This window comes from Mobula hypostoma, chromosome 8, assembly GCF_963921235.1.
Source record: "Mobula hypostoma chromosome 8, sMobHyp1.1, whole genome shotgun sequence".
Lineage (NCBI taxonomy): Eukaryota > Metazoa > Chordata > Chondrichthyes > Myliobatiformes > Myliobatidae > Mobula > Mobula hypostoma.
The window spans coordinates 115945100-116016874 of NC_086104.1; the positions used below are offsets into that span (position 1 = coordinate 115945100).

The 71775-nt window shown below is 46.5% G+C and overlaps 1 protein-coding gene across 1 annotated transcript; it reads left to right on the top strand.

Annotated features, from left to right (window-relative positions):
- The first annotated feature begins 24160 nt into the window (after positions 1-24160).
- LOC134350865 (uncharacterized) lies at positions 24161-54108 on the top strand. Its single transcript, XM_063056642.1, has 10 exons — positions 24161-24451; positions 25765-25917; positions 27263-27508; positions 27760-27885; positions 35521-35673; positions 37235-37486; positions 39389-39514; positions 49854-50015; positions 50511-50753; positions 53812-54108. Exons 1-6 carry the CDS (start codon positions 24433-24435, stop codon positions 37429-37431), a joined length of 894 nt encoding a protein of 297 aa, XP_062912712.1. The 5' UTR covers positions 24161-24432; the 3' UTR covers positions 37432-37486; positions 39389-39514; positions 49854-50015; positions 50511-50753; positions 53812-54108.
- The last annotated feature ends 17667 nt before the right edge of the window (positions 54109-71775 follow it).

The window sequence follows — 71775 nt, forward strand, 5'->3', positions numbered from 1 at the left end:
GTGGACCCAAATGCAAGACACATCTCGTGAGGTTAATTAAATTAAGTTTATTGTTTGATACCAGGAGAGCAAGGCAGGAGCAGGAATAGTGAACTGGACAAAGACTCTGACTAGGCTGGGACTAAGGGTCTGGGCTAGGACTGGGAATCAGATCCCCAGAGCTAGAGGAGACATGAAGAGGCTAGGGTATGGACTCCTGGCCAGAGACTGGGCAAGGACCCAGTACCTGGGTCTTGCCTCAGGCTCGGACCCCAGAATCAGGCAAGGACATGACCTGGGCTAGGGAGAGGAGGAACATGGGAACACAGAGCCTCGGTCTTGGGGAGAGCAGGTACATGGAACCATGGACACATACACAGAACACAGAGTCAGGACCCCTCCTTGGTTACAGGACATAGGGCCGGAACACATGATCCTGCGCAGGGCAATGGCAAGATGGCCTGACTTATCCCACGGAGGCGAGGACAAGACAGACCAACACAAAAGAACATCAGACAGTACCTATCTAGCTCCTGTGATAGAACTAGACCAAGGTGCAGGCGAGCGCTAGATGCGAGAGGGGCAGAGAAGGGATTCAGTCTATGGGGTAGGACAGGAATCACAGACCGCCAGGGCCAGGACTTGACTCGGAACTGGGATGCCGTCAGGGCCAGGACTTGACTTGGAGCCTCCAGGTCGTGGTGAGCTCTCGACTCGGCCCGGGAACAGTAAACTGCAGTTCTTGATTCCCTGCGGTGGGTTAACTGACGGACCCACCTTGCTTTGGCGAAGTAACTTGACAGGGTTGCTCCAGTGAGGAAAGGCGAATTACCGGTATTTGCTTCGGGCGGAGACTAGGCTTGCTCCGGCCAGATGACATTGGCACGCCATACCTTGGTTACTTTGCAAACGCTCTAGCGCCGAACAGCTGAAAACCAGAGACTATAAATTGCCTCTAATCACCAAGGCTGAGGGACACAGGAAAACAGGGGACCAAAGGGAAACAGGGAGTCCACGGTCCAGATCATAACATAAAGTAAATTTAAAGAGACCCCGATCTGGACCATGACAGATGTAACAATTCAAAATAATTAACAATGCTTTTTTTGAGTAGAGAGTGAATTTTAGCTCACTTTTCTTGAAAACCGGTACTTAAGCTTAGCTTACCTTTCTTGAAATTAATCTTTCCATTTCATAGGTTTTAAGAACTCCCCAAGGCAAACATAATACATTTCTGTTAAATATAAAGGGGATTTAACTGTTCTAAAGATAAGCTCCATAGATTTAATTTAAATAAAACTAGCAAATTGATTTTAATTAATGCCATTTAGAACAAGGAAATTTGACAATGTTGAATACTAAAAAAAACTGTCCCTCAATGTCGCAAAAACAAAGGAGCTGGTTGTGGATTACAGGAGGAATGGAGACAGGCTAACTCCTATTGACATCAATGGATCTGGGTTTGAGAGGGTGATCAGCATACATCTCACTGAGGATCTCATGTAGTCTGCACATACCAGCTGTGTGGTAAAAGGGGCACAGCAGCTCCTCTTTCACCTCAGATGGTTGAAGAAATTTGGTATGGGTCCCCAAATCCTGTGAACTTTCTACAGGGGCACAATTGAGAGCCTCCTCACTGGCTGTATGACTGCCTGGTATGGGAACTGCACCTCCCTTAATCGCTGGACTCAGCAGAGAGTGGTGTGGACAACCTAGTATATCTGTAGATGTAAACTTCCCACTATTCATGATATTTACAATGACAGGTCTGTAAAAAAAGGGCCTGAAGGACCAGTGGGGACCCAAGTCACCCCAAACACATTGTTCCAGCTGCTACGATCCAGAAAGTAGTAGTACAGCATAAAAACCAGGACTAAATGGCTCCGGGACAGCTTCTTCCACGAGGCCATCTGTTGTATAAATTATTTATTATAATTTACTATAATTGCACAATTTGACAGAGATGTAAAGATTTTTACTTCTCATGTATATGAAAGATGTAGGTAATTCAATTCAATATAGTTACTAAAAGCCATAAGCCAAAGCAATCTGAATTTTAAAAATAGCCTGAGACACAGTTTTATACAAGACTTTGAAAAAAAGCATTTTCTTACTAAGTGACATGATTACAGTCAAACAGAAGCCTAGCATATGAAATCTGTACTTGTTTTCTTGCTGCACAAATACTTAATTCTGGGTCACACTTGAGACAGGCACACACAGATTTTAACTTTCAACTGAAATGAGATTATTTCTATCCTTACTTTTGATGCTTCTTAAACAGGAGAACAGTGTGACTTTTTCTTTTCTGGTAATAAGTTCTGCTACTATACAACTTGTTTCCTGAATCCTTTTACTAACCGTGACTTCATTAACAAAAGGTTTACTCTGCTTGTTTTGAGATTACAGAGACTTGGATGGCTCAGCAGGAACGGCTACGTCAAGAGCCATGCATTAGATGTTTCGGAAAGGGCAGGCAGGGAGGCAAAAGATGTGGGGGCTTGGCACTGTTGATCAGAGATAGTCACGGCTGCAGAAAAGGAGGAAGTTATGGAGGGGTTGTCTACAGAGTCTCTGTTGATGGAAGGTAGGAACAGGAAGGGGGTAATAACTCGGTGTTTTTTTTAATAGACCACCCAATAGTAACAGGGACAGCGAGCAGTAGATAGAGAGACAGATTATGGAAAGGAATAATAATAAAAGGGTTGTTGTGGTGGGAGATTTTAATTTCCCTAATATTGATTGGCATCTCCCGAGACTGAAGGGATTAGATGGAGTAGAGTTTGTTAGGTGTGTTCAGGAAAGTTCCTTGACAATATGTAAATACAGGCAACTGTATACAGGAGGCTTGTAAGCCTACAAGAGGAGAGGCTGTACTTGATCTGGTATTGGGAAATGAACCTGGTCAGGAGTCAGATCTCTCAGTGGAAGAGCATTTTGGAGATTGTGATGTTACGTACCCCATCACTTGGTTGCCAAACCAGCAGAAATGGACCACTTAGTTGGAGTCTGGATTACCGGAACTGAGAAAGTTTTATTAAAGAAATAAGCAACACAGTACTCTAATCATAAGGATATAAATGCAACAGATTAGCAATGATAAAACACACATGTACACAGAACTAGGATAATAGGATCAATCAAGCTCTATCGCAGTCTAGGGGTAAAATGATCAGTCTCAAGTGACACAGTTCAGTTCAATTTAGTTCAGTTCGCAGTAATCGCTGTTGTGCCGTTGGGGAGGGAGAGAGAGCAAATGAATATGCAAATCGGATTCCAAACAGACCTTCGATATTCCTCGCAGTTAGCTTTCGGGCAAGCCCTTTGTAATGTCTTCTGAGGTCACCGACTGTGACCCCTCCATTCCAGATACGATCGTTCTTCTGCGGTGAACCCAGCACCCAGGCAAGGGCGGACACACACACCAGGTTCCCGCCGACTGTACCTTTCCACCCTGTGCGTCTATGGCTGGTCCCGCGATCAGACCTCCAAAACTTCCACCAACTTGTGGGGGCACACCGCTTCCAGGGTCTTGTTACCTCATGGTGTCGTGGTGTGTCTTGCCTTAGCGAACCTGACCCTTTTATCCCCCTGCTGGGGTATCGCCTGTCCATTAAACTTCAAACAGTTCAGGTCCAAAGCAACTGGTCTTGACAGTACTCGGAACTGTGTCTCTTTTTCATTAATCTCTCTCGTTCCCCCCATTAACATTTCTGAATGTTCCCCTATTGTCCTCTTATCAGCATCAATCTTCTGATAATTTGGTCTGTTGTCACAGTGATCACAATTCTATTTCATTTACCATAGCATTAGAGAGGGATAGGAACAGACAAGTTAGGGAAAAGTTTAATTGGAGTAAGGGGAAATATGAGGCTATCATGCAGGACCTTGGAAGCGTAAATTGGAAACAGATGTTCTCAGGGAAAAGTACAGAAAATATGTGGCAAATGTTCAGGAGATATTTGTGTCGAGCACTGAATATGTACATTCCAATGAGACAGGGAAAGGATAGTAGGGTAGGGGAACCGTGGAGTACAAATGCTGTTGTAACACTAGTCAAGAATTTTAAAAAAGAGCTTACAAAAGGTTTGAAAAACTAGGAAGTGATAGAGATCGTGATTGTAAGGCTAGCAATTGAGAGCTTAAGAATGAAATTAGCAGAGTCAGAAGGGGATGTGAGAAGGCCTTGGCAGACAGTATTAAGGAAAACTAAGTCATTCTACAAGTATGTGAAGAGGAAGAGGCTACGACGTGAGAGAATAGGACCAATCAAATGTGACTGGAATGGTGTGCATTGAACCGAAGGAGATTACAGAGGTATTTAATGAGTACTTTGCTTCTGTATTCACTACGGAAAAGGATCTTGGCTATTATAGGGATGACTTACAGTGGACTGAATAGCTTCTGCATATACATATTAAAGAAGAGGATGTGCTGGAGCTCTTGGAAAGCATCAAGTTGGGTAAATCACAGACCAGATGAGGTGTACCCCAGGCTACTGTGGGAAGTGAGGGAGGAGATTGCTGAGCCTCTGGCAACGATCTTTGTACCAGTTGGGACAGGTGAGGTTCTGGAGGATTGCAGGGTTGCAGATGTTTCCTTATTCAAGAAAGGGAGTAGGGATATCCCAAGAAATTATATCCCAGTGAGTCTTACTTCAGTGGTTGGTAAGTTGATGGAGAAGATTCTGAGAGCTGGGATTTATGATCATTTGAGGCGGCATAATATGATTAGGAATATTCAGCATGGATTTGTCAAAGACAGGTCGTGTCGTACAAACTTGATTGAATTTTTTGAGGATGTGACTAAACATATTGATGAAGGTAGAGCAGCAGATGTGGTATATCGATTTCAGCAAAGCATTTGATAAGGTAATCATGCAAAGCTTATTGAGAAAGTAAAGATGCATGGTATCCAAGGGGACATTGCTTTGTGGATCCAGGACTGGCTTGCCCACAGAAGGCAAAGTGTGGCTCTGGACGGGTGATATTCTGCAAGGAGGTCAGTGACCAGTGGTGTGCCTCAGGGATCTGCTCTTGGACCCCTACCCTTCGTGAGTTCTACAAATGATCTGGATGAAGAAGTGGAGGGATGGGTTAGTAAATTTGCTGATGACTCAAAGGTTGGGGGGTGTTGTGGATTGTGTGGAGGGCTGTCAGAGGTTACAGTGGGATATTGATAGGATGCAAAACTGGGCTAAGTGGCAGATAGATTTCAACCCAGATAAAGTATGAGGTGTTTCATTTTGGTAGGTCAAATATGATGGTAGAAAATAGTATCAATGGTAAGTCTCTTGGCAGTGTGGAGGATCAGAGGGCTCTTGGGGTCTGAGGCCATAGGACACTCAAAACTGCTGTGTAGGTTGACTCTGTGGTTAAGGCGGCATACATCAACCATGGGACTGTGTTCAAGAGCCGAGAGGTAATGTTACAGCTATATAGGACTCTGGTCAGACCCCACTTGGAGTACTGTGCTCAGTTCTCGTCGCCTCACTGCAGGGTGTGGAAACCATAGAAAGAGTGCAGAGGAGAATTACAAGGACATTGCATGGATTGAGGAGCATGCCTTATGAGAATAGGTTAAGTGAACTCGGCCTTTTCTCCTTGGAGCGATGGAAGATTAGAGGTGATGTGACAGAGGTGTACAAGGTGATGAGAGGCATGAACTATGTAGATAGTCAGAGGCTTTTTTTCCCCAGAGCTGAAATGGCTAGCACGAGAGGCATAGTTTTAAGGTGCTTGAAAGTAGGTACAGAGGAAATGTTAAGGCTAAGTCTTTTATGTAGAAATTGGTAAGTGCATGGAATAGGCTGCCTGTGGCTGTGGTGGAGGCGGAAATGATAGGGTCTTTTAAGAGACTCCTGGATAGGTACATGGAGTAATTTCTAAAGTAAGGACATGTTTGGCACAGCTTGTGGGCTGACGGGTCTATATTGTGCTGTAGGTTTGTATGCTTCGATGTTTCTCTTGCAATAGCTGTTTCAAATAAGTACCTTTACGTGTCATGTGCAGTTAAGTGTCTTTTGAATTTTGCTGGAGCCATTGCTGCATTTGTAAGTTGTTTGTCACAGACTGGGTACAATGAAATCGGACAACTTCGATCACCAGTCCATGTGAAACCGATTGATAAGTAGATTGCATTGTAAAAATGCATCTTTTTTTATGACCGTTGTTTCACTGGCACAGTGAAATGAATCAGAAGATTGTAATTCTTCATCACTAACCTGATCAGAATTGTCCGTAGGCAAGGCCTAGAATCCTCCTCTTCCATCTCACACTTCCTCTTCAAAATTCACCACGTTGGACCATCAGGCATGTCTGTAAAGACACAAAGGTTATTCAATATAAAAGCACAATGACGTAATAACTAAATGAGAAAACCACATAAAAAAATGAAAACTTCACAATATAATTCACTTCTAACCAGCACTATCCAAATTTTGCAATGTTTACAATAACAAAGTAACAGCTGAGTCACGACACATAAAAAATTCCTCCTTTCGAATGATAATTTTCCTCCAATTTTACACTACACCAATAGAGCTCACTAACACAAGTCAGTCAGCAATGCGTAAGGGGAAGCTGGGGGAGGTAAACAGCTGCAAAAAAGGAGGAAGTCATGGAGGGGTTGTCTACAGAGTCTCTGTGGGTAGAAGTTAAGAATAGGAAGGGGTCAATCACTCTACTGGGTATTTTTTATATACCACCTAATAGTAACAGGGATATAGAGGAGCAGATAGGGAAACAGATTCTGGAAAGGAGTAATAATTACAGGGTTGTTGTGGTGCAAGATTTCAATTTCCCAAATGTTGATTGGCATCTCCCGAAAAAGAGTGGTTTAGATAGGTGGAGTTTGTTAGGTGTTCTGGAAGGTTTTTTGACACAATATGTAGGTAAGCCTACTGGAGGAGAAGATGTACTTGATCTGGTATTGGGAAATGAACCTGGTCAAGTGTCAGGTCTCTCAGTGGGAGAGCATTTTGGAGATAGTGATCACAATTCTATCTCCTTTACCATAGCAATGCAGAGGGATAGGAGCAGACAAGTTAAAGAAATATTTAATTGGAGTAAGGGGAACTATGAGGCTATCAGGCAGGAACTTGAAAGCATAAATTGGAAACAGATGTTCTCATGGAAACATACCGAAGATATGTGGCAAATGTTCAGGGGATATTGGGGTTCTGAGTAGCTACGTTCCAATGAGACATGGAAAGGATGGTAGGGTACAAGATCCGTGGTGCACAAAGGCTGTTTTAAATCCAGTCAAGAAGAAAAGAAGAGCCTACAAAAGTGTCAGAAAACTAGCCAATGATCTGAATCTAGAATATTATAAGGCGATCAGGAAGGAGCTTAGGCATGAAATTAGGAAAGCCAGAAGGGGTCATGAGCAGCCCTTGGTGGACAGAATTAAGGAAAAACCCTAAGGCATTCTACAAGTATGTGAAGGGCAAGAGGATAAAATGTGAGAGAATAGGACCAATAAATTGTGGCAATGGAAAAGTGTGTATAGATCCGGAGTAAATACCGGAAGTTCTTAATGAATACTTCGTTTCACTGTTCACTATGGAAAAGGAACTTGGCACTTTTAGGGATGACTTGCAGTAGACTGAAAAGCTTGAGAATGTAGATGTTAAGAAAGAGGATGTGCTTATTGCACGGGGCGACTGAGGAGAACCCAAGTGCAAGACGCTGGCACGTTAACAGAGTTGGCGATGCTGGCATAGACGTAGAACAGCAACCCGGAGGAACCTTGACAAGGAGACGGGATTTACAGGACTATCTGGAAACTACAGCTGAACTTGGAACTAACGGTTCTAATCGGACAAGAGAACGAAGTATTACACAAGAATGGACCAACAAACTGGCGACCGAGGGAGTGACGCCATCGTATTTATTTCACAGTCCCTGATGCAAACCAGGTGTACCGCAATTAAGTAAATTAGCAGCAATTGCAAGTCTAATGGCTGAAATCAGGGCATAATCAGGGAGAAAGGAGCCTTAAAGGAGAACAGCCAAACGGAACCACGAAAGTAACCCTCCCTCAACGGGAGCCTCCTGGCGATCCCCCAGGCTTGTCTGGATGGTCCCGATGGAAATCCCGGATGAGAGAAGGGTCCAGAATGTAGGAAAGGGGAATGCAGGAACGTTCCTTCGGGCCATAACCCTCCCAGTCGACCAGGTACTGGAGATCCCTGCCCCGACAGCGGACATCCAATAACCGCAGGACGGTGTACGCCGGTTGGTTGTCGTTGATCGGGGGGCGGCGGCGGTGGTGGTGGTGGAGGGAGTTCGGTCGGAGGGCACAAGGGACTGATAGAAACCGGTTTTAACCGGGAGACGTGAAATGTGGGATGGATCTGCATAGACGTAGGTAGTTTGACCCGGATTGTCGTGGGATTGATAATGCTCTCAACCTCGAAAGGTCCCAGGAAGCGGGAAGCGAGATTCTTGGGCTGGTTCTTCAGAGGAATGTCTCTGGACGAGAGCCACACCATCTGCCCAGGTCGATACTCAGGAGCAGAGGTACGATGGCGGTCGGCAATTTTTCGGTTACCTTTGGCTGAGGGAAGCAGGGCCGTACGTGTGTCTTCCCAGATTTTTTGGCACCTGTGTATATGGGCCTGGACTGACGGCAACACAATCTCTTCTTCCTGGGCGGAGAACAGCGGGGGTTGATAACCAAGAGAGCATTCAAAAGGAAATTTTCCCAGAGCGGTGCTGACTAGAGTGTTGTGGGCGTATTCTACCCATGCGAGATGGTTGCTCAAGATAGACGGATTGTTGGTTGTTGTACAACATAACGCCACCCTCCAACTCCCAGTTGACACGCTCCGTTTGCCCGTTGGTCTGTGGGTGAAAATCGGACGATAGGCTAACTGAGGCACCAAGGGCTCGACAAAAAGATCTCCAAACTTGCGAAATGAATTGAGGTCCCCGGTCGGAGACAACATCCGAAGGGATTCCGTGAAGTCGGAAAACGTGGGTGTCGAGAAGGTCTACGATCTCCTGCGCGAAAGGGAGTTTAGGGAGGTCTACAAAATGCACCGACTTGGAGAAACGGTCCACCACAGTTAGTACGGCAGTGTTTCCGCGTGAAGGGAGTAGCCCGGTGATGAAATCCAGAGCGATTTGTGACCAGGGACGACCGGGGACAGGCGGGGGCCGAAGCAATCCCGCAGGTGGCCGATCAGAAGCTTTTCCACGGGCGCAGACGGAACACGCAGAGACATAGGTACGGATGTCAGCGTCCATGGAGGGCCACCAGAAATGTCTCTTCAGAAGAGTCAGCGTTCGATCGATTCCGGGATGGCAGGCGAAACGAGAAGTGTGCCCCCACTGGAGAACCTGCGATCGGACAGAATGAGGTACAAAGAGGCTATTGGGAGGTCCGATGCCTGGGTCAGGTTGAATCCGTTGGGTCTCTGACTCTGGACTCGATCTCCCAGGTGAGGGCAGCCATTACACAGGATGATGGAAGGATGGTCTCGGAGTTGGGAAGGTCCTCCTTGGAAACGTATTGACGTGAGAGAGCCTCGGGCTTCCGTTCTTGGACCCCGGGCGATAGGTGAGTCTAAACCTGAACCGGCCAAAGAATAATGCCCAACGGGCCCGGCGAGAATTCAGGCGATTGGCGATTTGGATATATTCAAGGTTCTTATGTCCGTCCACACGATGAACGGGTGTTCCGCCCCCTCCAACCAGTGTCTCCATTCTTCCAACGCCAGTTTGACCGCCAGTAGCTCCCGGTTCCCCACGTTGTAATTTTGTTCAGTGGGAGACAGTCGGCGAGAGAAGGCGGCACAGGGATGTAGTTTCTGATCCGGGCCCGAACGTTGGGACAGTACCGCTCCCACCCCGGAGTCGGAGGCGTCAACCTCCACAATGAATTGACAGGAGGGGTCCGGTTGAATCAGAACGGGAGCAGACGTGAAGCGCCTCTTTAGTTCCGCGAATGCCGAGTCCGCCTCGGAGTTCCACAGGAAAGGTGCGGTAGCTGAGGTAAGTCGGGTGAGAGGAGCCGCCACCTGACAGTAGTTTCTGATGAACCGGCGATAGAAATTCGCAAACCCCAGGAACCGTTGGAGTTGCTTGCGGACCGTGGGTTTGGGCCACTCCGCCACAGCCCGGATCTTCTCGGGATCAGCTCTCACCTGTCCGCGCTCGCTGATATAACCTAGGAAGCTGACTGAGGGGACGTGGAATTCGCACTTCTCCGCCCTTACGAATAACTTATTCTCCCGCAGCCTCTGAGGGACTTGGCGGACATGATGAACGTGTTGCTGGGAGCTGCTGGAAAACATTAGGCTGTCATCCAGATAGACAAACACAAAGCTGTTAATAAAGTCTCTTAGTACATCGTTAATCAAGGCTTGAAAAACTGCGGGGGTATTGGTGAGGCCAAAAGGCATGACCAAGTACTCGAAGTGGCCAAAAGGGGTATTGAATGCCGTCTTCCACTCGTCCCCCTCCCTTATTCGGACCAGATGGTAGGCGCTTCGTAGGTCCAGCTTCGAGAAGATGGCGGCTCCGTGAAGTGGTTCGAACGCAGAACTTATCAGAGGCAATGGGTACTTGTTCGTTATGGTTATATGATTTAGGCCTCGGTAGTCGATGCAGGGACGCAATGAACCATCGTTCTTCCCCACAATGAAGAACCCTGCCCCCACCGGGGAGGATGAGGATCGGATGATGCCCGCCGCGAGAGATTCACTGATGTAACCCCCCATTGCTTCCCTCTCTGGCCGGGACAAGTTACATAGCCGACTGGTGGGCAGAGGAGGTCCGTGGAGAAGGTCGATAGCACAAACGTATAGTCGGTGTGGAGGCAGGGAAAGGGCGCTTTGTTTACTAAACTCTTGCCCCAGGTCGTGGTAATCCGCTGGAACCCTGGACAAGTCAGGGGGGTTCAACGGCAGTTGAGCTCGTGGTGGTTTTTACGGGGGAAAGGGCCGACTGTAGACAAGTGGCGTGACAAAACGGACTCCAGCTGGCTATCTTCCCTGTGGACCAATCAATGTAAGGGTTATGGCGGCTTAACCAGGCGTACCCAAGAACTATTTGAGCTTGAGGAGAGAACATTAAGTTAAATTGTACCTGTTGCCGATGGTTCCCAGAGGGAATCAAAGATAGTGGTGGGGTACGGTGAGTGACTCTGGCCAGAAGTCTTCCATCCAGTGTCCGGGCTTCCAGAGGGGTACTCAACGTCTCCCAAGGAATTCCGACCTGGGAAGCTAAGTTTTCATCCAACAGATTCCCCTCAGCAACCGGAGTCTATCAAGGCAGACAAGGACAGGAACTTTTGGTTGTAGCTTACAGTGGTTTGGATTTGCATCCGGGATTGGGGGACAGGAGGGAATTTGGTCTGACTCACCAGGGTTAGGGTTACTAAGAATAATAAAGATTTAAGGATTTTTTTAATTTAATGAATTACGTTTTTAAAAAAGCACGTTCTTATTGGTCACCTCTCTTTCTCACTGGCCGAATTAATTCCATTAAAATGAATATCTTACCAACATTTATATACCTTTTTCAAGCTGTCCCTGTTTATATTCCTAAATCATTTTTTCTGACTCTTTGCACTCAATTCTTTCTTCCTATATATGGAAGAATAAAAAAATCCTCGAATGAATAAAGCTCACCTTAAAAGAAAACAAACAGAATGGAGGCTTTGCCTTACCCAATTTTGGACTATATTAGTGGGCAGTTTATATACGAAATATTACGCTCTGGATATATTACATTAACCATGAGAATTGTCCTATATGGGTCACTTTGGAAGTCAACTCTGTTATGGAAATTTCCATTATTTCTTTACTTGGATCTTCGATTCCTTTATTTTTAAATAAACTAACTGGCAATGTGGTGGTCAAACATAATTTGAGGATTTGGTTACAGTTTAGAAAACATTTCGGTTTATTGAGATTCTCCTTCTCTAGTCCCTTTTCTAATTGTTTTTTTTTAAACCATCTATAATTGACTTATCTTTTAAAGAATGGGATAGATTGGATATTAAACGATTTCAGGATTTGTTTGATGGAGGGATTCTCTCTCAACAAAATTTATCCTTTCCAATACCCACTTTTTTCATTACTTACAGATTAGAGAATTTTTAAGATCCTAATTATATACATTCCCTACAAGTCCAGATACGAATATAAAACATATAATTTTTAATCTGAAGCCCTTTGACAATGGTTCAATATCTTACATTGCGGTCTGCTGTTGGGACTGAAAAAAAGGCTTCTTTAGATAAAATTAAAGGAGACTGGATAAAGGATTTACAGATTTCTGTATTTGAAGAGAGCTGGAAGATTTTAAAATTGATTAATTCTTCATCATTATGTGCTCGTCATTCTTTATTACAATTCAAAGTGGTACATAGAGTTCATAAGTCTAAAGATACACTTTCTCGTTTCTAAGCAGATATTTCACCTTGTGATAGATGTACTGATGGAGTGACCAGACTAACTCATATGTTTTAGACATGTCTGAGCCTTGAAAAATTCTGGAAGGATGTATTTCAAACTTTTTCTGTACTTTTCAATGTTAGTTTTAAGCCCTATCCCTTGACTGCTATGGTTGGCATTGTTGAGGATAGTGCAACAATGCTGAAGCTATCTAATTTGCGGGTATTGGCCTTTGTCTCTCATGGCCAGGAGGGCGATCTTGCTGAAGTGGAAGGAGGCCACCCCACCCACTTATGTTCAATGGCTATCTGATGTCATGTTGTACCTTGATCTGGAGAAAATTCGTTGTTCGATTTCTGATTCTAAACATGATATTCTAATGTTAAGGGGACATTTTCTGAGTTGTTTTCATAATCTTTGAACTGTTATTAAAGTATGGATCTGAGCCATTATTATAATATTACATGGTAACGTACTTCTTTTTCTTCTCGTTCTTTTTTTTTAAACCAACCAGCTCATGTTGGTAGTGGGGGCAGATTTTTTAATAAAATAAAATTACCTTATTTTATTTCATTCCATAATTTATTTTTTTTCTTCATGATTGATTTGAAATATGGGATACTGTGATTTAAATGTAATGTAATTTATATTCATGTAATTTATATTAATATTAAAAGTAATAGAAATATTTAAACACAAATTACCTGAAGTTACCCATAGTCCTCTGTTTTTCTAAGCTAAACATACCTATCCAAGAGTCTCTTAAAAGACCCTATCGTATCCGCCTCCACCACAGGCACCGGCAGCCTATTCCATGCACTCATTAGTCTCTGCGTAAAAACCTTATTCCTGACATCTCCTCAAAACCTACTTCCAAGCACCTTAAACTGTGCCCTCTCCTGTTAACCATTTCAGCCCTGGGAAAAAGCCTCCGACTATCCATACAATCAATGCCTCTCATCATTTGTTCAGCTCTAGCAGATCACCTCTCATCCTCCACCGCTCCAAGAAGAAAAGGCCAAGTGCTCTCAATCTATTCTCATAAGGCATGCTCCCCAATCCTAGGGGAAAAAAGAAAAAAAATAATTATTGGGAGCAGAAATCGATGCTTATGCCATTAGGTTGGAGGTTACCTCAATGTGGCAGAAGTGGAGACCATGGACCAACATGACAGAATAAGACTGGGGATGGAAGTTAAAATGGATGGCCACTGGGAAGTTCTGTTTTCAGTGGATAAAGTGAAGGGTCTTTTTCAAACTGAGTGGAGGTGACTAGTGGCCTGAAATTGTTATTTACATTAATGCAGCACACAAGACAATTAATTTGCCTAACAACTACACCTTTGTCACATGGGGTGCTGGGAACAGACCCAAATGCAAGACACAGACACTGAAGTACAAGGAACAGGACTTGACTAGAGTAGGGATATGACACGATTCAGACCAGGAGCAGGGACAAGAATGTGTCTTGGGGCTCGAGGCTCGGCTTGGCTTGAGGCTGGAGTCTTGAGGCTTGGGTTCTTGCAGCTTGGCTGCAGGATTGTCGAGGCTTGGGTTCTTGCAGCTCAGAGACAGACTGGGAAGTAAACATCAACATATAGCCAGGACTTATCCTTCGACAAGCCAGGACTCATTTTTAACACAACACTAACATGAGACAGGACAGAACATAGAGCCAGGACTTAACTTCTTCACACCAAGGTGGGACAGGTCCACCTCTTCAGTAATGGCAGGACAGCCAGACTTACCCAACAGAGGCAAAGACAAGACATGTCCCCCCACAGGACAATGGCAAGACGGCCTGACTTACCCCACAGTGGTGAAGACAAGACAAGCACCAAAGAACAACAGACAGGTCAATCTCTGCTCCGGGGTAGCTCCAAGTATCAGTTCAGCCAGCAACCTCAGCTGGCTACAGAAACAGCCAGATCCCTACCTGGCTTGGACTGGCTGACAGCCACTCAGCTCGCCCAGGAAACAGCCAAATCCATACTGCAAAGAGAGCTCCGACTACTGACAGCAAGGCTTCATGAGGGGATGGTTCCCCAAGATGGCCTAAAGATGGCAATTGGCTGATCTAGTCTTCCATTAGGAGGTTGCTCCAAGGGGGACTGACAAGACAAACCAGCAGCCCACACTCAATCCCACGGCTACTTATATTGCAAGCCCAAAGATGGGAATCAGCTGCCTTTGATTTAGTCAAACAAGGGACAGCTGGAAGACCCGGAGTCCTGAGTCCATGGACCGGACCGTGAACTGGAATGCAGACTTCACGGACCGGACCATGACAACCTTACTAATTCAGATTTGGCTAAACAATTCAGATATTCTCTATCTAGTTTCACAACAGACTCATTCAGAAAGCTCCATCATGAGCACAATGTTCCCCAGCTTTGAGAATGGTCTCGAAAGGCGGTGCCTCAAACATCCATCATTAAGGACCCTCACCACCTTGGACACTCTCTCTGCTGCTGCTGCCATCAGTGAGAAGGTACAGGAACTTGAAGACCCACACTCAGACATTCAGTAATAGCTTCTCCTCTGTCATCAGAACTCTGAATGGTCTATGAACCCATGAACATTTCCCACTATTCCTTATTTGCAAGATTATTTATTTATTGTGATTTACAGTAATGTTTGTGTCTTGCACTGTACTGCCGCCATAAAGCAACCAATTTCGTAACATACCTCAGTAATAATAAACCTAATTCTGATTAACTCTTTAGTTTCACAAGTATTTTCATTGTGTAACTCCTTAGTTTGGTCTCGTAATCCACGATCTGTATTGAGATTCTTGATGAACCCGGCCACAAATTGAAGCATCAGGAACTTCAAGGACCTCAAATTCTCGAATGCAACTTAGTCTCACGTATAAACTGAATAATAAACTCTTCAATCAGATGTTGATTCTCTTGATAGCTAAACAAAGATTTAATAGAAAACCGAAATAAATTTAAGCCAGATAGCCTCTTGAACAACATGCTTCTTTCAATTTTGTATCGATTACAGCTCAACAAAACATGCTGGACTATCTCTGGACTACCACAATTACATAGTCCAGTAGGATGTTTTCGTATTATATTTAAATAATAGTTTAACCCACAATGCCCCAACCTAAGTCTTGTTAATTTCACCATTTTGCCATTGGTTACCTTGTAAAGTACCTTTTTAAAGAGGAGAGTGACAGCGATGGGGCAGTTCATTGGCTGAGAAGCAGACAGAAGATTCTGCAGACACGAAAGAGACTTGCAACTGGTATGTTGCCACCCAGGTGTCAGATCTCACATCCAGTACAGAATATTCTTGAGTGGAAAGGTGACTAGCCAGAAGACTTCATACACTTTGGTACCAACAACATAGATAGGAAAAGAGATGAGGACATGAAAAGTGAATGTAGAGAGTTAGGATGGAATCTAAAATGCATGATCTCAAGGGTAATATTTTTTACTGTAACTGGTTTGTTGTCTGTTCCACATGCCAGTGACAGTAAGAATAGGATGATCTGACAGGTGTGTGTGTGCTAGAGGAATTAATGTAGGAGGCATGGTTTCAAATTTGTGGATCACTGGGACCTCTGGGGCAGGTGTGACCTACACAAAAGAGTTATTTACACCTAAAGTCAAAGGGACGAAAGTCCTTGTGAGCAGGTTTGCTAGGGTTTTTAAACAAGATTGTCAGCGGAACCAAAGTGTCAGGTCAGATGCTGGTGCAGTTGTTGTAAAGAGAGATGCCTTGTGCAGTGAGACTGTGAAGAAGGATAGCCAGTGGATAGGGCATAAATTCAGTCATGTGGATGGGATTAAACGTGTTTAATGCAAAAAGTATTAGGAACAAAATTAATAAGGCTAGAGCTTGGATCAATCCAAGATGCCAAGGCTATTACAGAGATTTGGCTGTCACAAGGACTCAATTGGTTGTTGGTTCCAAAGATTGTATGATTCAAAGGGAAGGTAAAATAGGTGGAAGCATGTGGGGCAAAGTCATAGCTAATCTGTGATAGGAATACAGCTGCCGAAAGAGAGCATGTCGTGGAGGAATCAAATTCAATCAAATTCAAATTTAATTATCATTCAACCATAGATGAATACAGTCAAATGAAACAACATTCCCCTGGGACCAAGGTAAAAAACATACCTGGCACATTGAAGTTAGTGGGCATATATAGAGTCGTGCAGAACTCATATAAAGATAGCCTGACCCTGAGTAATGTGTCCTCAAATTGATGGTGCAGTTCTCGGCAGTCCGCAGACAAACACATGCATGCAATTCAGTTTATCATTGTACTGATCAAACACCGCAGGTTGTTCAATGCTGAGTTGTAATTGATATATTATATTGACGATGATCTTTGCAACCTCATGCAGAACGTTTGGTGGAAAACAAATATTGTTCCAGAAAGGTAATGGAGATAATCCTGGAATTTATAGATCAGTGACACTTACCTCAATGACAGAGAAACTGATGGACAGGATTCTGAAGGGCAGAATTTCATGATTCTGATCAGTGAATATGTGGCTAAACCAAATCCGAATGTTTGCAGCCAAGTTTCCATAGATTCATAACAGATGACTTTCTGGATCAGCTTGCCATGAAATGCCTTGCATCGTCTTAGTAAAATCTATATACATCATAACTTGAGCTCTACCTCGATCAATATTTTGTCACCTCTTTGAAAAACCCAGTTAGGGCCGATGAGACACGTCCGACTCCTCACAAACCCATAAGGACTAACACAAATAAGGTATTTCTTCTCAGAATGTTCGTAAGGCAGACAAGGATAGTAGAAGGAACATGTTTTGCCTGGAGGTCAGTTTTAAGGGGTATTTCACAGGGATTTATTCCTGGACAACTGTTTTTTGTGATTCTTATAAACTAGTACTTGGATGAGGAATTAGAGGATGGGTTTGGAAGTTTTCAGATATCACCAAGGTAGGTGGTGTTTTGGATAGTGTTAAAGGTTACACAGGGGCAATGCAAATAACATTCATCAATCTAATTGGTAGAAGAGAGGAAATGAAGCTGTATTTAATTGATTATTTTCACCTGTACTAAGGTACAGTGAGCAGCTTTGTATTGAAAAAGCATCTAGAGCTTTTTCCGTATCTATGGCAAATAAACTCTCCTCGGGCTTCCAGCTGGGTACATGTATCAATTTTAACCAACATTTTTAAGACAAACTCTGCCATCTTCATCAGAAATTATTGCTGGGCATGAGTAGTCTGGTGGTATTTATACCCCCTTCATCCGTCCCTCCTGATATGTTAATACATATCCAATTATGTCTCCACTATCCCACCTTGTTTACAATCAAATTCCAGTTATTACTTTAAAAGAAAGCTTTGTCTTTGTTAAAATTCTCTCTCTCTAGTTTTATTCCAATGATTTCCTTCACCAGGAGGTCCCAAACGCCATTGATGCAGCACAGTAGTTTTTTATTGATTACTGTTCATACTAATCAATTCATTTCACAGTGCAAAGGAAAACAATAGAAACCATAGAATAACTGCAACACAGAAACAGGTCTTTTGGCCCTTCTTGGCTGTGCTGAACCATTTTCTGCCTAGTCCCACTGACCTGCACACGGACCATATCCCTCCATACACCTCCCATCCATGTATCTGTCCAATTTATTCTTAAATGTTAAAAAATAATCCGTATTTACCACCTCGTCTGGCAGCTCATTCCATACTCCCACCACCCTCTGTGCGAAGAAGCCCCCCGCTAGTAGAATGCAGAATAAAGTGCTACAATTACAGAGAAAGTGCAGTGTAGGGAGGCAATAAGGTAGAAGTGATAACAAGGTACACAGCAAGGATAAGAGTCCATTTTATTTCACCAGGGAATCATTCGATAGTGTTAAAACAGAAGCTGTCCTTGTAGCTTTTTTCAAACTTTTGAATCATCTGCCTGATGACAGGAGGGAGAAGAGAGGATGCCCGGGGTGGGTGGAGTCTTTGATTCTGCTGGATGTTTTACTGAGGCAGCAGGAAGTGTTGACTAAGGTCACAGAAAGGATATTGTTTTCCATGATGTGCTGAGCAGTGGCTACAACTCTCCGCAGTTCCTTGTGTCTTAGGCAGAGTAGATGCTGTACCAAGCCGTGGTGAATCCAGATAGGATACTTTTTTACCTATGGTGCATCGATAATAATTTGTGAGCATCAAGGAAATACTGTGAGCTACTTCAACCTCCTGAGGAATTAGAGGCATTTGAGAGCTTTCTTGGAAGTGATGCTAATGTGGGTGGACTACAGCAGGGGTACTGGTGATGTTCACTCCTGGTAACTTGAATCTCTGAACATCAACATCTTTGATGTAGACAGGAACATGTACACTGCTCTTTTTTCTCTAGTCAGTCACCAGCTCTTTCATTCTGTTGGCATTGAGGGAAAAGGTTGTTATCATGACACCAGGTCACTGGGCCCTCTATCTCCTTCCTGTACTCTAGATCGTTGTTATTTGAGATACAACTCACTATGCTGGTGTCATCTACAAACTTGTAGATGGCCACACAGTCATGCATGTGCAGGGAGTGAAGTGTGGGGTTGTGGACCACCAAACCAGAAACCATTGTTTGAACCTCGAGATCCATTACACGCTACAAAGTGGGTGACCCTGACCTTGACAAGAAACCAAGATAGGACCTCAGTTCTGGTTTCGAGAATATTGTGACAGCAGTTACTGCCTATCCCTACTTATTGTGAGCTGTTGGTCAAGAAGTCACCAATCCAATGGAGGTGTTGATAACCAGCTCTGTTTGGAGATATGTTTGCTTGGAATTATGGTACAGAAAAAAGGACTGTAATGGCAACCAATCACTACAGTTGGTGTTCTTACTGTCCTGATGCTCCAGGGATGAGTACAGGGCTGGGGAGATGCTGCTTACCAGAGAACATTTACAATGGTAGGTGAATTACAGTGGGTTGAGGTTGTCTGGGAGGCTGGAGTTAATGTGCGTCATTACAAACCTCTCGAACCACCTCATAATAGTGGATGTCAGAGACAGTAGATGACAGTCCTAAATGTGTACAGAGAGTAGAGTAGGGGCTGAGCATGCAGCCCTGTGAAGAATTAATATTCTGAATAATCATGGTGTTTATGTTGCTGCCTGTCCTACCTGAGTGTGGTCTGATGGTCAGGAAGTGAAAGATCCAGTTACTGAGGGAGGCATTGACTCTCAGATCTGAGAGTTTGGTGATGAGCGTGCTTGGAATTCTGGTACTGAAGGCAGAATGATAGACAACAAACAACAGCCTGGCATGGGTGTCTGTACTGCTAAAATGCCCCGGAATTGAGCATAGAATGGGGGAGGAGGAGGGAGGGGGTGTTCGCACACACCGTGCACATATGGACATGTTGCAGTGATAGGCAAATCATAATGGGTTGAGATTGTTTGGAAAGCTATATTAGCTTGAGCCATGACCAACATCTCGAAGCACTTTGTGATGATAATGTCAGAGCTACCAGGTGTTAATCGATAAGGGACACATTACCGTGTTTTTCTTCGGTACCCGTGGTCTTGCTACAGTGGGGGCAAACATCAAATTACAGCAGGAAGTGGTTAAAAATACCTCCAAATAACCCTGCCAACTGATCCGTACATGATCAAAGGATATGGGCAGTAACACTATCCAGGCTGGATGCTTTCTGTGAGTTCACCCTCCTGAATACTGATCTTATGTTTACAATGGTAATTGTAGATTCAGGTGCCCTGGTGTCTGTCGGTTGGGTGGCGACTTCTGTTCAAAGTTTGTATGGAACACGTAAAATTCATCTGGAATGTAGGTGTTCTTGACACGATGCTGCCCAAATTCATTTTGAAGTCTTTTCTAACATGTAAGCCCTGACATAACAGACATCATGTTGGAACTTGATTTTACACTGGCATTGTCTCATGTCATCACTGATTAATTTCCTGAGGTCGTATCTTGGTTTCTTGTCAAGGTGAGGGTCATCCAATTTGTAGTGGTGTCATGGTCCGGTCCGTGAGGTCCGTATTCTGGTTCATGGTCCAGTCCATCAACCTTGCTCCAGGTTTTCCTGTCTACCCTGTTTCTGTACTTGTTGAGCTCTAATTGAGTCAGCTGATGCTCATTGGGGCTGGTTGCATAAATACCTTCTGAGACCAGGGCGTGACTGCCGGATTTTTCTTGTCCTACTCCTTGCATCCCTTCCTCTACCTCCTATCTCCTCGCCTGAAGCCCTGCCTTGTCTTGCTGGTAACTCTCGCCTCGTCTGAAGTTCTCGTCTCGACTTGCTTTGCCAGAAGCCTTGCCTTGTCTTCCCGGTAACTCTCGCCTCACCTGAAGTTCTCGTCTCGCCTTGCATTGCCTGAAGCCTTGCCTTGTCTTGCCTGCAGTGTTGTCCTGGAGCCACCCTGTACCTAGCTCCCTTCCTGTCCCTTGCCTCCGCCCAGGTAAGCCAGGCCATCTTGCCATTACCTGCGGTTGGTTCTGTCCTTTCCTGTTCCTTGCCTCTGTCGGGTGGTTATCCGCGTCCTGCCCAGGAGTACCACATCCTTCCCAGAAGGAGCCCGCCTAGCCTCAAGCCTGAAGACTCCAGCCTCCTGCCAAGCCTCAAGCCTGAAGACTCCAGCCTCAAAGCCCACACCTGAGTACAAGCCCAGGCTCCTAGCTCTCTTGTCCAGTCCTATTCCGGGTTCCTGTCTTTCATGTCCATGTCTTTGCCCTCAGCCTGTATCCTAGCCCTGTCCCTAGTACTTCAGTGTCTGTGTCTTGCTCTTGGGTCCATTCCCAGCCACCACCTTATGACAAGTGGGTAATGGATGTCGTGGTTCATCCAATGGTTTCTGGTTTGGGAACACCAGATTGGCAAAAGGCTGTGCTACCAAGTAAGACTAAAGAGTTTGTGTCTGCATTGCTTAGACTTTAGAAGAATGAGGGTTGACCTTATTCAAAGGTCTAAGTCTCTGTTTTGACAGGGAAGAGGTTGGATCATTTCATCAGGGTCTGGAATAGGGGACATAACTATAGACAATGGGATGGTGGTTTAAGACTGATGTGTCAGGACCTCTTCAGACAGAGGGTAGTGAAAGTCTGCGTGTGGAGACTGCATCGTTGGGGAAGGATAAAGTGGAGGGCGGAGTGAACACTTGATGGCTGAAGAAGCAGAGGAGATGGAGTAAGGTAACAGAAGAGGAATGAAGACCAGCGGAGATCAGTACTGACCCAAATCTGATGATATGACAGTGGTGGAGCACTTTACCAACAACAATGAGATGGCCTATAGAGAGGAGGTTGAACAGCTCGAGGCCTGGTGCCAGGTAAATAACCTCTATCAATGTCAACAAGATTAAAAAAAAGAGATGGTTATTATGGAGAACACATACCCTCTTTATATTGGTTACACTTTGACAGAAAGTTGAGCAGTTTCAGAGTCCTGGGAATGCACATCTCACATGGTCCCAGAACACATCCTCCACTGGAAAGCTCACCAATGCCTTCGCTTTGAGGAGGCTGAAGAGAGCTGGTCTGTGCACATCAGAAAGTCAGAAGGCATGGGATCCAGGGAAGTTTGGCCAGGTGGATTCAGAATTAGCTTAGCCTGCTGAAGGCAGAGGGTCATGGTGGAAGGAGTACATTCAGATTGGAGGATTGTGACTAGTGGTGTCCTACAAAAATCTGTTCTGGGACCTCTACTTTTCATGATTTTTATTAACGACCAGGATGGGGGGGGGGGTAGAAGGGTGGGTTGGCAGGTTTACAGATGACACAAAGATTGGTGGTTTTGTAGATAGTGTAGAGGTTGTCGAAGATTGCAGAGAGACATTGATGGGATGCAGAAGTGGGCTGAGAAGTGGCAGATGGAGTTCAACCCAGAGAAGTGTGAGGTGGTACACTTTGGAAGGACAAACTCCAAGGCAGAGTACAAAGTAAATGGCAGGATACTTGGTAGTGTGGAGGAGCAGAAGGATATGGGGGTACATGTCCACAGATCCCTGAAAGTTGCCTCACAGGTGAATAGAGTAGTTAAGAAAGCTTATGGAGTGTTAGCTTTCATAAGTCGAGGGACAGAGTTTAAGATTCGCGATGTAATGATGCAGCTCTATAAAACTCTGGTTAGGCCACACTTGGAGTACTGTGTCCAGTTCTGGTCGCCTCACTATAGGAAGGATGTGGACACATTGGAAAAGGTACAGAAGAGATTTACCAGGATGCTACCTGGTTTAGAGAGTATGCATTATGATCAGAAATTTAGGGAGCTAGGGTTTTATTCTTTGGAGAGGAGGATGAGAGGAGACATGATAGAGGTGTACAAGATAATAAGAGGAATAGAGAGAGTGGATAGCCAGCACCTCTTCCCCAGGGCACCACTGCTCAATACAAGAGGACATGGCTTTAAGGTAAGGGGTGGGAAGTTCAAAGGGAATATTAGAGGAAGGCTTTTTACTCAGAGTGGTTGTGCGTGGAATGCACTGCCAGAGTCAGTGGTGGAGGCAGATACACTATGAAGATTAAGAGACTACTTGACAGGTATATGGAGGAATTTAAGGTGGTGGGGGGTTATATGGGAGGCAGGGTTTGAGGGTTGGCACAACATTGTGGGCCAAAGGGCCTGTACTGTGCTGTACTATTCTATGTTCTATCTATACTCACATCCCTCTGCAGGTGCACAGTAGAGATGCACCAGTTCTTCAATAGGTTTGACAATGCCCTCCTGTCACACCCCCTCTGCACACCAGCCCAGGTACCAAGACACTAAATGCTCCCGCAGCACCAACACCTCCCCTTCGCCCTCCTTCCCCTATAGTTCAACACATGAAGAACAAAACAGATTACTGTTATCTGCACCCCTCCTTCGCCTGCACCTACCATCCACACCTCCACATACCACATGCCTTGTTCATTCGTTCATCCCCACTCATCTACTTTCTGGCACTTATCCTTGCAAGTGGAACAAGTGTTACACCAGCCCCGACACCTCCTCCCTCACTACCATTTAGGGCCTCAAACATCCTTCCAAGTGAGACTACACTTCACCTATAAGTCTGTTGGGGTCATATACTGTGTCCGGTGCTGCCGGTGTGGCCTCCTGTATGTCGGTGAGACCTGATGTAGATTGGACGATCGCTTCCCTGAGTATCTGCGTTCAGTCCGCCGCAGGAACAACTTTAATTCCACTTCCCATTCCCATTCAGATACGTCCACCCACACCTTAAATTCCGCTTGGGTAGCCTCCAACCTGATGGCATGAACATCAGTTTCTCAAACTTATGGTAATGCCCCATTTCACTATTTCCCAACCGCCTTTCCCTGTCTCACCTTATCTCCTTGCCCGCCCATCGGCTCCCTCTGGTGCTCCTCCCCACTTTTTCTTTGACCCATGGCCTTCTGTCTCTTTCACCAATCAACTTCCCCGCTCTTAAATTCATTCCTAGCCAGGATTCACCTGTCACCTGGTGTTCCTCTCTTCTCTCTTCCAAGTTTTCAACCTACTCATCATTTTCTCCATTCCCGCTGAAGGGTCTCGGCCTGAAACGTCGATTATACTTTTTTCCATAGATGCTGCCTGGCCTGCTGAGTTCCTCTGTGTGTGTGTGTGTGTGTGTGTGTCTGTCTGTCTCTACAGATTTTCTCGTATTTCTACTGAAATAATTCTTGTCCTGGAGTCGATCTTGTGCCCCTGCAATAGAACGCCTCGGCACCACGGGGTGGTGCTGTAGCCCAGATCCCGTCTCTACACAATGACAGGCGGTGGGCTCGACAAGTGACAGTCGGTGGAGTTTCAAGGTGTCGCTGGGTTGTTATGATGTCCAATCGCGCCCACGCCCACCACCCGCACCCTGCATGTAGACATCATAACAACCCCCAGCGCCCCACGCACCACGAGAAGGGCAGCGTCAGCCCGCGTCAAGCGGGAGAGTCCCAAAGCTGTCAGAGTCCTTGCAGATTTAATTCCAGAGAGCTGTCGTGCTGACTGCCAGCTCCTCAGACGAATAGAATTAGAGTATGGTGGAAGGACCCGCCCTCGTGTCCAAGTGCGTTATCAGAGAAATGACCGAGCAGAAAGTGGGAGAAATACGCGCAGGATGGAGAATCGGTGCAACGGTAGGTGAGGGTGATTTGTGGGGGTGACAGGGCGGCGGGTGAGGGGAAGGAGGAGTCGGTGAGTGTGGGAGAACAAGGCGGAGGAACAGGAAGAGGGGTCGGATGGGGTGAGGGAGAGGCGTTGGGGGAAGCAGAGGGAGGGCGGTGTGATGGAAATGGGATGAGGTGTCATAAGGAGGTGGCTGGGGACGGACCCAAGTGCAAGACACAGACACTGAAGTATTAGGGACAGGACTAGAATACAGGGTGAGGGCTAGGACATGGACACAAAAACCGGGAGCCCGGAACAGGACTGGACAAGAGAAATGGGAGCCCGGGGTTGGACTCCGAGCCAGAGACTGGACAAGAATCCAGAACCTGGGTCTTGCCTCTGGCTCGGGCCCCAGAACTAGGCAAGGACGTGACTTGGCTGGCAGGCCGGTCGAGGCTGGAGTCTTGAGACTTGAGGCAAGTCTGGAGACTAGAGGCTAGGGGTCTTGAAGCTCCTCCTGGGCAGGGCGCGGATCTCCACCCGACGGAGGCAATGGACAGGAAGGGACAGAACCCACCGCAGGGTAACAGGAATCTGGCCTGGTTTACCGGACGGAGGCAAGGGACAGGAAGGGAGCTAGGTACAGGGTGGCTCCAGGACAAGACTGCAGGCAAGACGAGGCGAGAGTTACCAGCAAGGCAAGGCAAGGCAAGGTTTCAGGCAATGCAAGGCGAGGCGAGAGTTATCGGCAAGACAAGGCAGGACTTCAGGCGAGGAAACAGAAGGCAGGGGAAGGGATACAAGGAGTAAGGACAAGGACAATTCAGCAGCCACACCCTGGTCTCTGGAGGTATTTATGCAGCCAGCCCCATCGAGAATCAGCTGCCTCAATTAGAGCTCAATAGGAACAGAAACGGGGTGGACAGGAAAACCTGGAGCAAGGGTCGATGGACCGGACCGTGAACCGGAATGCGGACTTCACGGACTGGACAATGACATGGGGCGAATTAAGGATATTTGACAGAGGGAGAGGACTGAGACTGAGTTTGTGGAGAGAGCGTTGGGTGAGTGACAGTGGGGAGAGGGATGGAGGATACTGCCCTCACCACCCACATACAGTACCTCCATTCCCACGCTCCTCACCTCTCCATCCCAATCTCTACCATTCCCTCCTGCCCCACACTTCCCACCCTTTTAACCACACTCTCCTCCATCTACCCCCACTACATTCTCATCTAGCCTTCTGTAATGTTCTACCCCACGTGTGGGAGAAGTGAGTCCGGGCGCATCTCTGGGCGACACTCTGAATCTGGGAGATGAACTCACACTCTATGTTTCACAGTGCAGTGTTATGGTCGAGGAGAGATGCATGAGAAGATTGTGAAGGAGCTGGACATCTCCCATTGTGAAGGGCCAGGAGTTCCCTGTGTCCTCTTTGTCTACAGAGTGTCTCGTGAAATTCAGGATATTCAAAATGCCCTTCACTGGGTCACAGGTAAATACTTAAAAAGACCATTGGATACAGGAGCAGAATTGGGCCATTTGGCCTAAAAAGTCTGCTCCACCATTTCATCATGCTGATCCATTCTTTCTCTCAGCCCCAATCTCCTGACATCTCCCCGTACCTCTTCATACCCCGACTAATCAAGAACCTTAAATAGACCCAATGACCTGGCCTCCACAGCCACCTGTGACAATGAATTCCACAGATTCACCACTCCCTGGCTAAAGAAATTTCTCATGTCCATTCCACAATGACATCCCTCAATTTTGCGGCTGTGTCCTCTGGTCTTAGACTGCACCACCATAAGACACATACTCTCCACATCGACTCAAACAAGGCCTTTCAACATTCTGTAGGTTTCAATGAGGTCACCTCTCATTCTTCTGAATTCCAGTAAGTTCAGTCCCAGAGCCATAAATCCTGGAATTGTTTTCATGAATGTCCTCTGCAATGTCAGCACACCCCTTCTTATAAAAGGGGCCCAAAACCAAACACAATTCTTCAAGTGAGGCCTCACCAGTGCTCTATAAAGCCTCAACATTACATCCTTTCCTTTATATTCTAGTCCTCTTGAAATGAATGCTGACATTACACTTGCCTTCCTCACCAATTACTCAACCTGCAAATTAACTTGCACGAAGTCTCCCAAGTCTTCAGATTTTTGAATTTTCTTACTAGTTAGAAAATAGTTTACCTGTTTATTTCTTCTAGCACAGGTGAAGTCTTTAAGTGATAACATTTCCTGAAAATCCTTCCCTTTTGAGGACTTCTGATCTCTGTGGGCTCTTCCGTACCTAAGAAGCACACTAACACTGTGTGTATTCCTTAGGATTGATTCATTTATGAATCAGGTAAATGCACTGATGCAATCAGTTTCTGAAGATGATAATGCCCTGCCCAGTTGTTTCTGTCGAAGGGACAGAGGTTATTTTTGTGATAGGAGATGTGTATTGGTGCACAACAAGCTCCCACAAACAGCAGTGGGGCAATCTACCAGGTCTTCTGACGCAGTTTTGTCTGGGACACACTTGGGCTCCTTCGCTCTGTGTGAAATGGTGTATCTGGATCTTTCTGTGCACCTGACTGGGGAATCTGGAGATTGGGCTGAAAATCCCTGTGCTGTACCTCCTGTGGGAAGTGAGTGTCTGTTGTGGGGCTGGGAGAACTGCCTGGTACACAGACAGCAACACCACAACACCACCCGGGCACACAGGGCAGAAGGGTGGGCACAGCCCCAGGTAGAAGGAGCTGATGTACCCTGAGGGCTCCTGCAGTGCGTGGGACACACAGCCCTCCCACAGCAACACCCAGATCACTCTGTTACTCTGTGTTTCAGGAGGAGGTTCGGTGCAGAAGGAAGATATTTGTGCCGTGATTCTATTGCAGAAATCCACAGCTGTTGGAGAGGAGAAGATGACAGATCCAGGGTTATTCCATGAGGGAACTAAAGTTTTTCGGGTATTCTGGGTGGATTCCAGTAGCTGGTGGAGTAGATCGAAGACGTACCAGTGCCCCACGGTGATTCAGACTGTCAAACAGAGTCTCATCGACAGGACCCAATCCAGAGGAGGTTCCTGCTCCGGTGGGTAAAACCTGCCTCTTTATTGCCACACCTCGTTTTGCACTGTAAACTTCCCACTACGAACATAAGAGACGTGTCAGATGTGTGTCTGTGGTGGTAGTGGGGGGAGAGTGATGGGTCTGTACCCCAGTCAGTCAGAAGATACAGCAGGAAGGAGGGTGGGTGGGTCAGAGAAAGAATCCCACATGGGTCCTGAGGTCAATTCAGTACCAATCCCCAGGTAACAATATACTGTTTGTGTTTTGAAATAGGGTGGAGTGAAGATCTGCAGGGTGGTAAGACCCTATCAGTGCCAAATGAACGATCGGCTTCCTGGAGTTCTTCAAGCTGCAGTCCAGAGACGAATGACAGTAGCTCGGAAAAGCTTAACTGTAACGGTGAGAGAGCAGGCTTGGGGCAGGACTGCAGAGATATTGAGAGTTAAGGGGCAATATGTTCCTTTGAGGTGAACGGTAAACCTGGCAAGTGTGAGGAATTCTGGATGATGAGAGATAGACAAGTTCTGATCAGGAAAAAGAATGAAACAGTGTTTTGGTCTCGAACTTGTGAATCCCTTGAATTAGAAAGACTTAAAATACTCTCAAGCGGTGTATCAGAACAGAAAAGAGAGAGTAAAAGATGAATCTGGCAGGTGAGGTTAAGAAAATCCCAGGATGTTGAATCGAGAGTAAAATTTAGGCTGGCGAGGGAGTAGGTCCCCTTCGATATCAGCAAGGTTGCCGATGTCTTCTGCAGCTGGAGATGGGTGTGGTTTTAAAATGTATTTTTTTCCTCAGTGTTTACTGAGCATGCTGAAGGAATACGGGAAACATGGAAATGTTTTGGTGGATGGTGTTATGACCAGAGAGGTGGTATTGGCAGCCTTACAGTGCTATAAGGTAGATAAATCCCCAGGGCCTGTCCAAGTGTCTTCTGGGACTTTATGGAAGGCCAGAGGAATATTTGTGGAGATTCCTAGCAGAAATTGCAATGTCCTTCACCACATTGGTGAAGTTGTGTAAGACTTGAATGGGCTGAACTTGTTTGATTGTTTAAGGTGAACAACAAGGATGAGCCAGGAACGACAGACCGGTAAGACTGATATCCTCAGTAGAGAAGTGACAGGGGGGGCAATTCTGAGGGACTGGATCTACCAGGAATTGGAATTGTGTAGACAGAGTCTGATCACAATCAGTCAGCATGGATTTGTGTGTAGAAAGTGGTGCTTCTTGAATTTTTCTAGCGGTTTCTTGAACGTGTGTGCTAAAAGGATGATGTGCATAGGGATGTGGCTAATGTCTATATGGAGTTTAACAGGACTTTGACAAGGTCCTGTGTGGTACCATATAACCATATAACAAGCACAGCACAGAAACAGGCCATTTTGGTCCTTCTAGTCCGTGCTGAACTCTTACTCTCCTCTAGGCCCACCGACCTGCACTCAGGCCATAACCCTCCATTCCTTTCTTGTCCATGTAGCTGTCCAATTTAACTTTAAATGACAACATCGAACCTGCCTCAACCACTTCTGCTGAAAGCTCGTTCCACACAGATACCACTTTCTGAGTAAAGAAGTTCCCCGTCATGTTACCCCTAAACTTTTGCCCTTTAACTCTCAACTCATGTCCTCTTGATTGAATCTCCCCTACTCTCAATGGAAAAAGCCTATCCATGCCAACTCTATCCATCTGCCTCATAATTTTAAATACCTCTATCAAGTCCCCTTCAACCTTCTACGCTCCAAAGAATAAAGACCCAACTTGTTCAAACTTTCTCTGTAACTTAGGTGATGAAACCCCGGTAATATTCTAGTAAATCTTCTCTGTACTCTCTCTATTTTGTTGACATCTTTCCTATAATTCAGTGAGCAAAACTGTACACGATACTCCAAATTTGGCCTCACCAATGCCTTGTACAATTTCAACATTACATCCCAACTCCTATACTCAATACTCTGATTTATAAAGGCCAGCATACAAAAAGCTTTCTTCACCACCCTATCCACATGAGATTCCACATTCGGGGAACTATGTATTATTATTTCTGGATCCCTCGGTTCTACTGCATTCTTCAATGCCCTACCATTTATCATGTATGTCCTATTTTGATTAGCCCTACCTAAAAGTAGCACCTCACATTTATCAGCATTAACCTCCATCTGCCATCTTAAAGTCCACTCTTCTAAATGACCTAAATCTCTCCATAAGCTTTGAAAACCTACTTCATTATCCACAACCACCTATCTTAGTATCATCTGCATACTTACTCATCCAACTTACCACCCCATCATCCAGATCATTAATGTATATGACAAATAACAATGGACCCAGTACAGATCCCTGAGGCACACCGGCCTCCAATCTGACAAACAGTTATCCACCACCACTCTCTGGCGTCTCCCATCCAGCCACTGCTGAATCCATTTTACTACTTCAATATAATACCGAACGATTGAACCTTCCTAACCAACCTTCTGTGTGGAACTTTGTCAAAGGCCTTACTGAAGTCCATATAGACAGCATCCACCGCTTTACCCTTTTCAACATTCCTAGTAACCTCTTCAAAAAGTTCAATAGGAACTGTCAAACATGAACTTCCATGCACAAATCCATGTTGACTGATACTAATCAGATCCTATCTATCCAGATAATTATATATACCATCTCTAAGAATACTTTCCATCAACTTACCCACCACTGGCAACAAGCTCACAGGCCGATAATTGCTAGGTTTACTCTTAGAACCCTTTTTAAACAATGGAACAACATGAGCAATACACCAATCCTCTGGCACCATCCCCATTTCTAACGACATTTGAAATATTTCTGTCAGAGCCCCTGCTATTTCCACACTAACTTCCCTCAAGGTCCTAGGGAATATCCTGTCAGGACCCAGAGACTTATCCACTTTCATATTCCCTAAAAGCTCCAGCACTTCCTCTTCTTTAAACATCATCGTTTCCATAACTTCCCTACCTGTTTCCCTTATCTTACACAATTCAACATCCTTCTCCTTAGTGAATACCGGAGAATAGAAATTGTTCAGAATCTCCTCCATCTCTTTTGGCTCTACACATAGCTGTCCACTCTGATTCTCCGAAGGACCAATTTTATCCCTCACTATCCTTTTGCTATTAATATAATGGTAGAAACCCTTGGGATTTATATTCACATTACTTGCCAAAGCAACCTCATATCTTCTTTTAGCTTTTCTAACTTCTTTCTTAAGATTCATTTTACATTCTTTATATTATGTTGGTCTGGAAGTTTACATCTCATGGAATCTAGAGTGAGAAAGTCCAGTGGATTCATGATTGGTTTGGACGTAGGGCTGGGTGGTATTTTTTTTTCATGGAATAGACTGGTGACGAGCGGAAATCTGCAGGGATCAGTGTTAGGCCTAATTTTGATTACTATTTATAGAAATTATTCGAATGCCAATGCAAAAGGCTTGATCAGTAACTTTGTGGATGACACAAAATTAAAGGTGCTGTTGTGGCGAAAAGTTTGCCATAGAAACCATAGAAACTACAGCACAGAAACAGGCCTTTTGGCCCTTCTTGCCCGTGCCGAACCATTTTCTGCCTAGTCCCACTGACCTGCACATGGACCATATCCCTCCATACACCTCCCATCTGTGTATCTGTCCAATTTATTCTTAAATGTTAAAAAAGAACCCGCATTTACCTCCTCATCTGGCAGCTCATTCCACACTCCCACCACTCTCTGTGTGAAGAAGCCCCCCCCTAATGTTCCCTTTAAACTCCCCCCCCCCCACCCTTAACCCATGTCCTCTTTTTTTTTTCTCCCCTTGCCTCAGTGGAAAAAGCCTGCTCGCATTCACTCTATCTATACCTATCATAATTTTATATACCTCTATCAAATCTCCCCTCATTCTTCTACGCTCCAGGGAATAAAGTCCTAACCTATCTCTGTATTTGAGTTTCTCAAGTCCCTCAACAACCTTGTAAACCTTCTCGGCACTCTTTCAACCTTATTTATATCCTTCCTGTAATGTGGTGACCAAAACTGAACACAATACTCCAGATTCGGCCTCACCAATGCCTTAGACAAACTCATCATAACATTCCAGCTCTTATACTCAATACTTTGATTAATAAAGGCCAATGTACCAAAAGCTCTCTTTACAACCCTATCTACCTGTGACGCCACTTTTAGGGAATTTTGTATCTGTATTCCCAGATCCCTCTGTTCCACTGCACTCCTCAGTGCCTTACCATTAACACTGTATGTTCTATCTTGGTTTGTCCTTCCAACGTGCAATACTTCACACTTGTCTGCATTAAACTCCATCTGCCATTTTTCAGCCCATTTTTCTGGCTGGTCCAAGTCCCTCTGCAGGCTCTGAAAACCTTCCTCGCTGTCCACTACACCTCCAATCTTTGTATCATCAGCAAATTTGCTGATCCAATTTACCACATTATCATCCAGATCATTGATATAGATGACAAATAACAATGGACCCAGCACTGATCCCTGTGGCACACCACTAGTCACAGGCCTCCACTTGGAGAAGCAATTCTCTACTACCACTCTTTGGCTTCTTCCATTGAGCCAATGTCTGATCCAATTTACCACCTCTCCATGTATACCTAGTGACTGAATTTTCCTGACTAACCTCCCATGCGGGACCTTGTCAAAGGCCTTACTGAAATCCATGTAGACAATATCCACTGCCTTCCCTTCATCCACTTTCCTGGTAACCTCCTCGAAAAACTCCAATAGATTGGTCAAACATGACCTACCACGCACAAAGCCATGTTGACTCTCCCTAATAAGTCCCTGTCTATCCAAATGCTTGTAGATTCTGTCTCTTGGTACTCCCTCCAATAACTAACCTACTACCGACGTTAAACTTACCGGCCTATAATTTCCCGGATTACTTTTCGATCCTTTTTTAAACAATGGAACAACATGAGCCACTCTCCAATCCTCCGGCACCTCACCTGTAGACAGCAACATTTTAAATATTTCTGCCAGGGTCCCTGCAACTTCAACACCAGTCTCCTTCAAGGTCCAAAGGAACGCCCTGTCAGGTCCCAGGGATTTATCCACTTTAATTTTCCTCAAGACAGCAAGGACCTCCCCCTTTTCGATCTGTACAGTTTCCATGATCTCACTGCTTGTTTCCCGTAATTGCATAGACTTCATGCCAGTTTCCTTAGTAAATACAGACGCAAAAAACCTATTTAAGATCTCCCCCATTTCCTTTGGTTCCGCACATAAGCGACGACTCTGATCTTCAAGAGGGCCAATTTTAACCCTTACAATCCTTTTGCTCTTAATATACCTGTAAAAGCTCTTTGGATTATCCTTCATTTTGACTGCCAATGCATCCTTATGTCTTCTTTTAGCACTCCTGATTTCTTTCTTAAGTATTTGCTTGCACTTCTTATACTCCTCAAGCACCTTGTTTACTCCCTGCTTCCTATACATGTCATACAACTCCCTCTTCTTCTTTATCAGAGTTGCAATATCCCTTGAGAACCCAGGTTCCTTATTCCTATTCACTTTGCCTTTAATCCTGACAGGAACATACAAATTCTGCACTCTCAAAATTTCTCCTTTGAAGGCTTCCCACCTACCGATCACATTCTTGCCAGAGAACAGCCTGTCCCAATCCACGCTTTTTAGATCCTTTCTCATTTCTTCAAATTTGGCCACCTTCCAGTTAAGAACCTCAACCCTAGGACCAGATCTATCCTTATCCATGATCAAGTTGAAACTAATGGTGTTATGATCACTGGAACCAAAGTGCTCCCCTACACAGACTTCCGTCACTTGTCCTAAATCGTTTCCTAACAGGAGATCCAATATTGCATCCCCTCTAGTTGGTCCCTCTATATATTGATTTAGAAAACTTTCCTGAACACGTTTTACAAACTCTAAACCATCTAGACCCCTAACAGTATGGGAGTCCCAATCAATATATGGAAAATTAAAATCCCCTACCACCACAACTTTATGTTTCCTGCAGTTGCTTGCTATTTCCCTGCATGGAAAACAAAAGTATCTTGGTTGGTTAGGGAAGCAGGTCAACAATCAGCAAATGGATTTCAATGGAGATGAGTGTGAGACGATGCATTTTGGAAAGTCAGGTCAGAGGATAATTATGAGTGATCAGTTACAGGTGAACGTTGTGGAATGGGGGGATCTCAGATTCCATTATTTACCACGTATACAGAAAAACATGCTTGTGTTGTTCGTAGTAATAAATGGTAGAAGCCAAGGATGTGCTGGGGCAACACACAAGTGTCACCACGCATTCTGGTGCAAACATAGTAAACCAACGGTCTTCAGCAGAACAACACAGAAGAAAGTAACGACATCAGAAAAGCCTCTTTCCTCCCAACACACAAAGACGGCCCTCCAACCCAAGGTCAGGCCTCTGAGTCGCCAGAACACTCACAAAGAGCCTCTGACTTCCCCTGTGTTCTTCAGAGTCGTTAACCAAGGGCTTCAGACATCAGGCTGCAACTTGCGGGTGTCTGTTCAACCCTTGAGCTTCAAACTTTGGTATTAACCATGGTGACGGCACTGGAACTCCAGTCCCTGATCTCCGGAGTCACTGTCTCACATACCTAGGGGATCATAGGCTCTTGTGCCCCCTGCTCACACAAACATCTGATCCAGGAGCCTACAGCCCTTGTCAACCTTCTCCATGGTGTTTGCCAGCTCAAGGTTCATAATTGTCCTTCGTTGCACATCCATGCTATTGGTTTTCAATCACGGAGCGGCGGTGTATTCTTTGGCCCGACTTTATAATTCCTCAGCATCTCTCTCCCTAAACCCGACTCTAACCCCTAACTCCACAGAACCGTCCCTACGAGCTTAAAAGAAATAACAGTTATATCTGAGCATAACATGGACTGAGACCACAGTTCAGAAACAATTTGACGTAGGAGCAAAGGTGGCATCATGGCTTGTAACAAAGGTGTTGAGCACACTGGCCTTGATTGGTGAAGGAATTGAGAGGATGAATTGGGACACTATAAATCATTGATGAGGTCACACTTGGAGTACTGTGCACTGTTCGGGAAAACCTATGACAGGGTGAGGCTCGGAGAGATGCAAACTGAATGAAGGAAATTTAGAATGCCTGTCTGGGGGCCATGGTCAGTGTGGGCTCATTGTGCTGAAGGGTTTGTACTGTGCTGTACTGTTCTATGTTCTGTTGTGCTGTATTGCTCTGTGATTCAATGGGTTAAAACACCTCCTCAGTACACATCTCGCAGTCTGCTGGTAACTGGCTGCTGGCCCTCAGCTCCAACTTCGCAGCAGTGGCTCCTCTGTTTCCAGTGTAGCATGTGAGAATCGTGAGATTCACTGTTTCCCCCAGGTCCATAGCTCACCCTCTAGGTACAGTTATGCAACATACATCAAAGTTGCTGGTGAACGCAGCAGGCCAGGCAGCATCTATAGGAAGAGGCGCAGTCGACGTTTCAGGCCGAGACCCTTCGTCCTGGCGTTCACCAGCAGCTTTGATGTATGTTGCTTGAATTTCCAGCATCTGCAGAATTCCTGTTGTTTGAGGTACAGTTATGTCTGTGTTATCCTCCAGCCCCTACACCGTTTCCACTCACTGTAACCACCCCCAGTCTGTGCACACCTCCCATGCTTTGTGACCCTTCCGGTGCCTACACCCCTACTCGTCTTTGTGACCACTTTCAGCATCAACATCCCTTCCCTTCTCCATAACCTCCTGCACCTGTTGTCCCCTCACCGTGTCTCTATCCCCTCATGATTTTGCACACTTCCTTGTCTCCGAGACCAACTCTGGCGACTATACTCCTCTCCGTCTCTGTAAACCACCAGCAATTGTCTGTCACTTTCACGCCTCTCAGGATCTACCATTGCCCTGACTGATGCAAATTGTGCAAACCCAGTGGGTGTCCATCTCCGAGATCAGAGAAAAATTAATCACCCCCTCCGTTTCTGTTACTGATAATCCCCCTGAGTGAAATGTGCCTGGTGTGAGGCAGGCTGAGTGAGCACAGGTTCTCGGTTTTACAGTGCAGTGTTACGGTCGAGGAGACGTCCATGAGAAGATTGTGAAGGAGCTGGGTATCTACCCATGTGAAGGGCCAGGAGTTCCCTGTGTTCTGTTTGTCTACAGAGTGTCCCGTGAAATTCAGGATCTTCAGAATGCTCTTCACTGGGTCACAGGTAGATACTCTCATTGTTTTTCACAGGTGAGTGGCATTTTCGCCCAAGAGTCCCCTTCCCTTGTGGGGACTTCTGCTTACTATTAGCTGTTCACTCCCTCAGGGAGGAGGCAGGAGAGTAATGTTGAAAGGGATAGTTAAATCAGCCAAGATGGAATGGGAAGCAGACTCGAATACTTAATAAAACCATAAGATATAGGAGCAGTGTTGGGCCATTTGGCCAATAAAGTCTGCTCCACCATTTCATCGTGCTGATCCATTCTTTCTCTTGGCCCTAATCTCCTGCCATCTCCCCGTATCGCTTCATGCCCTGACTGATTAAGAAGCTTAAATATACCCAATGACTTGGCCTCCACAGCCACCTGTGACAGTGAATTCCACAGTTTCGTCACTCTCCGGCTAAAGAAATATCTCATCTCCATTCCACAGGGAGACCCCTCATTATTTTTTGGCTCTGTCCTCTGGTCTTAAACTCTACCACCATAGGACACATACTCTCCATATCGACTCAATCAATGCCTTTCAACATTCTGTAGGTTTCAATGAGGCCACCTCTCATTCTTTTGAATTCCAGTAAGTTCAGGCCCAGAGCCATCAACACTCTTCATATGACAAGCTTTTCAATCCTGGAATTGTTTTAATGAATGTCCTCTGCAATGTCGGCACATCCCTTCTTATAAAAGGGGACAAAAACCACTCTCAATTCTTCAAGTGAGGCCTCGTAAGTGCTCTATAAAGCCTCAAAATTACATCCTTGCTTTTATTTTCTAGTCCTCTTGAAATGAATGCTAACATTGCACTTGCCTTCCTCACCAATGGCTCAACCTGCAAATTAACCTGCACAAGGTCTCCCAAGTCTTCAGGTTTTTGAATTTTCTCACTAGTTAGAAAATAGTCTACCTGTTTATTTCTTCTAGCACAGGTGAAGTCATTGAGTGATAACATTTCCCTGAAAGTCCTTCCCTTTTGGGGACTTCTGATCTCTGCTGGCTATTCCCTATCTGAGGAGCACGTAAACACTGTGTGTGTTCCTTAGGATTGATTCATTTATGAAGTAGGGACATGCACTGTTGCAATGACTTTCTGAAGATGATAATGTCCCGCCCAATTGTATCTGTTGAGGGGACATAGGTTATTTCTGTGATGGGAGATGTGTATTGGTGCATAACAAGCGCCCACAAGCAGCAGTGAGGCGATGGATTGGAGATCCCATTGTCTGGGGCACAGGTGGCTTCCCTTGCTCTGTTTCAAATGGTGTGTGTGGACGTTTCTGTGCAGCTGAGTGAGGGAGGGGTTTGGGGCTTGACTGAAAATCCCAGTGGAGAAATGGTGCCTCTGGCAGTACTGTATGTGCTTTAGTCGAGTGAGTGCCAGTAACGGGATGGCAGGGCTACCTTGTACACACAGAACATCAACTGGACACAGACAGGGGCAGGAAAGTGGGACAGCCCCAGATGGAGGGTGCTGAGCTCAAAACTGATGTACCCGGTGAGTTCCTACAGTGGGTGGGACACGACGCATCCCACAGCAGCACCCAGACACTCTGTTACTCTGTGTTGCAGGAGGCGGAAGAGCGCGGAAGGAAGACATTTGTGCCGTGATTCTGTTGCAGAGATCCCAAGATGTGGGAGAGGGGAAGATAAGGACCTTTTCAGAGTTATTCCATGAGGGAACAACAGTTCGTCGAGTACTTTGGAGAGAAACCAGCGATATTCTCAAAAGGAGGTCAGCTGACTGCCAGTGTCCAAATACGATTTAGGCCATCAGACAGAGTCTCAGTGACAGAACCAGATCCAGAGAACATTCCTCCTCCGGTGGGTAAAACCTGTCTCTCCCTGTCATGCCTCACGTGTTACTGTAACCTTCCCATATGGAATGTGAGGGATGTGATTGATGTGTGTCTTTAGGTGGGAAAATGATGGAACCAACTATAGTTGGTCCGGCAGTGACTGCTGCGGGAGGGAGTGAGGGAGGTAGGTCCACGGTACAGAAAGTCTTTGGGTCTGGAGGTCGATTTAGCAACAATTCCGAGCTTACAGGCTTCTGACTGATGTGTGTGCTTTCCAGTAGGGCAGGGAGACAATCCGCCGGGTGACGAGACTTTGATGGAGATTGAACAATTGGATTGTTCAATTTCTTCAGGATGCAACCAAACGAAGAGAAGCAGGAATTCAGAGAAGTGTAACAGTGAGAATGTAGGCTTGTAAACATGCGTTTGAGGCAGGAGCTGAGAAAAAGCAACTCTGCAGAGGCAGTATGTTCCTGTCGAAATGGAGGGTAAACCTGTCAAGACAAGAGATATTCAAGCTTTGGTCAAGAAAACTATGGAAGGACAAGATACAATTAGGTTATTTCCCAGTCAATCCCTTAACATCAAATGACTAAGAATACTATCAAGAGGGAGATCAGTAGGGCAAAGAGAGAGGGTGTGAGATGGATCTAGAAGATAAGGTTAAGGAAAATCTCAAGAAGTTCTGTAGTGATTAGCATAAACTTTACAGTGGCAGCCATGTGTGTTCAATTCCCTCTGCTGGCTTTAAGGAGTTTGTACTTTCTCCCCGTGTCTGCAGTAGGTTTCCACTGAGTATTCCAGTTTCTGCTTTTCGTAAAGGGTTAGTGTCAGTAAGGTGATGGCATGCTATGTTGGCAGTGGAATTATAGTGACACATACGGGCTCCCCCCAGCACATCCTTGTGAGGAAAACGAGCATTTGACTGAATGTTTCAATGATTCAGTGTAGATGTAATAAATAAACAGATCTTTAAACTGATCTGTCACTATTTTAAGACTAAAATGATAATTAAGAAGAAATAGCTCACTTTAGAAACTCAGAAGGTCTGCTTATGTCCCCAGCTGCAGGAACATGTTGGGAGAAAATAACATTTAGCACGTTGACATTCTCTAGTTGGGCATTGAGTACGGAACTAGGGCGTTATGTTGCCATTGAATATGTCATTGGTGAGGCTGCAATTCGAACATAGTGTAGAGTTTTGGACGAACTTTTATAGGAAAGGCGCGGTTAAATTGGAAATTGAGCAGAGAATAGCAAGACTGTTACCAGTGCTGAGTAATAGGGAGGGTTTTTTCCACTTTAGGTCATTATTCCTTGTAATGCAGGAGGTGGTGATGATATAGAAACATATAAAATCATGGTGTGGCAAGGACAAGCTGGATGCTAACTGTCTTTCCCACACGTCAGGAGAGTCCAAAACTTGGGGCATATGCTTAGGGTGAAGCGGAAAGGTCTAAATAGGACCTGAGGGGCAATTATTTCACCCATACAATGGTGAGTATATAGACCGAGCTGCCAGAGAAAGTGGGTGCAGCAGATACATTGGTATTGAGGGATAGATGCATGGAAAGATATGGTTAGAACGGAAAAAGTTGACCGCAAGAAATTGGGTTTATCTAGCTGGGCATATTGGTCATGACAGACTCACTGGGCAAATAACCTTGTTCTTGGTGTACTAAACGATTAGCTGAATATCCTCATTCTATACATCCATCAGTCTCCAATTACATGCCCTGTGGCAGATGTGTCTTGGGTGGGCATGATGGGAAACTGTCAGAACTGTATCCCAGTCAGTCGGTGACACACCAGGATGGGGGCGTGGGAGGGAGGAAGGGTCAGCTGTAAATCCCCATCGGTTCTAAGGTAACCCCAACACCAACTCCCAGGTTACAGGTTACTGATTGATGTGTGTATTGTGCCCTAGGGTCGAGCGAGGATCCGGAGGGCAGTGAGACTCCCTCATTGTGCATTGAGCAACCAGATCATTTCACATCTTCAACTGGCACACAAGAGAAGGGCAAAAAGTGCTCAGAGAAGCTTCAGTGTAACGGTGAGAAGCAAGGATTGGGACACGACTCATGACATATCAAGGGTGTAGATGTATTAAGTTCCTCTTGTGTACACAGCTGGGATGGTTTAGGAACCCTGGCTGATGAGAGAGATTGAAGTTCCAGTCAAGAGGAGAGGCAAGCATACATTGTGTTCAGAAACAGGAGTCCCGAAGAAGGGTCTCAGTCTGAAGCATCGGCTTTACTCTTTTCCATTGATGCTGCCCGGCCTGCTGAGTTTCTTCATCATTTGGCACATTATACATTGTTTTTAATTTAGGAACAATTTAACCTCATGATGACTATGAAAATATCAAGAATGCACTTGAGGTAAATCTGGAGGGCAAAGTGAGGGTATGAGATGGATCTGACAGCTAAGATTAAGAAAAATTCTAGGAGGTCCTTTAGCTCAGTAACAATTAAAAGGATGGTTAGTCAGAGAGGAGTTCCTGTTGGGGATCAGCAGGCTGTCTCTAACTTGAGGAGGCAGATAGGTTGAAATTATAAGAAATATTTCTCCTCAATGATTGCTAAACTGATTTACTGAAAATCACAATTGCTCAAGAGATAACAGAAAAAGGTGAAGACAGATTGGGGGACATACATATTCCCAGGGAGAAAGTATTTGCAGTCTTACAGTGATTTCTAGTGGATAAATCCCCTGGGGCTTACTAAGTGCTTTCTGGGACTCGTGGGAGGCTAGAGAGGAAACAGCGGAGGCCCTTACGGTGATATTTGCTTCATCACTTGTCACTGGGAAACGATGCCACTGAAGAATGGAATGAGGGGGATGTTGTTCTGTCGTTTGAGAACAATAGAAAGGATAAGCTAAGGAATGACAGAGTAGTGAATCTGACGTCAATTGTGTGGAAGTTAGTGGTGGGCAGTTGGAGGGATAGGATATCTCAGTATTTGGGTATACAGAGACTGATTAGGAGGAGTTTGCATGGTGTTGTGAGTGAAAAGTTGTGCAGTTGAACCTCTTTAGAGCTGTTTGCAGAATGACCAAAATTGTAGATGAGGTTTGGCCTTAGAATGTTATCCATTTAGCAGAACCAACAATAAGACCTCGCATGGTAGGTTGGTCCAGTAGGAAACATTGCATGAAATCCTGGAGAGACAGTTCTGTGGATACAAAAATATGACAGATATACAAGCGTTGTCAAGAAATATATGGAAGGACATAGTTCAATTAGGTCATGTGTCAGAGAATCCTTTAATGCCAAATGACTAAGAAAACAATCAAGAGCAAAATCATGAGGGCAAAGAGAGGGTGTGAGATGGATCTGGCAGAAAAGGTAAAGGAATATCCCAAGAGATTTTGCAGGATATCATGAGTAAAGTGTGGTTACTAAGTGAGTAGATCCCTTTAGACATTGGTAGGGCTACCTATATCTTGACCTGCAGGACATGGGTGAGATTCTTAATGAATATTTCCCTTTTTTCACCCAGGAGATAATAATGATTACTCAAGGGAATTAAGTAGAGTTGTTTTGGAGACTGGTCATCCAGAAAGGGTGATATTTGCAACCTTCCAGTGTATTGGTGGATAAATCCCTATTTTGGACCTGACTAGGAATACTATCAGGAGGGCAAAGAGAGAGTGTGAGATGGATTTGGCAGATAAAGTTAAGGTAAAACCCAAGAAGTTCTGTAGTGTCTAGCTGAACTTTACAGCGGCAGTCATGTGTGTTCAATTCCCTCTACTGTCATTAAAGAGTTTGTACTATCTCCCCGTGACTGCAGTAGGTTTCCACTGAGTATTCCTGTTTCCCGCCACAGTGCAAAAACCTTAGTGTGTCACAATGGTGGGGCATTGGGAGCAAGGGTGGACCCAAATGCAAGACACATCTTGTGAGAGTAATTAAATTGAGTTTATTGTTTGATACCAGGAGAGCAAAGCAGGAGCAGGAATAGCGACCTGGACAGGGACTCAGGACTACGACTAGGCTGAGACTAGGGGTCTGGGCTGGGACTCGGACTTGGACCCCAGAACTAGCGGTGACATGAAGAGGCTACGGTATGGACTCTGAGCCAGAGACAGGGCAAGGACCCAGTACCTGGGTCGTGCCCCGGGCTCGGACCCCAGAACCAGGCATGGACATGACATGTGCTAGGGAGAGGAGGAACATGGAAAAAACAAAGCCTCTGTCTCCGGAGAGCAGGGAACCATGGACACATACACAGAACACAGAGTCAGGACCCCTCCTTGGGTACAGGACATAGGGCCGGGACTCACACACAGAACAGAGAGCCAGGACTCCTCCTTGGGTACAGGATATAGGGCCGGGACTCATGACTCATGACCCCTCGCGGGGCAACGGCAAGACGGCCTGACTTACCCCACGGAGGCGAGGACAAGACACGACAAGACATGACCCCCCGCAGGGCAACGGCAAGATGGCCTGACTTACCCCACGGAGGCGAAGACAAGACAAGATCAACATGAAAGAACACCAGACAGTACCTGTCTAGCTCCGGCGATAGAACTAGACCGAGGTGCAGGCGAGGGCTGCAGATGAGGACTAGAGGCGAGAGGGGCAGAGAAGGGATTCAGACAGCAGGGTAGGACAGGAATCACAGACCGCCAGGGCCGGAACTCGACTCGGAACTTAGATGCCGCCAGGGCCGGGACTTGACTTGGAGCCTCCGGGTAGTGGCGAGCTCTCGACTCGGCCCAGGAACAGTAGTCAGCGGTTCTTGATTCCCTCCGGCGGGTTAAATGACGGACCCACCTTGGTGGAAACTTTGCAGGCTCGCTTTGGCGAAGTAACTTGACAGGGTTGCTCCGGTGAGGAAAGGCAAATTACCGGCACTCGCTTCGGGCGGAGACAAGGCTTGCTCCGGCCAGATGACATTGGCATGCCGTACCTTTGGTGACTTTGCAGACGCTCCCGCGCCAAACAGCTAAAAGCCGGAGACTATAAACTACCGATTCAGCCAAGAGTAAATTGCCTCCAATCACCAAGGCCGAGGGACACAGGAAAACAGGGAACCAAAGGGGAACAGGGAGTAAACGGTCCGGATCGTAACATAAACAAAGTAAATTTAAAGAGACCCTGATCCGGACCATGACATAGTGTTAGTAGTTAGTGGGCATGCTACGTTGGCACTGGTGGCAGGTTGACACTTACGGGCTACCTCCAGCTCATACTGGAACTGTGTTCTTCATTGAGGTAAACAAGTATTTCACTGAATGTTTCAATGATTCAATGCAGATGTAACACATAAAACTAATCTTTAATCTGATCTTTTGTTATTTTAAGATTAAAATGGATCCCAAGGAGAATTAGCTCACTTTCGAAGCTAGAAGGTCTGCTTATGTCTTGAGGTGCAGAAACATGTTGAGAGAAAAGAAGCTTTAGCACATTGACATTCATCAGTTGGGCATTAAATACGGAACTAGAGCATTGGGTTGCCCTTGAATAAGTTATTGATGAGGCTGCAATTGGAACATGGTGTAGAGTTTTGGTCACCCTTTGATATGAAAGATGTAGTGAAACCGCAAATTGGGCAGAGAATTGCAAGGCTGTTACCACTGCTGAGTTTTCCACTCCAGGTGATTATTTCTTGTAATGTAGGAAGTGATGATAATGTAGAAATATATAAAATCATGGTGTGGCAAGGATGAGGTGGATGTCTTTCCCACAGTTCAGGAGAGCCCAAAGCTTGGGGCATATGTTTAGGGTGAAGAGGAAGGATCTAAATAGGACATGAGAGGCAATTTTTTCACCCATGGGGTGGTGAGTTTCTAGACCGAGCTCCCAGAGAAAGTGGGAGCAGCAAGTATAATGGTATCATTGAAGGGGCACTGTATGGAAAGGCAGGGTTAGAACGGATAAAGTTGACCACAGAAATTGGGATTATCCAGCTGGGCAGAGAGATCATTACAGACACTTTGGAATGAATGTCCTAAATCCTGCTGTATCAAGTGCTCGGCTGAATGGCCTGCGTTATGTACATTCCTCTGTCTCCGAATGACTTAACCTATGTCCTTGGGTGTGGCCTCATTATTAGAATCCCAATTGCTTCCAGGGAGGGGATTCTGTGGAATGTGAGTTGAACTGAAGTTCTAACTCTCTTCTGCGAGGTCCATGCCTCATCTGTAGCTTTGTCAGTTTCACCCCTGACCCCTACAGCCTTTAAACCCTTGGGAAACCACCCCACCCCACCCCCGCAACCCCTACACTCCTGCCCATCTTTTTGACTCCTAACCACCCCTACACTGCTCCCTGCCACTGCGAACCACAGCTAACTTTTTGCTTTCATAGCCTTCTCTTTGGTAAGGTGTCCACCTCTGAGCTCAGAGGAACATTAAATCACCTCCCTTCCTTTCTGTTATGGAGAATCACCGTTAGTGAACTGTGCCTGGCGTGTGACAGGCTGAGTGAACACAGGTTCTATATTTTACAATGCATTGTTACAATTGAGGAGACGTCTATGAGAAGGTTCTGAAGGAATCAGTGATATTCTCAAATGAACTTCAGCTGACTATCGGTGCCCATATGAAATGTTGGCCATCAGACAACCTCAGTGATAGAACCAGATCCAGAAGATGTTTGTTTCCTGAAGGGAAAACCTGCCTCTCCCTGTCACGCCTCATGTTTCAATGTAACCTTCGCACATGGAATGTGAGGGTCATGTCCAATGTGTGTCTTGGCTGGGAAAATGATGGAACTATAGCCGGTCAGTCAGTGGCTGTTGCAGGGGAGAGTGAGGGATGGAGTTTCACAGTACAAAACTTTCTTGGGTGCTGAAGTCAATTTAGCAACAATTCCCAGTTTACGTGCTTCGGAATGATGTGTGTGCTTTTCAGGAGGGCAGAGCGAGACTTTGGTGGTGAGTGAACAATTGGATTCTTGGAAGTGCATGCGGCTGGGTGATCTGGAAGACCGTGTGAGGAATCTGGAGCAGCACCTGGATGACCACTCATAAGGGAGAATGAGGCAGTCATAGATGAGAGCTACAGGAAGGTAGTCACACCTAGACTGCAGGAAGCAGGTCATTGGGTGACAGTCAGAGGGGGAAGGCGAAGGTGAATAGACAGTAAGTGCAGAGCACCCCTGTAGCCATTCCCCTGAATAAGAAGTTTACCATCCTGGATACTGTTGGCGGGGAGGACCAACCAGGGGTTAGCCACGATGGCAGGTCCTCCGGCACTGAGTCTGACCCTGTGGTGCAGAAGGCTGAAACGGAGAAGAGGAGAGCTGTCGTGATTGGAGACTCTATAGTCAGGGGAGCAGACAGGAGATTTTGTGGATGTGAGATGGACACACGCATGGTTTGTCGCCTCCTGGGTGCCAGGGTCGGGCGTTTCTGACCGGTTGCACAACATCCTGGTATGAGAAGGAAAGCAACCAGAAGTCGTGATACATTTTGGTACCAACAACATAGGCAGGAAGAGGGATAAGGTCCTGAAGTGTGAGTTTCAGGAACTATGCAGAAGGCTGAAGAACAGGACCTCAAGGGTGGCGTTCTCAGGTCTGCTGCCAGTGCTAAATGATACTGATGGTAAGAATTGGAGGAGATGGCAGTTGAATGCATGGCTAAGGAGTTGGTGCAGGGGGCAGTGTTTGAGATTTTTGGATCATTGGGATCTCTTCTGGGGAAGTTGGGACCTGTACAGAATGGATGGGTTGTACCTGAACTTGAGGGTGAGCAATATCCTTGCAGGTAGGTTCGCTAGCATGGTTCGGGAGGGTTTAAACTAATTTGCAAGGGGGATGGGACCCAGAGTGATAAAGCAGTGGAGAAGTGCATGGAGTAAAGCCAGATCTAACATATAGAGAGGCTTTGAGGAAAGAGAAGCAGAATAAAGGGTGTAAAGGTAGTAAGGTCGAAGGGCTAAAGCACGTATCCTTCAGTGCAAGAAGAATCAGGAACAAAGGTGATGAACAGAGCTTGCATATGTACATGGAGTTATGATGTAGTGACCATTACAGAAGCTTGGCTGGCACCAGGGCAGGAATGGATTCTCAATGTTCCTGGATTTCAGTGTTTTAAAAGGGATAGAGAGGAGGGAAAAGGGGAGGTGTGGTGGCATTAGGGATAGTATTACAGCTACAGAAATGGTGGGCAACATAGCAGGATCCTTTTTTGCGTCGGTATGGAAGTCAGGAACAGGAAGGGAGCAGTTACTCTGTTGGGGGCAATCTATAGGCCCCCTGGTAGCAGCAGAGATACCGAGGAGCAGATTAGGAGGCAGATTTTAGAAAGGTGCAAAAATAACAGCATTGTTATCATGGGTGACTTTAAATACCCTAATATTGATTGGCTCCTGATTATTTCCAAGGCTTTAGATGGGGCAGAGTTTGTTAAGTGTGTCCAGGACGGATTCCTGTCACAGTATGTTGACAGGCCAACTAGGGGGAATGACATACTGGATCTAGTATTAGGTAATAAAACGGGTCAGGTCACAGACCTCTCAGTGGGTGAGCATCTGGGGGACAGTGACCACCGCTCCCTGGCCTTTAGCATTATCATGGAAAAGCATAGAATCAGAGAGGACAGGAAAATTTTTAATTGGGGAAGGACAAATTATGAGGCTATAAGGCTCGAACCTGCGGGTGTGAATTGGGATGATGTTTTTGCAGGGAAATGTACTATGGACATGTGGTTGATATTTAGTATCTCTTGCAGGATATTAGGGACAAACTTGTCCCGGTGAGGAAGATAAAGAATGGTAGGGTGAAGGAACCATGGGTGACATGTGAGGTGGAAAATGTAGTCAGGTGGAAGAAGGCAGCATACATGAGGTTTAGGAATCAAGGATCAGATGGGTCTATTGAGGAATATAGGGAAGCAAGAAAGGAGCTGAAGAAGGGGCTGAGGAGAGAAAGAAGGGGGCATGAGAAGGCTTTGGTGAGTAGGGTAAAGGAAAACCCCGAGGTATTCTTCAATTATGTGAAGAACAAAAGGATGACAGGACTGAACGTAGGACCGATTAGAGATAAAGGTGGGAAGATGTGCCTGGAGACTGTGGAAGTGAGTGTGGTCCTCAATGAACACTTCACTTCAGTATTCACCAATGAGAGAGAACTTGATGATGGCGAGGACAATATACGTGAGGTTGATGCTCTGGAGCATGTTGTTATTAAGGGAGAGGAGGTGCAGAATACATTAGGATGGATAAGTCCCCGGGGCCTGACAGAATATTCCCCAGGCTGCTCCAAGAGTCGAAGGAAGAGATTGCTGAGCCTCTGGCTGGGATCTTTATGTCCTCGTTGTCCACGGGAATGGTACCGGAGGATTGGAGGGAGGTGAATGTCGTCCTCTTGTTCAATAAAGATAGTAGGGATAGTCCAGGTAATTATTGACCACTGAGCCTTATGTCTGTGGTGGGAAAGCTGTTGGAAAAGATTCTTAGAGATAAGATCTATAGGCATTTAGAGAATCATGGTCTGATCAGGGACAGTCAGCATGTCTTTGTGAAGGGCAGATCATCTCTAAAAAGCCTGATAGAGTTATTTGAAGAGGTGACCAGACATATAGATGAGGGGAGTGCAGTAGATGTGACCTACATGGATTTTAGTAAGGCATTTGACAGCATCCGCATGGTAGGCTTATTCATAAAGTCAGAAGGAATGGGATCCAGGGAAGTTTGGCCAGGTGGATTCAGAATTGGCTTGCCTGCAGAAAGCAAAGGGTCGTGGTGGAGGGAGTACATTCGGATTGGAGGGTTGTGACTAGTGGTGTCCCACAAGGACCAGTTCTGGGACTCTACTTTTCGTGATTTTTATTAACGATCTGGATGTGGGGGTGGAAGGGTGGGTTGGCAAGTTTGCAGACAACGCAAAGTTTGGTGGTGTTGTGGATAGTGTAGGGGATTTTCAAAGATTGCAGAGAGACATTGATAGGATGCAGAAGTGGGCTGAGAAGTAGCAGATGGAGTTCAACCTGGAGAAGTGTGAGGTGGTACTCTTTGGACAGACAAACTCCAAGGCAGAGTACAAAGTAAATGGCAGGATATTTGGTAGTGTGGAGGAGCAGAGGGATCTGGGGGTACATGTCTACAGATCCCTGAAAGTTGTCTCACAGATAGATAGGGTAGTTAAGAAAGCTTATGGGGTGTTAGCCTTCATGATTCGAGGGATAGAGTTTAAGAGTCACGTGGTAACAATGCAGCTCTGTAAAACTCTGATTAGGCCACATTTAGAGTACTGTGTCCAGTTCTGGTTGCCTCACTCTTGGAAGGATGTGGAAGCATTGGAAAGGGTACAGAGTAGAATTACCAGGATGCTGCCTGGTTTAGAGAGTATGGATTGTGATCAGAGATTAAGGGAGCTAGGGCTTTACTCTCTGGAGAGAAGGATGAGAGGAGGCATGATAGGGGTATACAAGATATTAAGAGGAATAGATAGAGTGGACAGCCAGCGCCTCTTCCCCAGGGTGCCACTGCTCAATACAAGAGGATATGGCTTTAAGGTAAAGTTCTAGGGGGATATTGGAGGAAAGTTTTTTACTCAAAGAGTGGTTGGTGCGTAGAATGCACTGCCTGAGTCAGTGGTGGAGGCAGATACAGTAGTGAAATTTAGGAGACTTCTAGACAGGTACATGGAGGAATTTAATGTGGGGGGTTATATGGGAGGCAGTGTTTGATGGTCGGCACAACATTGTGGGCCGAAGGGCCTGTACTGTGCTGTAATATTCTATGCTCTATGAAGAGGAGGGTAAACCTGACAAGATGAGAGATATTCAAGTTTGGTCAAGGAAAATATGGAAGGACAAGGTAAAATCAGGAGGCAAAGAGTGAGAGTGTGAGATGCATTTGGCCGATAAGATTAAGGTAAAACCCAAGAAGTTCTATAGTGTTTAGCATAAACTTTACAGGGGCAGCCATGTGTGTTTAATGCCTACTGTTGTCTTTAAGAAGTCTGTACCCTCTCCCTGTGACTGCAGTGGGTTTCCATTGGGCATTCTAGATTCCTGCCACAGTGCTAAAGCTTAGTGTTAGTAAGTTGTGAGCATGCTACGTTGGCACTGGAACCAGGGTGACACTTACGGCTGCCTCCAGCTCATCCCTTGTACTGTGTTGTTCATCAAGACACACGAGCATTTCACTGAATGTTTCAGTGATTCAGTGTAGATGTAACACAAAAAAGAAATCTTTAATCTGATCTATCACTATTTTAAGATTAAAATGATAACTAAGGAGAAATAGCTCACTTCAGAAGCTAAGAAAGTCTGTTTATGTCCTGAGCTGCAGGAACGTGTTGGGAGAAATAACATTTAGCACGCTGACATTCATCAGTTGCGTACAAATCCTGGGCATTATGTTGCCGTTGAATAAGTTATTAGTGAGGCTGCAGCTGGAATATGGTGTAGAGGTTTGGTCACCCTTTTATCGGAAAGATGTGGTTAAACAGGAAACTGGGCAGAGAATTGCAAGACTGTTGCTAGAATTGAGTAATAGGGATTGGTTTTCCACTCTAGATCATACTTTCTTGTAACGAAGGAGGTGGTGAAAATATAGAAACATCTCAAATCGTGGTGTGGCAAGGATAAGGTGGATACCAACAGTCTTTTCCACACGTTAGGAGAGTGCAAAGCTTGGGGCATATGCTTAGGGTGAAGAGGAAAAATCTAAATAGGACCTGAGGGGCAATTCTTTCACTCATAGGGTGGTGAGTATAGAGACAGAGCTGCCAGAGAAAGTAGGTGCAGCACTGGGTCCAACAATAGGATCATTGAAGGGGCATCTGGAAAGGCAGGGTTAGAATGGATAAAGGTGACTGCAGGAAATAGGGATTATCCAGCTGGGCATAGTGGTCATCACAGATTCATTGGGCAAATAGCCTCTAACTTGCAGTATTAAACGATGGGCTGAATGTCCTGCATTGAATAAATCGCTCTTTCTCCAGTGACATGCCCTAGGGCCTTAAGTGTGGCCTCATAAAGAGAGACCGCAACACTTCCAGGGAGGGGTTTCTCTGAATTGTGTGAGTTGGGTCCCATCTCTCTTCAACCAAGGTCCATCTCTCAGCCCAGCTGTGTCAGTTTCATCTCTGACCCCTACAGCCTTTAAACTCTCTGGCAACCACCTTCAAGCTCTACATTCCTCCCTGTCTTTGTTTCCCACCTGCCCATGTACCACTCCCCATCACTGCAATGCACAACAAACTCGTTGCTTTCATTTGCACTAGATCTCCTGTACCCCAGACTGATCTTCACAGGTACAAAGCCTGTTCTCGGGGCACAGGACACAGATGGTGGTGGGTGTCCATCTCTGAGCTCAGAGGAACATTAGGTCACCTCCCTTCCCTTCCGTTACCGATAAACACCCTGAGTGAAATGTGCCTGGTTTGATGCAGGCTGAGTGAGCACAGGTTCTGTGTTTTACAGTGCAGTGTTACGGTCGAGGAGACGTCCATGAGAAGATTGTGAAAGAGCTGAATGTTTCCCAGTGTGAAGGGCCAGGAGTTCCCTGTGTTCTGTTTGTTTATAAAGTGACTCATGAAAATCATGAAAATCAGGATCTTCGAGATGCCCTGCAGTGGGTCACAGGTAAATACACTCGTCTTCTGTCAGTCTGTGACTCCACCTAATGAAACCTTGCCCTAGAGTCCTCTTGACTTCTGGTGACTTTTAAGAACCACTGCCTCTTGTCTCTTGCCTCCCTCTGAGGCATAAAAATCATTGTGCACGATCTGTGTATCTTACCATTATAATGGAAAACATGTTCATTGTTCATTTTTTGCCCGGTGTTACCTTTCCATTGTAATGGGGGAATAGTGCGTAGCAAGCTCGCAGAAACAGCAGAAAGGCAAGGAACTGAGGATCCTGAACTGGGGTCATGGTGGGATTCCCTCGCCTCTGTACAAAATGATATTTGTGGATCTTTCTGTGCACCTGAGTGGAGAGCTGTACCTTGGGTTGAAAGTCCCAGTGGAGAAGTGTTGCCTCTTCCAGTGCTGTACCTGAGTACCAGGAGACGAGGTGAGAAGACTGACTTGTACACAGACAGCAGTACCTAAATCACTCTGTTACTCTGTGTTTCAGGAGACGGGACAGTGCGGAAGGAAGATATTTGCTCCGTGATTCTGTTGCAGAAATCCGGAGATTTTGGAGTAAATAAGATGACGACTGATCCAGGGTTACTTCATGAGGGAACCGATGTTTTTCAGATGTCTTGGACAGAAACGAGTGTCATGTGGGCAAGTGCTGATGAAGACCACGCTGTGATTCAGACCATCAGACAGAGTCTCGTCGACAAGACAAAATCCAGAGGAGGGTCCTGTCCCGGTGGGTAAAACCTGCCTCTCCCTGGCCGCACATCGCATTTCCCTGTAAACTTCCCATATGGAATGTGTGTGTCTGGGATGGGAGTGATGGGAGTCTGTCAGAACTATATCCCAGTCAGTCAGTAACCGCTCTGGGATAGAGGTTATGGGAGAGTCAGAACAGAAATTTCTCGTGTTTTCTAAGGTAACCTCAACACCAACTACCAGGTACCCAGTTTCTGATTGGTGCGGAGTGAAACCACCCCCGCCCCCCATGTGCGGAGTGAGACACCCCCTTGGTGTGCAGTGAGACCCCTCGGTGGGCACTGAGACCATTTTGATGTGCAGTAAACAGCCAGATCCTTTGACATCTTCAACTCGCACGCAAGAGAAGAGCGAAAACAGCTCAGAAGCTTCAGTATAACGGTGAGAAGCACGGATTGGGGCACGACTCGTAGTATATCAAGGTGTATATGCCTTTTGGTCCTCTTGTGTTCAGTATCTGGAAGGTTTAGGGAACCCTGGCTGATGAGAGAATTTGAAGATCTTGTCAAGAGGAGAAGAAGCGTACATTGTGTTTACAAACAGGAGCCCTGATGAATTACCTTAGCCCAAAACATCAACTGTTTACTCTTCCGCAGATGCTGCCCGGTCTGCTGAGTTCCTCCAGCATTTTGTGTGTAATACATTGTGCTTCTGTTGGGGACAAATAAACCTCGTGCTGACTATAAAAATATTAAGAATGCACTTGAGGGAAATCTGGAGGGTAAAGTGAGGGTATGAGATGGATCTGAAAGATAAGGTTAAGGAAAATCTCAGGGCTAAGTAAAGATTTAAAAGATCATTTGCCAGAGAGGAGTTCCTGTTAGGGATCATTTGAACTGTCTGTAGTTTGAGACGGAGCTGGTAGGTTGAAATTATAGCAACTATTTCTCCTCATTGTTTACTGATTGCTGAAGTGATCTACTGAAAATCACGACTGCTCAAGAGATGAGGGAAACAGGTGAAGACGAATTGGGGAACCTTCATATTCCCAGGGAGAAGGTATTTGCAGCCTTACTGTGTTTTCTAATGGATAAAGCTCGAGGGCCTTACTATGTGCCTTCTGGGACTCCGTGGGAGGCTGGAAAGGAAACAGTGGAGGCTCTTACAGAGATATTTGCTTCATTGTTTGTCACTGGGAAATGATGTCACTGAAGAATGGACTGAGGAGAATGTTGTTCTGAAGTTTAAGAACGATAGAATGGATAAGCCAAGGAATGACAGGCTGGTGAATCTGATGTCAACTGTGGGAATGTTACTGGAGGGCAATCAGAGGGATAGGAAGACCCAGCATTCGGATAGACAGAGTCTGATTAGGAGAAATTTGTATGGCTTTGTGCGTTGAAAGTTGTGCTTGCTGAATCTCTTCAGAGCTGTTTGCTCATTGGCTGAAATTGTAGATAAGGTTTGGGCTGAGAATGTTGTCCATTTAGCAGGGCCTATGATAAGACCTCACATGGTAGGCTGGTCTGGTCAGAAACTTTCATGAAATCCTGGAGAGACAGTTACATGGATTCAAAATTGACTTGGAGGTAGGAAGCAGGGAGATGGTTGAAAGTAGTTTCTCAGAAGGTCTCCGGTGACCAGTGGTGTGCTGCAGGATCAGTGTTGGGGCTCTTGTTAATAACGATTTATTGTATATAAATAATTCAAATGAGAATGCACAAGTCTTGATGACGAAGTTTGTTGTGGACAAAAATAAAGAGGAATTGTTGATAGTGAAAGAAGTTTAACGTAGATTACAGGGGAATTTTGATCGGATTTGTAAACAGGCTGAGGATAGTTGGGAAGCAGTCTGAGTGTATGGCATGTACTGGGGGTGGTTGGGCATTAGGGAGTGTAATGGAACAGAGTATGAGTACACAGTTCATTGAAAGGAGCATCACAGATAGAGATGGTGTTGAAAGGGGCTTTTAGCATGCTGGCCTGCATCAGTCAGTGCGCTGAGTATGGGGATTGGGGACGTTATGCTGAATTTCTCTGTCAATGGTAAGGCTGCATTAGAAGTACTGTGTGGAGCTTAGGTCACTTTATTATAGAAAAGGTTTGCTCAGACTGGAAAGAGTGTAGTGAAGCTTTACAAGAATATTGCCAAGCCTGAAAGTTAATAGCAAGAGGTTGAACAGGCAAAGATTCCTTGGAACTTAACGGTATATAATGGAAGATATATACAGTCGTATATAAAATCACAAGAGGGTAAAGGTGGCCACAGCCTTTTGCCAGGGCGGGAGAGTCCAGTTGTTCTCCAGTTGTTGGCCACTGCTGCTCATCTACCTGTATCTTCCGTGACTCAGTCCCACATTCTGCACTGGGCAGGGTTCAATGGTGTTTAGAGCAGGGAATCAGAACAATTATCCTCGCTGGTTAATGGTGGTGTTTCTGTGCAACACTAGCTTTCCCCCGCCCCTGTCCATCACACCCCTCACTTTGCTTCTAATTCCTCCATAATCTGATTCTCGAGCCGTTCCCAGTGGGGTTGGGGTTAGTTCCACCTTCTCTCTCTCTCTGTGGGAGAAGTTTCCCCTGAGTTCTCTCTGATCTCTCAGTGAATACCCTGTATTAATGACCCTGTGTCCAGCTCCACACACAAGTGGAGGTATCTTCTCCCCATCAAACATGTCTGTAACCTTCTGTCCCACAGGACAACCCTGAGACTTCCCTGTCCCAGACAGTGCTGTGATTCTGATCTGTGACTATTCAGTGTGAACCTTTAATTCACCACGGTGACCAGAACTATGTGTAGTCTCTCAACGATTGCCTGAACAATGCTCTTTACAAAGTCAACATATCCCTCCACTTTCCATTCTGTCCCACTGGTCGGGATCCGAGGGTTCTGCTGACTTCTGTGTGATGTTATTAATCTCCATCGGTGTCGGTGTCACTGAGCACAGCTGGTCCAGTGGGTAGGCTTGGAGTGAGGAAGTGTGTATCATCTCCGTCTTCTCACACGGTGCAGTGTTCCTGCACTGTGCTCCCACTCCTGCAGGGAGGAATGTCAGTGTACAACTCATAGAGACCGTCTGTATTTCCTGTTGCAGGAAGTCCTGCAGGGAAGGCCGGTGATCACCTGACACACCCACCATCTGGGGAATCTGCTGCCCAGACCCAGCCTGAAAACTTGCTGCTCCCCTCGTCTGCCCTGACCTGCTCTGAACACATCACTGAATACAACCCATCCGGTTCTGAGAAGCTCTGACTCCAGAAACAAACTGGAGACCCTCATCCTGAACCAATGGTGTTTGATCACAGTTATTGCACTGAAAATGTCTTGTGTTCCCTGCTCAGACCCTCTGTCTGCCCCACTGATGGTCAATAAAAGAGTGATAGTGATGTGACTCCTGTGATGTGTACTACCCTCTGTCAGTGATGAAAATTACCCTGAACAGCCCATCTGCTGATGATCAGCCAACATGGTGAGTGGGGGAGTGGGGAGAGGGGAACATAGACAAAATGCTGGCCAAACTCATCAGATGAGACAGCATCATCAATGGATTTAATCAGTCGGGTTCTGGGAAAGACCCATCATCAGGAATGGGAAGGAAGAGGGCAGATCCAGAATAAGGAGGTGGACAGGGGGAGGACTAAACCAAATGTGTTTTCGGGGCACGACTTTAACTTCATTGATGGCATGGAAGATTCCACAATCCAAGTTCATGCCTGTAACATGCCCAGACTTTTTCTCCACGATATTGCTGACTGCATTGATGCAGCTTTCTTCACCCATGTTGATCTCATCAATTTCAGAAACCTTGCCTCCAGCTTCCACCCTGTCCTGGAAATAACTTGGCCCATCTGCAACACCTCCCTTCCCTTTTTTCAGACACCGTGTTTGATGGTCTTGTTGTGTGAGGTTTCTCTTCAAATGGGTTCCAGGGTGTTTCTTTGTTTTGTGTCTGCCTGCAAGCTGATAAATCTCAAAGTTGTAAATAATATATGTAATACCCTGGTTAGGATTTCACTGCTATGCTGTGAGGTATTTTATTTCATTAGTTTTTTACAAAAGCAATGTGTGCTGCTAGTAAGAGTATTCTGGCTTTGGCTAAAGATAAGGAGCTATGTTGTCAAACTAACGAATGTTATGTCAGACCATCAGGATTGTCTTGGTATATGTGGTGACTTTCTGCCCATGGGAGGCAAGACAGCTGGGCGGGATGAGATTTCTGATGGACAATAAGTCTAGTTTGGAGTCCTTTGGTAGGAGGTGTGCAGAGAAGAGCAACAGGGAAGACACCTGGAGGATTCCACCTAATGCAAGGGCTGTTTTATGAGTCAAAGGATTCCAAGAAGGGAACTTCCACCTGTGGTGGGCGATGGGAACTCAGTGCCATAAGTAAAGTAATACACACAGTTACTACAGAAACAAGCTCCAATGCTAATGTGCACATTTTGTCTGGTTTAACTGTAATAGGCCCCTTTTGCCCCTTTTTCCCCTTTTCGTGTTAACTGTTTGATATAGTTGGAAACTGGTAAATTTACTTTCTTTGTAATTTTATACTAGTGTATGATCTGTCATTCACTGGCGACCGATAATTGTGTATGGGTAGTTTTTCTACAGCAAACAACATCCTTATGTAACGCTCAGTTATATTGGCTCGTATATGTCCAGGGGAATTCCCACCCAGCACCTGCCTCAACGCTTCCCACGGAGTCGCTTGCTGCACCCACCACTGCCGCCTGAATCAATCCCAAACATCAATCATCAGCCAGCACAAACAGTACGTTTTACCAGTACACTTTATAGATATTACCAAGTCTACGAAATTAATATAGATTCGATACAGAAAAGGAAGTAATGGGGGAAAAGCGCCAGACTTATTAATGTCCAACTTCGTGCACAACCGTTGGAGCTCAATAAATTCCTGACGACCACCCGGATCCTGTTGACTCACGGCTCGGGACCACCCGGAGTGATCGACCGGAACCTTTCGCACATCCGCCGTCCTCTCAGTCTCTCCTCCGACTCCCCGCCAAAAAACCCGTCCACAGTCATATGAGACAGCATTATCACCCGAAAAAACGATAACATGAATACCCATTGGCTAATAGCACCCTGCTATCTGTATTAACCCAGCAAATGTCTAGCTAGAGACTTCCTCAGCATTTAACATAACAAAGAAGCATTCCCGAGTATAACATAACAAAAAAGCCATTTTAACTTTAACATACCAAAAAAAGACCCCGTACACTCTCCCCGATCCACCACCAAATAAAAGTCATGCCCTCATGACGTTAACAGGGTTCACCAGTGCTCCTAGCAAAACACAAAACCCAGCCCAGGGGCATAAAGCAGTGGCATAACTTCCCAGGGCTGTAGAGATCACATCCTGCTCTCCCGGCGCTGTATAAGTCAACCTCTCCGCGGGGTGCCTACTCCTCTGAAATCTCTGTACCTCCTCTGCTGACTCTTCCGGTTTGGACACCCCAGGTGACACCCCGGGCCTACCTGTCGGACACTCACCCTCACGGGGACCCCTCGGAACCTGCAAGCCCTCTACCTCAGGTTCTGGCGCCACCCTCTCCTCCCCCAATCCCGGCTGTAATACAGGAGGCTCTGCAACACCCTCCCTCCTCTCCCCTAACTCAGTGAGGGAAGGGCCAGGATTCTCTTCTCCCGGCACCGGGGAATCAGCGAATGGAAACAGGTACCACACGTCCGAATCATCGTCTTCCGATGACGTATCCCTTTTCGAGGTGGGGACCGACCCCGTCTCTTTCGCAGCGGGCTCTTCCCTCGCCCCGCACCCTTGCAGTGTCCTTGTACTAGCCGTAAACTCCCATTCTGGCTCTGGGTCTACCTTCACCTCGCGACCCAAAGGCAACAGGTGGTTCCGATGGAGAACCTTGACAGACCCCTTCCCATCCTCGGGTCTCACCCGGTAAACAGGGAGATTCGGCATCTGACTCTGCACCACATAGGGGGTGGTTGCCCAACAATCCGCCAACTTGTGTTTACCAGGTAGTCCTAAATTCCGGATAAGGGCTCGGTCTCCCGGCAATAGCTGGACGAACTTTACTTTCTGATCATACCTCTTATTCCGCTGATTCTGCTTGGTGGCCGCCGCCTCAGCCAACTCGTACGCCCTTCTCAACTCTCTCCTCCTATCGGACACGTACTTCAGATATGGCTTCGAAGGTATTTCACCCGCTTCAGTCCCAAAACACAGATCAATGGGCAACCTCGCTCCCCGTCCGAACATCAGATAATAGGGCGAGTAGCCAGTAGCGTCATTGCGAGTACAATTGTAACAATGAACCTAATGGGCGATGTGCTGACTCCACTTACTCTTCTGTCTGATCTCCAAAGTGCCGAGCATGTCCAGCAGGGTCCGGTTAAACCTCTCGTGCTGAGGATCACCCTGCGGGTGATAGGGGGTGGTTCTGGATTTCTCAACCCCAAGCATACCCAGTAATTCATGGATGAACCTGCTCTCGAAGTCCCGTCCCTGATCACTATGGATCCGCCGGGGAAGGCCATAATGGACAAAGTACTTCTCCCATAACACCTTCGCCACTGTAGTCGCTTTCTGGTCCTTAGCAGGAAAAGCCTGCGCATATCTAGTGTAGTGATCCGTGAGGACCAGGACATTGGCGGTATTGCTGGTGTCCGGCTCAATAGACAGGAAATCCATACACACCAGGTCCATGGGTCCCGCACTCTGCAAGTGGGATAACGGAGCCGCCTGCACAGGCAAGGTCTTCCTCCTGACGCAACGGCTACAGGTCTTACAGTATTCTTCCACCTCCCCCCTCATCCGGGGCCAGGAAAACCGGTCCTTGAGTAATCCATAGGTCTTCTCTATCCCTAAGTGCCCTAAACCATCATGTAGAGCCTGGAGCACAGTCTTCCGATACTTCTGAGGCATGACCAGCGGCCAGCGCCGGGGGTGGTCCGGGGACGACGTGACCGGGTACAAGACGTGGTTCTTCAGCTTCAACCGAGGCCACTCCTTCAGTAGTAGGGGAACGGAGGCATGCTTCGCCTTCTCCACCTGCCCCATATCACCCTGGCTAACCGCGTACCAGATAGTGCCAATGCTCGGGTCATCCCGCTGAGCCGCCTCCACTTCCTGGGGACTCAACTCTGGCAGCTGCCTGTTCCTCAGAGCAGTCACATTACAGTAAACAGTGGGCAGCGCGTCATCGTCAACCCCCAATTAATCCACTGCCCGATCCGGCCCCATCGGGGCTCCTGCTTCCTCCTCGCTCCCAACTTGACACATGGCCTTCACTCCCGGGGCAGGGACACTCTTCCACTCCTCAGCCGTGCCCGACACGTCATGCGCCCGAAGGGATAGAGCATCTGCATCGATGTTCCAACTCCCCGGCCGGTACTTCAGGCTTAACTCATAGGCAGACAAAGCCGCTAACCACCGGTGCCTGTGTCTGCGCTCTTTTTAGAGATTGGAACGCCTCTTCACATTGAACATCCCAGCTCAATCCAAAAGGCTCCCCCGGGTTCAAATATCCACCTACCTCCGACCCTCGGTCTCCCTTCCTCACAGGTGGATAACCACACAACAGCTGGTTCAATGGGTGACTCATTTTCGCATATCCTTTCACGAATCGCCGGTAATACCCAGAAAACCCCCCCAAAACGAGCGTAAGGCGCTCACCTTTTGGGGTCTCGGCCAGGTTGGTTACTGCGGCTATCTTACCCGGATCAGTGGCCACTCCATTTCGCGAGATTATGTGCCCAACATGGCTGACTGACGTCTTACAGAACTGACATTTATCCAGGGAAAGTTTTAACCCTTCCTCCTTCAGCCGACTCAGCACCTTCAGCAGTAGCTCGTCATGTTCCTCCAACGTAGATCCAAGCACTATCAGGTCATCCAGGTACACCAGTACCTCTAGCAGGTTTATATCCCCCACTGTCCGCTTCATGAGCCGCTGGAAGGTGGCTGGGGCCCCCGATATGCCTTGGGGCATTCATTCGAACTGGAAAAATCCCAGGGGGCAAATAAAGGCCGTCTTCTCTTTATCGGTCTCACTCATCGGAATCTGGTAATACCCACTCCGCAAATCCAATACACTAAACCACTGCGCCCCACTCAAACAGGCCAATGCGTCTTCCACCCTCGGGACCGTATACTGGTCGGGAACAGTGCGCCGGTTCAGGGTCCTATAGTCCACGCACATGCGTACCTTCCCATTTTTCTTCCTTGCCACCACTATGGGGGACGCAAAGGGGCTTCGGGACTCCGCAATAATCCCTGCATCTTTCAACTGCCGCAAGTGCTGCCGCACATCTTCCACATCTGCTGGGGCCAACCGCCACGATCTCTCCCTAACCGGGGTGTCATTTGTCACCAGAATAGTGTGCCGAGTGCTCTTGGAACATCCCACATCAAACTCGCCCTGAGAAAAAACATCCCATAGCTTCAGCATCTTCTCCACCAGCCTGCTCTTATACTCCGGCGGTACAGGGGAGCTTTTAAAACTAAAGGCCTCCTCGGTCAGCTGCCCCCCTGTTCTCCAATAGTTTTTCTCCATTGGGTCTCACGGGAACCAGGAACAAGTGCGCAAGGGGCATCCTGCGCTTAAAGGTGATCTTCCTCCCCGTTATGTTCCTTACAATCACCCCCATCCGCAGTGCCTGTACAGCTGAGGGCCTCTGCAATTCAGGTCTCACCAGCGCCCCAGCCGGGAACCGGGACTCCCCTTCCAGGTCGTCTGGGGCGTCTACTAGCAGGGCCTCGCCCGCCGGTACTCCGGGGAATCTGGGGGTCACCATCACTAATGCTACCTCCCCTGGCCGTATCATCTTAGCGCCTGAGTGCACCACACCGTCCCTCGTTTGCACTCAGGATCCAACCCGTGGGGGTCACCCACTCCTTCGTACACCGCTCGAAACACTGGGTGTACCGAGAGAGTCTCCAGAAAGTTCCCCCCGCCTTCTTCTTACAGGCTCCCAAGGGCCGTCGCACCAGAGAGGAGTTAGTCCCCACTAGCAGGGCAGCGCCACCGGTTTCTACCGGGTCCGGACAGACCAAAACCAGCGTCTCAAGGGCTTCCGAAACTCCCACATCGCCCTCCGAGAGTTCCAATCTCACTGACAGGTACCCATCGTACGGGTAATCACCGTCACTTATGCCCCAAATCTCCAGTGTATTGAAAGGGGTTACTGGCAAATGCTACAGATATTTTTTGTAGAACGACCGGTACAGTAAGGTAACCTGCGACCCGGTGTCAAGGATGGCTTTTGCAAAGATTACTCTATCCGTAGGGATACGCTGGAACGGGGTCCCACCAGTCCATCCGGAGTAAGAGCTTGTATTTTCGGGGGTTCCATGGCTGCTTTCTGGGAACGTGTTCCTCCTGAGACTCCAGTCCGTTCCCTCACTGAGCCTCTCCTAAATTTCCCGACACCTCTCCCTTCTTAGTGGCCTGGGGGCCCTCCCTCCTTGGAGCATCTAGTCTCTCACAATCCCTCCGCAAGTGACCCGCTTCCACTCAGCTGTAGCACGCCCCCAACCACTCACATTCCCGCCGGAAATGCCACTCCCTCCCACAGTTACAGCACCCGCAACCTGCCGCCTCTCTCCTCCGGGGACGTCCCCCGAAGGGGGTACCCCCCCCCGCCCCCGTCCATCCCCTCAAGCGGGGGGACCCTCGCCCCACCCAGGGACCCCTTGGATTTCTCTGTTCTCTCCCCAGCTACCACCTCCTGAACCGCTGAAGACCGCACCCGGGGGTCCGAGGCCCCTGTTCGGCCCGAATCACTCTCCTCCTCCCGCACCTCTCTAATCAGCTGCCCGAATGATGGAGGGGGGCTCCTCTTATATGACTGCCGGGTATTCCAAGCCACCCTGTCATCCTCCCAGGAACCACTACGTATCTGGCTCATCCTTAACTTCGCCACTTCGTCCGCCTTCACTATCTCTCGGCGCCGCAGCCCTGTAAGCTTTCCTTCCAGCTGGAAAATGTATTCTAAGAGCTTTTCCCATCTTCCCTGTCCCATTTTTTTGAAACTCCGCTAAAAGTCGCCAGGGATCTATTGAGAGTCCAAACACTTCCTCCAAAGCGTCCAAACACTTCGACAAGGAATCCGAAAGGCGTTCCGCTCTCAACTCGCGGACTACACTGGCCGCCCCGCCCATCAATCTTCCCACCAATCTCTGTAACTTCCTCATCCGAAACTGACCACGCTTCTAACAACTGGGACGTATTCTCAATCCAAGCATCATAGTCATGCTCCCCTTCCGGGGTGGGCATGGCTCCTGAGAAAATTCTCAGCTTTGGGCGGGGCCCCTCAACCCTTCTCACCAGGGAGGTAACTCAGAGGTCTCACCCCTAACTGGAGGACGGGACCTGGCAAAGCCTTCCCACTCCAACCCTCCACCCCTGGCGACTGGCACCTCCCCTAGGGCCTCATCTAGCTCCTCCTCCGGCACCTCCTCAATTTCGTCCTCCGGGAGGGTATGGAGACCCCACGGCCCTGCCTCCCCCTGTACGTGGACTGTCGCTGGTAGTTCCAACGTCATGATGTCGGCACTCGTCCGAACCAACATCCAGCTGGACTCCAGTTCTTTCCCACGCCTTCTAGCTATAAGTTCTACCTGCCAGATACCTTTCATCAAACTCAACCCTCGCTCTAGTACATCTGCCGAAATGCGGAAATCCACCCCACTTAGCACGCACGCATGATTCACCGGTACATCCTCTAATTCACACCAACTTACAATCTTATCTCGATCCATCTTCGCACTACTTAACGCGACGACTATTACAGCTTTACCGAAAAACCAAATCCCGGACGAGCCCCCACTTGTAACACTCAGTTATATTGGCTCGTATATGTCTAGGAGAAATACAGAAAAGGAAGTAATGGGGGGAAAAACAGCGCCAGACTTATCAAAGTCCAAGTTCTTCGTGCACAACCGTTGGAGCTCAATAAATTCCTGATGACCACCTGGATCTTGTCGACTCACCCGGAGTGATCGACCAGAGCCTTTTGCACGTCCGCTGTCCTCTCCGTCTCTCCTCTGAATTCCCGCCAAAAAACCCCGTTCCCAGTCATATGAGACAGCATTATCACCCAAAAAAACGATAATATGAATACCCATTGTCTAATAGCACCCTGCTATCTGCATTAACCCAAGCAAATGTCTATCTAGAGACCTTCTCAGCATTTAACATAACAAAGAAGCATTCCCAAGCATAACATAACAAAGAAGCCATTTTAACTTTAACATACCAAAAAAAGACCCCCATACACTTAATTGGAACATTCCAATGTTACAGTTTGGTTGAATCCCGAATCATTCTGACTCTATACGTATTTTGCTTATGGTAGATGCCCTTCTCACCACTGAGTCACGTGGCTGTTAACAAAGTTAGCTAATGAGCCATGTTGTTATACAAGATCCGATGAGGGGGTTCTCATCCACATAGTTTGATAATAAATGTATTCTGAAATTTGTACTTCATCTTGACTATCCCTCTCACATCAGTTCCTCTGCTTCCACCTCATCTGTCCTCATGTTGAGTTTTCCCATTCAAGGATATTCAAGATACTGTTGGACTCTGATGTTCTAATCCAAGGTTCTTTCAGAAGTCAGGAATGAGGCACATAATTTATAGTTTTACGAATGTTTTATTAAGAATTGATAGAACAGAAAAAAACTGAACACAATGACAAGAAAAGCTGAGGTTAAGTAAAATTAAGATGGCACTGTTTAGCTATTTTATACCCATAGAGATTAGAAAATGGTTTCTTATGGCTGTCATAGGCGGAGGAAGAAGTGGGAATAAGCTCCCATTACCTGTAAAATGGTCCCAATGGTGTATGTCTCAAATACCTCTGACAACCAAGTCAAGCATAGATCAACACATGGCATTAAGATATTGTCATTCGTGAGACTGGCTTGCAGGAGGGCCAAGACTGGCAGCTCAATATTCCGGGGTTCCATTGCTTTAAACATGATAGAGTAGGAGGGATTAAATGGTGCGGGGTAGTGGTACCAGTCAGGGGAGATGTCATGGCAGTGCACAGGCAGACTGGACAACTCACCTAGTGAGGCTTTATGGGATGGGGTGAATTGAGAATTAGGAAAGGTATGACCATATTACTGCTAATCCAGTTCACAGGATTTAGAGGAACAAATTTGTAGAGGGATCACAGATTGTTTTTTGCTGTTGTTTGCACGGTGGGAGTGAGGTGGGGTTCTGATGCTTTCACTTCTTCTTCTGCAAATGGTGAGGGGGTGGAGCTTCATTGTGCTGTCGCTCATTATATGGGTTCTTTTGTGGATGTCTATGAAAAGTTAGAATTTCAGATTATATACTGTATATATTCTGTGATATGAAAGGAACCTAAATCTATTCTAACAAATAAGGTTGTGTTGGGGATCATTTTAACTTTCCACATGATGACTGAGACTCCCGTTTTGCAAAAGGATGGATGGGATAGAGTTTGTCAAATGTATTCAGGCATGCTTCCTTAATCAGTACATAGAAATCCCAACAAGAGTGTACGCAATACTTGATCTTCTGTTAGGAAATGAGGCAGGACAGGTGACAGATGTTTGTTTAGGGGAAGACTTTCATCCAGTGATCATAATGCCATTAGTTTCAATTATTGAAAAGGATGGTCTGGTCATCAGCCTGAGATTCTAAAGTGGAGAAATGTCATGGCCCGGTCTGTGAAATCTGCATTCTGGTTCACGGTCCGGTCAGTCGATCCTTATTCTGGGCTTTCCTGTTTTCCCCAGTTCCGTTGGGCTCCTTGATTGAGGTGCCTGATTCTCGTTTCGAGCTGGCTACTTATATAGCTTCAGGACTCAGCTTCTTTTGGCTGGACCATCCCCATCCGATTCCCCGTCAGAAACCTCATCATTCCTTGTCTCAGTCCCCTTCATAACCCACACCCAAAGGCTCAGCTACAGAACTCCTTCCAGGAAGTTCAGCATTAGAAACACATTAGACTGGAGCCTTGTCGTGCCAAGATAAGTAACTTTCTATCGTTGAGTTTGAAACTGTCTATCTGTGTCCTTGTGTTCAGTGCTCTGTGTCTAAGAATAGTCCCGGCCTTATGTCCTATACCCAAGGAGGGGTCCTGACTCTGTGTAGAGCCCGGGCCCTATGTCCAGTACCCAACAGGGGTCCCGACTTTGTGTTCCGTGTACCAAGTCCAAGTTCCGGGCTTCGTGTTCCAGTCCAGTCCAGGAGTTTCCTTGTCCAGTCCAGCGGTTACCTCGTCCTGTGCTGGAGTTCCACATCAATTCCAAGAGCCTCGTCCAGTCCAAGCCAGGTTCAAGTCCTCGTCCAGTCCAAGCCAAGTCCAAGGCCTCGTCCAGCCCAAGCCAAGTCCAAGGGCTTCGTCCAGACCAAGCCAAGTCCAAGCGCCTCGTACACACCAAGCCAAGTCCAAGGGCCTCGTCCAGCCCAAGCCAAGTCCACGGGCCTCATCCAGCCCAAGCCTGTCCAAGGGCCTTGTCCCGAGCACTAGCCTAGACCCAGGTTCCGAGTCCCAGTCAAGACCCAGGTTCCGGGTTCCTATCCAGTCTATCGTCCGGAGTCCTAAACCAGGCTTCTACTTCCAAGTTCCTCATCCAGATCCCTCGTTCCTAGTCCAAGACCGAGCCCAGGCCTGTGTCCCTGTCTAGTATATGGCCTGTGTCCGTGTCCAGCTTCATTTCTCCCCGACTTCCCTTGCAGTCTTGATAAACTTTGTCCAGCTCCTAGTGCTTCAATGTCTGTATCTTGCATTTGGGTCCACTCCCAAAGCCCCCCTTGTAACAGGAAAAACAGAAAAAAACATAGAAGCCATAGAAACTACAGCACAGAAACAGGCCTTTTGGCCCTTCTTGGCTGTGCCGAATGGATATGGCAAGTGTGGATTGGGACAGGCTCGTTTCTGGCAAAGGTGGTAAATTGGAGGCCTTCAAAAGTGAAATTTTGAGAGTACACATCTTGTATCTGCCTGTCAGAATAAAAGGCAAAGATAACAGGTTTAGAGAACATTTTGTTTTTTGGCAAATATTGAGGCCATGGTTGGGAAATAACAAGAGGTTCATAGCAGGTACAAGTAGGTAGCAACAATTGAGGTATTGAGTAGAAGAAATGCATGAGAACACTAAAGAGAAAATTTCAGATGGATGCCTGATATTGCTCAAGTGGGCTAGATGAAGGAGAGTTCTAAGGGCTTCTACAGATATGTGAAGAACAAAAGGATTGCAAGGGGGAAAAACTGGTCGTCTGAAAGATCAGAATTGTACTCTATGTGTGGAGCTGAAAAAGATGGGAGAAATTTTAAATGGATTTTTTTTTGCATTTGTAGTTAATCAGGAGATGGACACGGAGTCTATAGAGGTGAGGCAAAACAACAGTGAGGGCATAAACCATATACGGATAACAGAGGAGGAGGTGGTTGCCATCTTGAGGCAAATTATGTTGGACAAATCCCCAAAGCCTGACAAGATGTTCGCTCAGACTCTCTAGGAGGAAGTGCAGAAATTGCAGGGGCCCTAACAGAGATATTGAAATCATCCTTAGTGACAAGTGAGGTACTAGATAACTGGTAGATAGTTAGTGATGTTCCAGGATTAAGGTATAAGTTTCTGCGGCTCCTTTGGATTAGTTTGCTGTGTGGAGACGGGGAGCTGCTGCGTGGGAAACAACCTGCTCTCCGGGTCATACTTCCCGAGCTTGTGTATCACATAGACAGCTAGGATGCAGCGTCCCTGGTCAAATCCAACCAACAGGGGGCCAGGCCTCATTGACAATGAAAATTCCATTCAAATTTATAGATAAGAGTTCATCAGATAGGAAGTTATTGTTGACATAGACAGTCAGGATGCATCGTCCATGGTTGACCCCAACCAAAAATGGGCCTTATTGATGAGGAAAATTCCATGACATCTGTGGATAAGAGTTCATCAAATAAAAAGTTATTGTTCAATACTCCACCACCAAGATACCAATCAGGAAACATTATTCAAGTAATGCAGAACAAAGATAATTCTTGAGCTTTCCAGAATTATATCTCATATAGCCCCTAGCATATAGTGGCTATACGTACAGTATATTAAACGGTTATGTGCATATAGAACTATTTAAAATACAAACAGATAATTAATGGTTAAACTGGAAAGAGAAAAAAACTATTATCCAGGTCTAATCTAAGAATTAAACAATGTTTTTCTACCTGACCATGGGGGTTTCCCTTCTATTATTATCAAAGCTGCCTCACCCACATCTCCTCCGTTTCTCACACATCAGCCCTCACTCTCAGACACCCAACACAACAGGATCAGGATTCTCAGCTACCACTCATGAGCATCCTCAACCAACACATCTCCTGAGGCTTGGATATTGGGCATGGAGTTTGAGAGGTGGAGTTTTAGGGATGGAGTTTGAGGTGTGGAGATGGAGGGATGGAGATGGAGGGATGGAGACTGAGGGGTGGGTTTTAGGGGTGGAGTTTGAGGCCTATGGTGCATTGGCCTTCATCAACCGTGGGATTGAGTTTAAGAGTTGAGAGGTAATGTTACGGCTATATAGGACCCTGGTCAGACCACGCTTGGAGTACTGTGCTGAGTTCTGGTCACCTCACTATAGGAAGGATATGGAAACTATAGAGAGAGTGCAGAGGAGATTTCCAAGGACGTTGCCTGGATTGGAAAGCATGCCTTATGAGAATAGGTTGAGGGAGCTCAACCTTTTCTCCTTAGGGCGATGAAGGAAGAGAAGTGACTGATATAGGTATATAAGACGATGAGAGGCATTGATCGTGAGGATAGTCAGAGGCTTTTTTTCCGAGGGCTGAGATGGCTAGCATAATAGGGCACAGTTTTAAGGTGTTTGAAACAGGTACAGAGGAAATGTCAGGAATAAGTTTTTTTTTTACGCAGAGAGTGGTGAGTGTATTAAATCTGCTGCTGGCAACAGAGGTGGAGGCGGATACAATAGACTCTTGGATAGGTATATGGAGCTTAGAAAAATAGAAGGCTATGGGTAGCCCTCGGTAATTTCCAAAGTAAGTACATGTTCAGCACAGCATCGTGGGCTGAAGGGCTCGTATTATGCTGTAGGTTTTCTTTGTTTCTATGCTTCTACTATTCACAAAAGGACTCCAACTCCAGACACAGCTTCTCACCCACCCTTGATCCCTTTCCGCAGGGATCGCTCTCTCTCTCTCTGCCTCGCCCCCTGTCACTCCATTGCGTACCCTTTCCCCATCATTGATCCCCCCTCCTGGCGCTTATTCCTGTAACTGTGTCAACTGTTAAACTTCCCCCTACACTTTCTCCCTCACTGGCATATAGAGCTCCAGTCACTCATTCCAGATCAGGAAGTGCTTCACCTGCAAGCCTGTCAGGGTTATTCATTGGATACCGTGTGACTTGTTCATCAATGAGACTCGAGATTGATAGGGGTCCCTTTCACTGACCTTTATTCTGTCCACCATGACAGCGGGAATCTCCCGGTGGTCAGGTTTTAATTCCATTACCCGCTCCCATTCCGATAATCTGTCCATGGTCTCCTCTGCTGATATTGAGGCATGTGCAGGTTGGAGGAGTGACTCCTCATGTTCCACAGGGGTAGCCTCCACCCTAACATTGATCTATGTCCTCCTGTGATCGCAAGAACCTGTTAGACGTTGTGGTGTGGAATATTGCAAGTCCAATTCATTTGTTTATTCGCCAACAGCGGGGGAGCTGCATGGCCTCGGTCGTAGTGATAACGAGACCTCGATCCGTGATGGTCGTAGCTGCCCCAGGGGCAGGTGTCAGAGTCGAGCGCATCACTGAAGTGCCGGAGATAGCCTGGCACGGCATCTATGCTGGAGTCAGTGCTCAGCAGAAGATGAACCTGTACTGTGTTCGACTGCAGGCTGCGACAATATTCACGGACTCAGGGACTGTAGTGCATTTTTGGTGTGACTATATTTTACTGCTATCTTATATGTGCTACATATGGGGATGGAGGAGACTTGATATGTCACTAAAACCAGTAAATGTCTACATATGTACTGTAGAGAGCTTGTGACTGAGAATCAACAGAGGTGGATCTACGCTACTCTGACGACTGAATTGGTGCGGCTTCCTGCAACTATGCCGATCTCGTTGACTTCATCAACTTTGCCTCCAACTTCCACCCTGCCCTCAAATTTACCTGGTGTATTCCCAACACCTCCTTCCCTTTTCCCGATCTCACTATCTCCAGAGACAGCTTATCTGCTGATGTCTATTCTAAATCCACAGACTTTTACAGCTACCTGGACTATACCTCTTCCCACACTGTTACTTGTAAAAACGCAATCCCCTTCTCTCAATTTCTCCATCTTCAGTGCATCTACTCTCAGGACCAGGCCTTTCATTCCAGAACAATGGAGATGTCCTCCTTTTTCAAAAAAAAAAGTGGCTTCTCTTCCTCCACTATCAACGCTGCCCTCAACGGATCTCTTCCATTTCACGCACGTCTGCTCATCTGCATCCAGCACACAATTCTCCGAAATTTTCGCCATCTCCAAGGGGATCCCACCACCAAACACATCTTCCCCTCCCCAACTTTCTGCTTTCTGCAGGGATTGAATTGACTTTATTTCTTACATCCTTCACATACATGAGGAGTAAAAGTCTTCACGTCTCCAACTAAATGTGCAATGTGCAATCATAGTAATTTATAATAAATAGGACAGTCAATAAAATATAGAGTACACTCAGATCAATGTGAGTTCATCAGTCTGATGGCCTGATGAAATGACCTGTTCCGGAGCCTGTTGGTCCTAGCTTTCATCCTGCGTATGGTAGCAGCTGGAATAGATTGCGGTTGGGATGGCTTGGGTCCCCAATAATCCTCCAGGCCCTTTTTACACACCTGTCCTTGTAAATGTCCTGAATCATGGGAAGTTCACAACTACAGATGTGCTGGGCTGTCCCCACCACTCTTTGCAAAGTCCTGCGATTAAGGGAGGTACAGGTCCCATACCAGGCAGTGATGCAGCCAGTCAGGATAATCTCAGTTGTGCCCCTGTTGAAAGTTATTAGGATCTGGGGGCCCATACCAAACTTCCTCAACCGTTCGAGGTGAAAGAGGCGCTGCTATGCCTTTTTCACCACGCAGCAGGTGTGTACGGACCACGTGAGGTTCTCAGTGATTTGGACACCGAAGAACTTAAAGCTGTTTACACTCTTAGCCCCAGATCCATTGATGTCTATAGGGGTTGGCCCGTCTCCATTCCTCCTGTAATCCACAACCAGCTCCTTTGTTTTTGTGACATTGAGGGAGAGGTTGTTTTCTTGACACTACTGTGTCAGAGAGACTATTTCTTTCCTGTCGGCCACCTCGCTATTGTTTGAAATAAGTCCAATCAATGTTGTGTTGTCAGCAAATTTAATTAACAGATTGGAGCTGTGGGTGGCGATACAGTCATGGGTGTACAGGGAATGAAGGAGGGGACTCAGTACGCAGCCCTAAGGGGCTCCTGCATTGAGAGTCGGAGGTTTGGAGGTGAGGGAGCTCACTCTTTCATTCTTCTGGCGAACTGACAGGAAGTTCAGGATCTAGCTGCACAATGCAGGGCCAAGGCCGAGGTCTCTAAGCTTCTTGTCGAGCCTGGATGGAACTATGGTATTGAATGCTGAACTGTAGTCCAAGAACAGCATTCTCACATGAGCATCCTACTTCTCCAGATGTGCAAGAACGGCACGTATAGCAGTGGCTATTGCGTCATCTGTCGAACAGCTGTGTCGGAAGGTGAATTGTGGGAGGTCCAGCTTGGATGGTGGCAAGCTGCAGATGTAATCCTTGACCAGCCTCTCAAATCATTTGCTTATTAATGAGGCGAGTGCGACAGGACAGTAGTCGCTCAGACATGATATCTTGGTCTTTTTTGGGTACAAGGACAATGGTGGATAAAGTGAAGCAGGAGGACACTCTACACTGGGACAGGGAGAGATTAAAATGTCTGTAAACACACCTGCCAGTACTTGCCCTGGGCTGCCGTCCGGTCCCAAAGCCTTGAGACTGTCCACTCGTTGGAAACATCTGAATACCTCAGCCTCAAAAGATGACCAAGTTGCAGGTTGTAGCGGTGGCTTTCCTTGGAGGCTTAGAGATAGCGATGTTGAACTGAGCGTGAAATCGATCGAGCTTATCTGGAGAGAGGCCGCGATGTTGGGGGCACCATAATGTTTGGTTTTGAAGTCTGCGATGGTATGCAGCCCTCACCACAAGTCATGTGTGTTATTCATTGTGAATCTTCACTCAATCTTCCCTCTATATTGTTGTTTCGCAGCCTTGATAGCTTTGAGCAGATCATAACTGCATTTCTTGAGCTCTGGTTGATCTCCAGCGATGTAATCTCGATATCTCGCTGTAAGTGTTTCTCGCACGGAACAATTGATCCAAGGTTTTTGGTTCGGGAAGACGCTGACCGACTTCAGTGAGACAACATCGTTGATGCACTTCCGGGTGAAGCCGTGACTCCATCAGTGATCTTGGAGACATCCTCATCATGGAAGACATTCCAGTCGACGTCATCGAAGATTGCTCTCTATGCTACTCCCTAGTCTATTTATCCCTCCCTATTGATCTCCCTCCTGGCACTTAGCGAAACAAGTACTACACCTGCCCCTATACCTCCTCCCTCACTACCATTCAGGGCCCCAAACAGTCCTTTCAGACTTCACCTGTGAGTCTTTTGGAGTCATATACTGTGTCTGGTGCTCCAGGTATGACCTCCTGTTTCATCGGTGAAACCCGACAGAGATTGGGAGACCATTTCGCTGAGCACCTGCACTCCATCTGCCAGAAAAAAAGTGGCCACCCATTCTTATACCACTTCCCATTGTCATTCCAATCTAACGATACATGGCCTCTTTTACAGTCACGATGAGGACATACTCAGGTTGGAGGAACAGCACCTTATATTCCATCTGGGTAGCCTCCAAGCTGATGGCATGAACGTCAATTCATTGAACTACTGGAAATGGACCCCCTCCTTCACAATTCACTTTTCCTTTTCCCTCTCTCACCTTATCTGCTTGCCTGCTGATTGCCTCCCTCTGAATCTCTTCCCCACTTTTCTTTCTTCCATGGTCTTCTGTTCTCTCCAATCGAACTCTCCCTTCTCCAGCTATGTATCTCTTTCACCAATCAACTTTCCAGCTCTTTACTTCATTCTACCCCTCCTGGTTTCACCTGGTGTTTTTCTCTCCCCTCCCACAGCTTTTAAATCTACTCCTCATTTTTTTTCTCCAGTCCTGCTGAAGTGTTTCGGCCCGAAACATTCACTGCACATTTTTCTATAGATGCTGTCTGGCGTTCTGAGTTCTTTCACCATTTTGTGTGTGTGCCCGGGTTTCCAGCATCTGCTCGACATCAACCCGGCACAGATGGAGAGCGCGCTCGGGAGCGATCTGTCACTGGATCGTACTCGGGAACCTCCATTCTCAAGCCCGGCGCTGATGCCACTGCGCCACCAGCCAACCCTGGGTGTTAGGGTGCCCCACAAACAAGCGAATAACCGCATACAGTAAACCAAGCTAAAATGCAACAATAAATGAGCTGGAACTTCCAACCATAATCCCACAAAAGCATTTTAAGCCAAGAGCTGGTCATTAGAAATGCAGGGGCGGGCTGTTGACCACGCTCCCCCGATCACTGTATATATGTATAATTTAGTTTTTTCTCTATATTCATCATATATGTCATTGCACTGCCGCCGTGAAGTTAACAAATTTTCACGTCACATGCCGGTAACTTTAAACGTGATTCTGATTAACGGAAAGGAATGGGGTTGATTTAACATTCCTCTGAGCTCGGTGATGGGCGCCAACTGTCATGGGTCAATAGACCGTGTCCTGGGAACAAGAGATCCCGAGGGACGTGAACACAACAGGTTAATTGTGATCTTCCCACAGAAAGCATCCTCGTGAAGCTTCACTGGGGCATCCGAGGGCAGGAATTGCAGCGTGCAGTCCAGAGAGTGGAGGGACCGATGCCCACAAAACTGGGATTAGACCCAGCTCCCTCACCCCACCCACCTGCTCGCA

Coding starts and splice junctions, on each gene's coding strand:
- LOC134350865 (XM_063056642.1), top strand. Junction 25,918..27,262: donor TGCCCTTCACTGGGTCACAG/GTAAATACTTAA, acceptor TCTGTGTTTCAG/GAGGAGGTTCGGTGCAGAAG. Junction 27,509..27,759: donor CAGAGGAGGTTCCTGCTCCG/GTGGGTAAAACC, acceptor GTTTTGAAATAG/GGTGGAGTGAAGATCTGCAG.